The sequence below is a fragment of the Lissotriton helveticus genome, chromosome 1_2, assembly GCF_964261635.1.
Source record: "Lissotriton helveticus chromosome 1_2, aLisHel1.1, whole genome shotgun sequence".
NCBI classification, from domain to species: domain Eukaryota; kingdom Metazoa; phylum Chordata; class Amphibia; order Caudata; family Salamandridae; genus Lissotriton; species Lissotriton helveticus.
In genome coordinates, this window is record NC_136058.1 from 54844920 (window position 1) to 54917008 (window position 72089).

Here is a 72089-nt window from a genome sequence, read left to right on the forward strand (position 1 = left end):
AGTAAGGTGTGTATAACTGTATAGTTGAAGAAATGGAGGTGAGATTGTTTCTTTGCATGACTGACTGGGTGTGTGAGTAACTCCATGGATGAGTGGCAGTGTGTGAGTGTCTGTATACACTGAGTGTATCTAAGGTTATATTAGAGTCTGAAGAGGTTTATCGTATTAGCACAAGAATGATGCCAAATGAGACGTCATCAGTGATGTCATCAGTGATGTCATTTGAGATGTCATCAGTGATGTCATCAGTGATGTCACTGACCATGTCATGAATGATGTAATATGTGACATCATCAGCAGTGGATTGCGGGTGCGCGATATATAGTTAGTGCAACTAACTATATATGGAATTTCAATGGTTTTGTGTGAGTAAAATAAGGTTTTCTAAATGCTAATTCCTAACTATATATGGTCTATAACCTATGGTTTTTTCAGTGAATTTTCAAGGTTTTGTAAATGCTAATTCCTAACTATATATGGTCTATAACCTATGGTTTTTTCTGTGAATTTCATTGGTTTTTTAACAGCTAATATCTGTAGCTGTAAAATGTATTCTTCTTTAAATCCAAAAATATATTTTATATGTTTATGAATAATTTTTTTTTAAAATATTTTTTTTTCTTCGTTCCCGCTTCGCGAATCGGGAAGCTTCCCGTTAGCTGACCTTGATGCCGCGAAATAGACCGCGAGCCGGTAAACGTTTCTTTACCGCAAGTGCCGCGTTAGAAAACAACATCGTGACGCCTCCCGTCCGCATGACGTTTCACGTTGTCGCGTGATACGTCATATGACGTGCTACGTTAGCGAACTGGTACGCGAAGCGAGTCGCAAAGCGCAGGTTTCTGGAAGCAAACCAGGAGGCCCTGCAAAGCGCTTAACGTAAACACAGCAAGTCATGTGACTTGGTAATAACACTTTTCATTGGTTCATTTCACTTTTGGTTTCCTAATGATGTAAGACTAGGTCATATAATCTAAAATGAACACTTTTGATTGGTTGAGAACTCTTGTTTTTCCCAAATGATGAAAATCCCTCCTTCTTTCCTCACTCTGACTTTCATCATTGTGAGAGAAAGACCCTTTGTGATCACTGAGCAATGGCTTCTTTAGTAGCTTCAGCTGGTGCTTCCCCACCACCTCCACCACATCCAAGGAAGAGTGGACCACCTGCTCAAGTTGTAATTCAACAAGAAGAAGAAGAAGAGGAACAGGAGGACGAGCACGAAGAGAGGCAGTTTTTGCCTGAGCAGCCCAGGACGTCTCACCGGAAAGAAAACTTCATTTGGCAATTTTTTTAAATTCCCAAAGGTCAGAAAAAAGTAAATGCAAGATACGTAACTTGCCTTATATGTCAAGATAGACTGTCCAGAGGGACCGACAAAAAATACAGTTTCGGAAACTACACAATGCATCGCCATATGACTAGGTGGCATCCTAACAACTACAGTGCTGCACAGTTTCGGAACGACCTAGATAATCTCCCTATTATGGCCAGAAGATCTGTTGTACCGGAAGTAACGGGACCAGAGGGCAGGGAGATGGTGCCAAATATACAAATGAGATTTGGTGATGTAAAACACATCTGCGCATTTTGCGATGGATTCATTTCCTACGGAGAAAAAAGCATCACTCTGATCAACAGAGCTATTGACTATCATATGCAAGTTTGTCCGAAACGCCCAAAATAATAAATACTTCTTTTTTTTGTTTTGTTGCTCCTGTTGAGCCCTTTACAATGAATCGTTTTCATTGCCCCCTCCAAGAAAAACCCAAAAAAATATAAAACTGTTCCGAAAAATTCAAAAACAGTAAAAAAATGTTCAGAAAAATAAAAAAAAAAGTTCTTTTCAGAACTACCTCCCCGTTATTAAAAAATTGGTACAATATTTGGAACTGTGCCAACCTCTATTTCTCTTAGTTCGCTTCCTAGTTCGCTCGCTGGTACGCGAACCGGAAGCGAACCAAAAACAGTAAGTATAAGGGAAGGAAACAGACACTTATGTTAAAAGAAACACAGCTATAAGGGAGTAAACTAGAGATACCATTACCCGTAATCCACTGCTGATGATGTCACATATTACATCATTCATGACATGCTCAGTGACATCATCAGCAGAGGATTGCGGGTTTTTTGGCAACATGCCTTATCCACGGTTTAATAACGCTGCCTTTTGCTTTATATAAGTTTTCAAATTGTATGAAATATATACCAATAGGTCGTTATGAACCTTTAGGTAGTGCTTTTCTTCATGAGGTCTGGTCGCTTCCATACACATACAGATGTTTCAAAGATGATCGAGAAGTTTATCTGAATGGAGAGGAATGCACTGAGACGCCAGATCATTCACTAATGTGTAGGCACATACAGTTACACGGTTCATGCAACAAACACCGACCAAATATGGCTTGCGTGTTGCAAGGCACGCCAGTTCCTGCTATCATCCCCACGTTCAAGTTGTTGGAAAATGGTAGTTATTTGATGCTCAATAATGAAGATTGTTCTGAGTTAATTAAAAGTATTCCTTTTATCGTAACAGTAAGTGAACGGGTTATTTGCTGCAGAAATGTTCTATTTCCTCCCACACATGAACATAGGGAGTTTTCAATCTGGCCACAAATACCAACCTTGGGACACGTTTCAACGGCATGGCAAGAATAAGAGCTCTTTTGTCTCAGAGAGAGGTGGCCTTGAGTTCGGCCCGTGAAACTTTCGTACTTCACATAGCGAACACCCATACAGAGGTGCACACCCTTTTCAATTAAGATTTGCCTTTCAATTTCAGCAACATGTTTCCGACTATCTTTAACGCATCCTCCACAAAGTCCCTGGCACACTTTTTTAAAGTTGTTACCAGTGGTCTCGTGACTTCATTTGAGAAAATCTTTGGAGTCATCCCTGCTTCCTTTCATTGTATTTTCTGCACTCTGGTTCGTAGATTGGCATTTTTACTTGCATTACCAGCGGACGCTCTTGTGCTTTTTTACATTTTTAAATATGGATGTCCCTCCTATGCAACCTCCGACCCTGCAGCTGCTGACACTGTTCCGCAATCGCATGCTAGAATATTATGGCACAATGCCGTTGGCGATATTAAGCACGGCATATGGATTATCTTTTCGGTTCTCCTACTTCACCTGTGTCCAGCCTGTATTTCACTGCCTGACCTGTGATTTCGATTGGGCCATTGATTTGTGTCTCTGCGGACCGGTTTCTCCTGACGTCGACTTTAATCAGCTGATGACTCCTATCATTACTCACGAGTTGGTTTGTCCTGGCGAAAGGATTATGGCTGTGGCATTGATGCATGGACTACTTGGTCCCTGGAATTTACTGGCGGCAGCACAGTCTTTCTTGGAACAGAGCTTTCTTGAAAACCCACCGAGCTGTCCTCTGATGGTGATAGAGGATCCGGTGCTGGGAGAGCACGTATGTTCTTTTCCGCTTTTAAATTGGATGGCTGAACTGTTTTCGGATGAAGACGGTGACTTCCTATTGGAGGCTGTTGCAGCTTATTTTGCATACACAGTTATGTCATAGACCTTTTTCATGTTTGATATGCTGAGTACTAGCATTTCATTGACAATTCATTGACTTATTTGTCAAGTTTTTATTATTTACCTTGCCTATTGGCTTAAGACTCGATAAAGTACTTGGCTGTTTTATTTTTCTTTAGCATTAAATTTTCCTAGTTTTTAATGCTTTACCTTGCGGACCGTCCACATATAAACTTGCAATCTGCTCTCATGAGATGGCACTTCTATTATCTTATTCAGTTCGTTTCCGGATCATGAGGAGGTGTCATCTAGGTCCTGGATATCTTTACACCGTGTTAAGTTAGCATGGGCTCATTACCGGTTTAAACGCCATTTTTCCTTTTTTGCAACTTCTGCACACGACACTTAGTTGTTGCTTTAGCTTTCCACCTAGTAGTTCATCGTGGTTTACATGAGAATAATATGTTATTGGTCTACTATCTGCTTTACTTGTTAAACTATATCTGTACAGCGAGTGCTAAAGTTTCAAGAACAACACGATACAGAATTGTTATGAGGTCTGATCTCCACGACTTCATACTCATAACATAAGTGCAACTTCTGCCAATTCTGGGCATGAGGCGGGTTTTATATTGCTTTGCCGAACACACATACACAACAGTTGATGCGGTTCACATGAAGAGAGAGCTGGTGTATGCTGATGTGATTCCTTCAAATCTAAGACACTAAAGTATGGGCACGCCCTAAACCAACACAAAGAGACCTTCTTAGCAAATAATATAATATGTGTATTAGGGAGGGTGAGATATAAGCAGCCGCGGGCCGTGCAGGGAGTTACGATGGGGCAGGGAGGCGGGGAGGGGGAGAAGCAGGGTGGAGCCCTCTCTACCTTGCCCCTCCCCCTCCCCGCCTCCCTGCCCCACCGTAACTCCCTCCACGGCCCGCGGCTGCTTATAAGTGTTGCTAACTCTTATTCATTTACAGCATGTTAACATACTGTCACCATTCGCTTTTTATGTACTAGTAACTATGCTGGTAATTTTGCTACTGATAATATGTGTACTTGTATTCTCCACCCTGCTTCTCCCCCTCCCCGCCTCCCTGCCTCACCGTAACTCCCTCCACGGCCCGCGGCTGCTTATAAGTGTTTCTAACTCTTATTCATTTACAGCATGTTAACATACTATCACCATTCACTTTTTATGTACTAGTAACTATGCTGGTAATTTTGCTACTGATAATATGTGTACTTTTATTATCTAAGGTACTACGCCTGAGAAGACGGCATTAGTAAATAAACATTTCAAATACACATCTGTTCTTCTTAACTCCATGTTCTGGTTTCTAAGAAATCTATAACGACCGACTGTTCATGAGTTCCACGTATCCTGAGGTACTATAAGTTCATATTCTGGATTGTCTAAACATTGAGAGTTTGTTATATCCAATGTGACACTGTACCTAGCTTGCTAAGGAGTTTTTGATTACTAACGTGAGTTTTGGGACACCCTAATTCGCCGAGGTTCCAATCCTCTGTCCACAGTTCTGTGTGAGAACAGAAACCCTGCGACAGGGGCACCCCCGACCCTTGCTGGAGCTTCATCACACTTGCGATACAACTCCAGCAATGCGCCACCTTTACGGCACAGATACATCACGCATCTGTGCTGTTTTTGCCCCATGATGCGCCGCATTGTAAATGCAGCACACCATAGGTGACGGAACAGCGGCACAAAATGACTAACACATCCCTGGTGATGCGCCAGTCATCATAAATGTATCCCTATGCTTCTTATCTTGTTAGAGATGAACCGCCATATGTATCATCAAAGTTATTTGCATTTCCTAAATAGCGAACTTTAAGGAATAAATAGCGATTCTTTACCATTCCTAGTTTGCGATGAGCTATTTGCTAATTAGCCGAATGTAGCCCAATGAAGCCCGATGTAGCCCAATGTAGCCCAAAGATGGCCGCCAGACACACAAAAAAACAAATGTAGCCCAAATATCAGCCAGATGTAGCCCAACTATAGCCCAGTGACAGAATGACCAATCAGCTTCGCAAACCTCCGTTACGCGAAGCGGAGCGCTGTTACAGATATATATCTTTTTTTGAACGTTAATTTCTCAAAATCCACTGGAGCACATATATTGAGACCTAGCAAAGGCACATCGGGCTACCAGTCCCTATTATTTTGCCAAGTTTCGTGCAAATCCATTCAGCTGTTCAATTATTATTATTATTTTTTTTTTTTGCCCCGCGGGGCCCTTTTAAAACCTCCACATCAAACCTAGGGGGTCAGCGAGGATCTACTATGCCCCCTTATAGTTATTTCCCCCTTTGTTTTGACCTCCTCTTGTCTCTCGATCCTACCGAGAGACAAGATGGCGGCCGCTACGGACTGTTTGGAATGTTGACAGACGCCGGAGAACCAATCAGCTTCGCTTCACAAAGCTCCGTTGCGCGAAAAGTCCGCGAACCAGTGCGCTGCCCGGTCCGCTGTTACAGATATATATCTTTTTTTAAACGTTAATTTCTCAAAATCCACTGGAGCACATATATTGAGACCTACAAAAGGCACATCGGGCTACCAGTCCCTACAATTTTGCCAAGTTTCGTGCAAATCCATTCAGCCGTTCGGGCTAAAAGTGAGGCCAACCGCCCTATGGAAAACTCAATGTTAAAAACACGTTTTGGGACCCCCCTTTTTTCTCGGCCCCCACTGGACGAACCCCCCCCCAAATTTTCAAGGGCTGCTCAGAAACAAAATGTGCCATTTTCCTGAAAATTTCAGCCAATTCCGTCCACAAACGCCAAAGTTATTAGACATAGAATTTTCAAAAAACCCATAGAGAAAAAATACTAACTGTATATACCTACTGGCGACCGCCAGTAGGTAATATATATATATATATATATATATATATATATATATATATATATATATATATATATATATATATATTCACTGAAAAAACCATGGGTTTTAGGGGTGTTATAGTTAGCTGGACATTTCACTCGTACAAAACCATTGAAATTCCTCCGTTATAGTTGGTTGTACTAACTATAACTCGCGCGCCCGCCATCCACTGCTGATGATGTCACATATTACATCATTCATGACATGGTCAGTGAAATCCCTGATGACAACACTGATGACATCTCAAATGACATCACTGATGACATCATCAAGTGAATGTGATTTGGTTTGATATTTAAACAAGTATTATACATATAGGAATCTGTATTGATGACTGAGTGGATGTATAAGTGTGTAGATGGAGAATTTAGTAGCACTGTGATTGTCTGTGTAAGTGCCTAATTTAAAGTGTTTCACTAAACATATGGGATAGTGATTAAACTGTGTGAATGTCCGTATCACTTTATCTCTTGAGTAAACAACTGTATAAGTTGGTTACTACCTATGTGAAACTCTATATTAGTTTTTAATTAGTTAAGTGAGTATTTATATGGGAGAGTAGATGTGTGTGTGGTTGAGGGAGGTGTGTGACTGTCCAAAGATGTGTAAATAGTTGTTTTAGTAGGTATATGATGTTAAGACTGCATGTGAAAACAGTTGTTAGAGTGAGTGAATCTCTTTATGGGTGTGTTGATGAGTAAATATATTTCTCAATGATACAGGTCCAACACTGTTGAGATATAAAAGGCACTGTATGTGACAGTTGGTGCATATAAATAAACATATATAAGAATCAGTGGTTGTCTGAATAACTGTATGGAAAATTGTATACTTATAATAGTGATTTTACAGCACACAAAGTATGAGTTACTTTCTATAGCAATAAATAAAGTTATGTTTGTATAAGTGTGTAGCTGAGTAAATGTATGTATGATCAATTGTTTGCATAAGTGAGTAGGATGACTGCATAAGTGAGTAGGATATGTGCTGCTGTGTAATGTTGATATAGGTGCAAAAGTATATTTAATATTGTTCTATTGATCTTTGTCAGCATGTATGAGTGATTGTATAGGTAAATGTTTACATGTGTGTGTAGATGTACAAATCAGTGAGTGCGTTTTTAGAAGCTTGTGTTGGTGTGTCAATGGTCTCAAAAATGGTACTTTATATTTTATAGTGAGTGATGAAAGGTTATACTAGTGTATGATGAGGTGTATCTCATTGTCACGTGGATGATACCATCAGTGATGTCATCTGTGATGTTATTTGAGATGTCATCAGTGATGTCATCAGTGATGTCACTGATCATGTCATGAATGATGTAATATGTGATATCATCAGCAGTGGATTGCGGGCGCCCAAGTTATAGTTAATACAACTAACTATGATGGAGGCATTTCAATGGTTTTGCACGAGTGAAAAGTCCAGCTAACTATAACACCCCTAAAACCTATGGTTTTTTCAGTGAATTTCTAAGGTTTTTTAAATGCTAATCCCTAACTATAACATGTCTGAAACCTATGGTTTTTTCAGTGAATTTCGAAGGTTTTTTCAATGATAATTCCTAACTATAACAGACCTCAAACCTATGTTTTTTTCAGTGAATTTCAAAGGTTTTTTCAATACTACTTTTTTTAAAATCTATTTTTTAGATATCTTTTTTAATTACATTACACATATTTAATCAAAATATTGTTAAAAATTTTTTTTTATTATTTTATATACTTTTAAATATTTTTATATTATTTTTATTTATTTTTTTTTTTTCTACTTTTTTTGTGGAGTAGCGCACCCAAAGCGCACCTTTCTCGATCACTGCGCGGAACCTAGCCGCCATTTTAGGATTGTTGTGTAGGATCCATGTAGGGTGTGTGACGGGTACGAATTTTCCTACGTGATTGCTATGCGACTGGTACGCGACTTGTGGCGCATACGCGACATGTACGTATTACGCTATGCGACGGTCGCGCGGTTGCGCGTGACGTCAGATGTGTGTTGGAGGCAGTGGGTGCGCAACTCCAGCGAAATGTTTTAATGTCTAAAAAAATATATATATGTATTTAATATAAATATTAAGGCAAGACATTATGAGAGGTAATCATAAAAATACTATTCTTTTACTTTTAATAAAGTTAAATTACTTTTAAATGCAATTTTGCAAAGTCGCACTGGGTGCGAGCTGCATGCGCACACCCCACGCGGACCCCATGTGACCAGAAAAAAGAGATTTGATTGGTTCATAACACTTTCTATTCTAACTATTGAAGAACACCACCCATTTCAATCACTCTTCTTAGACCTTCCTTGAGAGAAGACCTGTCTTGGGAAGAACATTGCATTTTTTTATTTGGAGACCTCATTGGGTTCTTTGAGACAAAAATGGCTACACCAGTGGTAAAACCTTCTGAGTCTGATCATTCTGGGGCAGAAGAATTTCTTCTTAACCTCCCCCTCCTGAAAGATATATCTCTATAGTCTGGAAATGTTTTACTTTCCCGGAGGGGCAAAAAAAATAAATGCCACAAAGGTGACATGCAAGATTTGCAAAGCAGAACTCTCCAGAGGAGACCCGAACAAGAAATACTCATGTGGCACTGCTAGCATGAGGAAACACCTGCAGGCACTGCATCCTGTAAACTATGCACACGAGGAATGCAGAAGACTGCGTGGAAATGCTCCTGAACCACTGGCAATACTGAGCACCTCTGGAGCATCACCATCAACATCGGCACCAGAAATACGTTCCCAATTTGGGAAAGTGAAAATGCATTGCGTGCAATGCAATCGTTTAATTTGTTACGGGAAGCAGTCAGTGGACCTTAATTGTCGCGCCACCGATAACCATCGATGCTAGTGTTTGGGGGTTTTTCCCCTCAAAGTTTTTGGTTTTGTTCGTCCTGTTGACTTTTTCTTCCTGTTAAAACCCCCCCCCCCCCCAAAAACAAAAAATCATTCACTAAATGAAAAAAACCCATAAAACTACAAAAAGAAAAAAAAGATATTTTCAGAACTAACTGGTTAAAAAAGAGCTAAATTTGTATGCTAGTGTGTAAAAGTTTACATGAATGTATGTCTAGTGGATAATTGACTGAAAGAAGGCATTTGTGGTGTATGGTGAATGTATAAGTGCAGAACTATAAGGAATGATACTGTAAAGTCTTTAGCTACAGCGTGCTGTGGTACTTCTAAAGCACAGGGATGTAACATATGTACATAAATATGTGGCAAGGCTGTGCTTCCCACTGCATTGCTGCTTAAACTGCAGCCATGTGATCCCATCTAGATTTATGTCCCTTTAGTCAAAAACAAATCTAGAATACGATTGCTGATCCCCCTTTGGCCCTTTTAAATACCTCATGAGAGCAAGGTATTGTTTCCCAATCCATTTAAGAAACACTGGTCCTGCTATTGTTAAAACACTGTTGAAAAACTATTTCCTGAGTACTCTGCTTCCTTTCAATGTCAACGTTTTAGAAGCTCATACTGCTCAATTATTATGTAACCACTTGAAGGAAAGACATTTTTTTGGCAATCTTCAAGCTGGCTTCTGCCCAAGCCACAGCATGGAATCAGTTATTTTATCTGTGATGGACAACCAAAGAGAGGATCTTGACTGGGGCCACATTAATGGTTTAAGCCTCTTAGAATTCACTGTGGCATTCACCACAATGGAACATGGTGGACTATACAATCTCTTTGAACCGTAACGAGTTTACAAGTTTACAAGACTAGAGGGACCTGCTTTTAAGTACTTGGAATCTTTTTTTTATAGATTTATTTCAAGCAACAAGACTTTCTTCTTATAGTGGTAACAAAGTGTCAATAGTACGTGGAGTGCCACAGGGCTATTCAATGTTCCCTCATCTTTTCAATATCCACAAGAACTTTGTGGCAAAAGAACTGGCGAATAGGAGCTGTAAGAAATACATGTATGCTGAAAATTTACAAATCTTGACTGAACAATAATCCCTCTAGTCAGGCTGCATTTCAATAAGGTATGAGATTAGTTTGTAACTGGATAGGCAGTAATTGCCTTCAATTAAATGCAGACACAACTGAAGTACTGATCATTAAGGTCAAGCTGGATATAGGACTTCACTCCTATTGGTCAACTGAAATGGACTTTTTACCCACACCATACTCCTCAGTGAATGTTAGTTTTGATAATCAATTGCTATTCACAGATCAAATCTCCTCATCAGTCTCAAGTTTTTTTCCCACTTGGAAATATTAAGACAAATGTTACCATTTCTGGTAGAGGGGGAAAAAGAGCAGCAGCCACAAAGTAAATCATCTCCAGATTAGGGTATGCAAATGCACTTCTTCTATCTTTCTAAATAGACTATGTTTGGTACAAAATGCTACAGCCCACTTCATTTTGAATGCTCCTTAATTTGGTAATTATCTACCACTGTTACAGAGCCTTCATTGTCTCCCGATAAAATATCATATCCAATTTGGGTCCCTGTGTATTAGTATTAAAGAACCACATGGTCTGCCTCCCAGTTGTACCTCTCAGTGACTGGATAGGTAAACTGCCATCTGTATACTTCACTCCTCATTAGCCAATTTCTAGATTGCAGACCAATTTGCAAAATCCAGAGGTGGGGGTTGCAGCTTCTAAGTCTGGACCGACTCTGGAATTCTCTTCCTCTTCTATTTCGAGTAACATCTGAGATGAGGGGCTCCAACCTGCTCATCCCGGGGTTCAGCAAAAGTAGGTGGATCGGATTTGGTTGAATGAAAAGAAAAGCACCACAGGAGTAACAGTACTATACTTGGTGCTGATGACCAACATCACAAAGAAATAGCCATCTTTCTAAGCAAGGTGATAGAGAAATGTCTAGCTGAGTGGAAGCCAGTGAACAGAAGACTCAACGCAGCAACATTAAATGGCAGGCATATCAAAGCCACCATTATCCAGAGCTATGCTCCAACAAATGACACAGAGGAAACAGTTACGGACATATTTTGCCAACAGATGTAAGCTGAGCTGGAACCTTTGCCAAACCACAGACTGAAGATTGTGATGGGGGACTTGAATGCTAAAGTGAGAAATTACAACATGAGCCATGACAGAGTCATAGGAAAGGAAGGTTGTGGAACAGTGAAGGCCAATGGAGAAAGACTGTTGGAATATTATGCCACACATGATATGTTCCTAGAAAGAACTGTTTTCCCCCACCAGGATACTCACAAACTAACTTGGTGCTCACACAATGGCAGAGACAGAAACAAGAGTGACAACCTGATCATAAGCGGCACCTGGAGACGCTCATTGTAAGATGTCAGAATGAGGAGAGGAGCAAACATTGGCAGTGATCACAATCTAGCAACTGCTTTTGTGAAGTTGAATCTTGGAAAATAACAGGTTCCAACTCCTGGCAGACACAAAAGATTAGCCTGAGCAAGCTGCAGATGCAGTTAACATCAATATATGTGAACAACAGAGAAACATGCATGGGGACCAAAGAAGAGGAGAAAAAAGACATGACAATACACCTGGCAAGCTTTTGAAGATAGGAGGGCAACAAAAAAAGAAACCCATGGAGGCCACATATGAGAGGCTGCATGAGAAGTACAAGCAACTGTGCATAGAAGCAAACAGAGCAGTCAAAATAATGACAGGGGTCGACAAGCGGGCATGCATGGATAACCTTGACAGCCAAGCAGAGGAGGCAGCCAGAAGAGGAGAACAGAGGAAGGCATTTAAGATTCCAAGGATACTCTGTGGTCAATCTTGTGCAAAATATAACTGCCCTATCATGGACAAGCAAGGCAGGCTACCCACAACAAAAAGAGAAAGAAGCACGCTGGGCCAAGCACTTTAAAGAAGTCTTAAACAGACCAAGAAAAACAGACAACCAAGAAGCAGAGACAGACTTGAATATGAACGCTGCTCCACCATAGAAAGAAGAAATCGTCACTCCTGGCCAAGATAACCTGAATTTATAAATGCTCATGGTAGGCCCTGAAACATCAACCAAGACACACCAGCAGTTTTATCTTAGTAGATTGGACCGGTTGCATTTCAAGGCATATATCCCAGGCATGTATTTCTTGTACTCGCGCAGCGTGTAAAACGCTCCTCCTGCATTTTAACTTTTAAAAATAATAGCTTATCTTGCTTTGCGCCGAGCGATCGCGTTTTTTACCTTACTTTGCCGCGACGCTTAGAGGGAATTTTAGGGAGTTCTTACCCACATTTAAATTGTTGCACACCCACATTTTGTGGGATAGAAGGGACTCGGGGGCACTGCACAAGCATCGCGCCGGTTTCGAGCGCCATTTTGGAGTGGGGAGAAGGTCTTTCCTCACGGAGCGCCATCTTGGGTGAGGGAGAGCCACTTGCCCTGCCAGGACCCACGCATTGGAAGAGGAGGTAATAAAAGTAGGACCTCCTACCTCACTTAGTCTGACTTGAATTTCTTGTACTCGCGCAGCGTGTAAAACGCTCCTCCTGCATTTTAACTTTTAAAAATAATAGCTTATCTTGCTTTGCGCCGAGCGATCGCGTTTTTTACTTTACTTTGCCGCGCCGCTTAGAGGGAATTTTAGGGAGTTCTTACCCACATTTAAATTGTTGCACACCCACATTTTGTGGGATAGAAGGGACTCGGGGGCACTGCACAAGCATCGCGCCGGTTTCGAGCGCCATTTTGGAGTGGGGAGAAGGTCTTTCCTCACGGAGCGCCATCTTGGGTGAGGGAGAGCCACTCGCCCTGCCAGGACCCACGCATTGGAGGAGGAGGTAATAAAAGTAGGACCTCCTACCTCACTTAGTCTGACTTGAATTTCTTGTACTCGCGCAGCGTGTAAAACGCTCCTCCTGCATTTTAACTTTTAAAAATAATAGCTTATCTTGCTTTGCGCCGAGCGATCGCGTTTTTTACTTTACTTTGCCGCGCCGCTTAGAGGGAATTTTAGGGAGTTCTTACCCACATTTAAATTGTTGCACACCCACATTTTGTGGGATAGAAGGGACTCGGGGGCACTGCCAAGCATCGCGCCGGTTTCGAGCGCCATTTTGGAGTGGGGAGAAGGTCTTTCCTCACGGAGCGCCATCTTGGGTGAGGGAGAGCCACTCGCCCTGCCAGGACCCACGCGATATCCCCGCAGGCCATTTAAGATGGCCGCTAGACAGGTGCGCAGCAACGGTGCGCAGCGGGTGCGCAGCGGGTGCGCCGTAGGGGCGCCGGAGGTGTGCCAGAGGTAAGCCCGTTTGCGCCCATTCGCGCAACGGACGCGCCGGGGGCCGGTACCTCTGGATCTCTGCCGCGAGATACCATTATCTTTACTCGTGGTGAACTTTTAGGTTTTAACATTAGCCCCCCGTCTAGGGGTCCAGCTGCATCTTCAGGAACTCAGACAGACTCCTTTAGTTGTGGCCTTTTGAACGTTAGGTCGTTGTGTTCACATCATGAAGAGATCGCCTTCATGATTGAACAACATGAGTTGGATATCTTACTCATGACAGAGACATGGACTAGCACGGACTGCGCTGTTGAGCTAGGCTCTGCCTGCCCTTCGGGATACAAAATCAGGCATATCCCCCGAATCGGTGCTAGAGGGGGCGGACTAGGACTAATATTTAGAGAGTCTATTGACCTTTCCCTCTTTGACATCAAGACCATTCCTGGTCATGAATTACTTGCTTTCTCTCTAAACGGACAGGGGGGCGCTTTATTTACTGGTCTACTTTGTTATAGACCTCCATCAAGCCCTTTATCGGCTGTGACGGGGCTGATTGAGTTAATCCTCGATCTATCCGTTTCACATTCAAGGCTAATGGTATTAGGTGATCTCAATCTCTGGCTGGGTGGCTCTGGAGATAGTGCACTTACAGACCTGACCCAGACCTGTCGGAGTATTCAACTGCAGCAGTTGGTCCTTACTCATACCCACCTAAAAGGCCATATATTAGACCTTATCTTTGCAGACCCAGAGCATGTAACTGTTCGAAATATCCTGCCCCAGTGCTGGACGGACCATGCGTTAGTCCTTTTCTCCCTCACGCCCAAGGCGGGACAGTGGAGAAACAGGAACTTAGGTGGGGTTAAAAGTACTAGACAATGGTCGAAACTCCTGAGCCAGTCCCTTCTACCCTCTTTACTTTCGGAGGGCTTTACCGTAGAGGAAAACGTAGATCTGAGCTACGAAAAACTTAGTCAAAGCATTGTGTCCTCTCTTGACTCTCTGGCCCCTTTACGGAAAATAAGAAACAGGCCCACACCGGCGATGCCATGGTTTTCCGAGGAGTTGTTTCAACTTAAACTCCTATGCAAGCGGGCTGAGCGCACATGGAGAAAGAAATACCTGGACTCAGATCGGGACCTTTACAAACAGGCCCTGTCCATCTATAAAGCACAGATCAAATGTGCAAAGGCCAGGTTTTTGGAAGAGTCTCTGCGGGCAGCAGTTAACAAATCACAGACCTTATTTAAGATCGTGAAGGATCTGTCATGCCCTGCCAGTGCGACTAATACCATCACCGCATCTCAGTCACTGTGCGACTCACTGGCACAGGCCTTTGAAGATAAAATCGCAGCCATTCTGAATAATCTAGGCGTAACATCTGGCGGTAATCCTCAGAGTCGCACGGAAACGCATTCCGGATCTACTTTAGTTTCCACCTCTAGCACTGCCAAGTTGGACTGTATCCCTTCTCCAACTTTTGAGGAATTCTGTGCCATAACCAACAGTGTGTCGTCGGGATCTCCTCTTGACCCACTACCGCATAAACACTGGAAGCTCTTCCAGGATGAACTCTTCCTTCCATTGTTTGCCATCTGCGATCAGTCCCTGGTCTCAGCACGGGTACCAGACTGCTGGAAACTTGCCGTGGTCTCCCCTCTACTTAAAAAGCCCACCTTGGACCCGGCAAATCCTGCAAACTATCGACCCATCTCCCTGCTCCCGTTTCCAGTAAAGATTCTGGAAAAGTGGGTCACAAAACATCTGTCTAAATTCCTGGAGACTGGGTCCTGTCTGGATGAGGTCCAATTCGGGTTTAGACCGGCCCACGGGACGGAATCAGCGCTGGTGACTGTACTTGACGACCTCAGGACGCGAGCCGACCTTGGAAGAGCAGCCTTTTTAGTGCTGCTCGATATGTCGGCCGCGTTCGACACTGTCAGTCACGCAATTCTGATTAACAGGCTAGAGGAAGTAGGGGTAACCGGCCTTGCCCTACAGTGGCTAACATCATACCTTGGAAACCGTCACCAGGTAGTGGTACTGCCACCGTTTAAATCCAACACCAGAAGAGTGGCGCAAGGTGTTCCACAAGGGTCGGCCATCAGCCCTATTCTCTTCAACCTGTATCTGCGGCCCCTAGTTGCATTGATTAGATCTTTTGGCATAGCGGTGATGAACTACGCAGACGACACTCAACTTGTCTTCTCTCTCGAGGGCAAGGAAGCAGTGACACTTGACACCTTCCACCGCTGTATGCTCGCAACTGCGGACTGGCTGAATCTGAACTCGCTGCAGTTTAACAGCTCTAAGACAGAAGTCTTACACTGCACCACTGACCGCGTCCCTAGACCTCTTCCGCCGGACTTCTGGCCACCTTCCTTCCAAAGTACGACTGCGTCTACCACCTCTGTTCGCAACTTGGGAGTGATGTTTGGGTCCAATTTCCAACTGGACGCAGCTGTCAATAAAACGGTGAGCACTTGCATGGGATTGCTTCGTATGTTGAGAAAGGTCCTCCCGATGCTTCCCATGGACAGTAGGCCAGAGGTGGTGAGGAGCATCATTGCAAGCCGCCTGGACTATTGCAATGCTCTACTTCTTGGAGCACCAGCTACTCTGGTAGGAAAACTGCAACGGGTGCAAAATCTTGCAGCCAAATTAGCGCTTGCTCGCCGCCCCTACGACTCCTCATCCCAGGCATTAAGAGACCTTCATTGGTTACCGATCCTTCAACGGATCGATTTTAAATCTTTATGTATTGTATTCAGGGCCCTCCACGGACAAGGCCCAGTACCATTTCAGAACATGTTTCATTGGTATACTCCGTCTAGATCCCTTCGTTCGGCTTCCGCTTACCTTGCTGTGGTGCCTAAAGTTCTGAGATCACGGCTGGGCGGCCGATCTTTCAGCTTTACGGCAGCTAGATTATGGAACACTCTTCCGCTAGGATTGAGAAGTACGAATGACCTTGTTTCTTTCAAGAAAAACTTAAAGACACATCTCTTTCCTAGAACTGTTTCTTTTTAGTTTCCCAAGTCAGTAGGGTGCACAGCAGGATTTTTTCAGTCAAAGCGCCAGGATACCCGTTGGGTGACAGACACGCGCTATAAAAGTATACCAATACATACCAATACATACATACATGTATCCAGCAGGATATTGTCTATGTAGCATCCCCAAAATATGATGTTGCTAGTGATATCAAAGGAATTTTGAACCAAAAAAAACTGGTAAAATATTCAGCAACAATTTGCAATCACAAACCGGGATGCCCTTCTTTAAAATATCAAGCATGCTAAGAGCAAACCAGCTATTCGCTTCAGCACCAGTTACAGCAATACCAACCAATATATTCACAAAGCACTGAAAAAATACTGGTCACTTCTCACAAGCAATCCTACCATAATGCAAGACATCAAAATCTTTCCACAACTAATCTTCAAACGAACTCCTAACCTAAGAGAAAAACCATGCCCTTCCTTTCTCCACGAGAATAAAAAATAGATAAACTTTTTGAAACAACCAGCTTCTATACCTACAAAAACATTTCCATATACAAACTGGGAACATCGAAAGTTAAGGAGATGTCAGTAAATGGTCAACAACATAAAATACGGGATTTCATCAACTGGGGAAGGTTTAACATGGTCTAATCAATAACATGTCCATGCAAACAACACCACAGCTGTAGTACCAAAAGGCCATTAAAACAGAGAATCCAAGAGCACTTATGCAAAAATGACCATACACTACAGCTGGCGTACCTTGTTCTTTTGCGGACTGGGAAACCTGATAAAGCGCACCAGCAGGGGAATCTGGAACTGAGGTAATGCCAAAAGAGAAGGCTCTCACCATTAAATTTGACAGAGTACACAGAGGTTTGAACAAGTACGCTGAATGGCACTACTGGCTAGTATTGAATGACGTACCATGGACCCTAGTTGTGTATGAAGTTTTCACACTGTAATGACGTGTTTCTCTCCATAATACTCATAACTATGCATCATTGTTATAACTAAACGTATCACATTCAAAATTATTCATTGTTAGCACACCAAGAGCATTGTCTATACAACGTTTGCCCCAAATAATGTTTATATCGACCGATGTTGCATAAACACTGACTATATTATTCCCTCCTTTGTTCTTTGGTATCAACTCTGCCATTAAAATTCATACACCAATATGGTGATGTTAGAAATGGGGTCTCTAGTTGGCAGAGGTATGCACCCTTTCCAAGTAGGAACCCACATTTCTAGTCAGGGTAAGTGTAGTACACACTACGTTTACCTGTGTTCGCCCTCTGGTAGCTTGGCTCAGAGCAGTCAGGCTAAAGTAAAGAGGCAATGTGTAAAGTACTTATGCACACACAATAACACAGTGAAAACAGCACAAAAATACTGCACAACCGTTTAGAAAATAGTCAATATTTATCAGAGGATAACAAGACCAAAACAACAAAAATCCAGCTTACACAAGGTAAGATATGAATTTTCAAAACTTAAATCAAAATGCCATGCTTAGAAGTCTTTAACTCCAACTGAGGCTATCTGGTCAGGCTTGACAAATCCAAAAGTTAAGTCCGACCATGATGGAGCGTGGGCCAGGTACAGGAATCAAGCAGACCATCTTACAGTAACTTGGATGCGTTGGAAACCAAAGACGATGCATTATGCAGGGGAGGTGAGGTGCTGTGGATACCGGTGAGATGCTGTTTCCTTACAGCAGGACAGGGTCGTTAAAGCTTCGACGCTCCAGGATGATGCATTGTGCAGAGGAGGTGATTCATCGGTTGCTGTGAGAGGCCTCAGTTCCTGAAGTTGACGGGGTGTCGATGATGCATCATTGTCTAGAGAGCAGAGCATAGATTCTATGTAGTTGAAGTCGAACCACAGGACAAAGGGTGATGAGTCGATTGAGTTTTATGTAGGGCCAGGGATGCTTCGGAGTCACAGTGCACAAAAGACGTCAGTGGCGCGTTGTTTAGACTTACACTGTGGAGGATCTTCAGAGGTGCTGTGGCAAAGTCAAGTCAAGTCAAGTCAAGTCATAAAATTTGTATAGCGCACTACATACCCAGAGGGTTTCAAGGCGCTTAGGAAGGGGAGGAGGATTATTTGTCAAATATCCACGTTTTAAGCTGCTTTCTGAACGCTAGGTGGTTCTGGGTGAGGCGAAGGTAAGCGGGGAGTGAGTTCCATGTTTTAGCAGCCAGGTATGAAAAGGATCTGCCTCCCATGGTGGTCTTGTTGATGCGAGGTACAGTGGCGAAGGCTTGGCTGGAAGAGCGTAGTTGTCGGGAGGGGGTGTAGAAGGACAGTCGAGAGTTGAGGCAATCTGGTCCGATGTCGTTGTGCAGTGCAGTGCCAGTGCAGTGCAGTGCCAGTGCAGCATTGAAGTCGAGGTTGTTGTGTCACACAATTGGCAAGCGGTGGCTACAGCTTTGGCACAGGCAGGGGCAATGAGTCAGTTTTGCAGGAATGTGCCGGGTCCGATCTGAAGCTTTAGAGTAGATGTGTCGGTTTCTTTTTTGCAGCACCCAATTCACCTCCAAGGGCCCAGAATTGGGCTTTGTACCAGTTAGCAGGTCAGGACTCACAGCAGAGGAGCCCATGTGCTGGAAGCAAGATACAGGTGAAGTCTTTGATGTTTCTGAAACTTCAGAAACAGGAGGCAAGTTCAGTAAAGCCCTTGGAGAATCTTAGGAAGCAGGATGTAAAGAGCAAACCCCAAACCTTTTACTTATAGGCAAGAAGTAGCAGGCCAACACAACAAAGCAAGTATCAAAATGGCAGTCCCTACTGGCAGCACAGGAGCTCTTTTTCCTGGCAGAATGCACTCAGTTCAGAAGTCTTCCGAGTATGTGTTGTGAGAGGTGTTGTGAGAGGTGCAGTACTTATACCCATTTTGGCCTTTGAAGTAGGGAGACTTCAAAGAAAGGTCTTTGTAGTGCACAAAGCATTGGCAGTCCTGGCCCTGGCTCCAGACACCCTATAGGGGATATGCAGCTCTTTGTGTGGAGACTGGCACAGCCATATTCAGCTGCATGTGTCAACTCCGCCCACCACTCCAGCTCAGCAAGACCCATCAGCCTGGTGATGGGCCATCAAGATATACAGGCCACACCTCAGTTCTCTTTGTGTGTGACTGTCTAGAGTAAATATACACAGCCCAACTGTCATCCAACCCAGATATGTCTTCTAGGGACAGGCAGAGGCACCAAATTGATAAGTAGGAAAATGGCAACTTTCTAAAAGTGGCATTTTCAGACCTGCAATTTAAAAACACACTTCACTAAAAGATGTGTTTTTAAATTGTGAGTCCATAGACACCAAACTTCACTTTGCCATCTCCCCCAATTGGAAGATACACTTGTAAAGTGTTACAAGACAGCTCCAACGCTAACCTATAGGAGGGATGGGCCTTGCTGTAGTGAAAAACTAATTCAGCAGATTTTCCCTACAAGGACATGTAAAACTCAAAAGTACATGTCCTGCCTTTTAAGTGGTGCACACTCTAACTATTGATTCCTAAATATCGACCTACAGTAAAATCGAGTTTGAAATATTGAAGGTACAGAATATCGTTGGACAGAATATCGACCCTAAGGTAAGTAATATCGGATTTTTTATATTTATGTAAGTAATATCGAAGTTAGTAATATCGATATCAAATATATCGATGTTATTAATCTTGATGTTACTAATATCCATATTTGTATTATTGTTATATATTTTATTATGTATTTATTATGTATGAGTTATATGTTTTTTGTTAAGTATTTTACTTATTTTAAATTATATGTGTACTATTTTTATATATTAATATTGTTATTTTGAAGTCAATTTTATGTTTTAGTACCGGAGCAGGTTGTGGGTTTATAGGGGAATAGGGTGGGAAGTAATTTAATTATAGTAAATTAATTATTAATTTAATTATTATTTTAACAATTGTAAATTAATTTTAATTCATTTTAGTGTTTAAGTTCTGTAGCGGGTTGTGGGTTTATAGGGGAATTGGGTGGGAAGTAATTTAATTGTAATTAAGTAATGATGTATTTTTATTTATTGGTTTCGATAATTAATGTAATTGTAATTATTTATTAATTGGTAATTACTTATTTGTATTGGTAATTAATGTTTGTAATTAGAAATAAAAAAAAATAATTGGCAATTAATTGTTTTAATTGGTAATTACTTTTTTAATTGGCAATTAGTATTTTTAATTAGTAATTATTTTTTATTAATTGGTAATAGTTTTTTATTAATTGGTAATTAGTGTTTCATAAAAAGAATTTTTGGGTATAAAAAATAATTGTATTGTTTTATATTTTTAATTGTTAATCAATTTTTTGTAATTAATATGTTTCATGCTATAAAAAATATTTTTGTGTTGAATATATATTTGGTAACTAATATTTATTAATTAATATGTATTGGTATTTCTTGTTAATTTCTTGTTAATGAATTATTCAATTGTAATTATGTTTTAATAATTATCAATGGGTATTTCTAAATGATTTAGAGTTATTTAAAAATTAAATTATTAATTATATTAAATACAAAAATTATTTATAAGTATGTTATATTTAACTTCTATGCTTCCCAACACTTTCCCTTCTGTTGCACTCTCTGGAGTGGGAATAGTAATTTTTACCCTTACACTATCCAACGCTTTCCCTACTGTTGCACTCTCTGGAGTGGGAATAGTAAGTTTTACCCCTACGCTATCCAACGTTTTCCGTACTGTTGCACTCTCTGGAGTGGGATTAGTAATTATTACCCCTACGCCATACAATGCTTTCCCTACTGTTGCACTCTCTGGAGTTGGAATAGTAATTTTACCCCTATGCTATCCAAAACTTTCCCTACTGTTGCACTCGCTGGAGCGGGAATAGTTATTTTTACCCCTATGCTATCCAACACTTTCCCTTCTGTTGCACTGTCTGGAGTTGGAATAGTAATTTTTACCCCTACGCTATCCAACGCTTTCCCTACTGTTGAACTCTCTGGAGTGTGAATAGTAATCTATACCTCTACGCTATCCAACGCTTTCCCTACTTTTGCACTCTCTGGAGTGGGAATAGTAATTTTTTTGCCTTACGCTATCCAACGCCTTCCCCGAAGTAGAACCAACTGTTACCCTCTGATATAATGTACATGAAACTGAAGTGCTTAGCCGACCCATGATTGTGAATGTAGCCACTATGTACCAACGATTATATGTGATGATGCTGATGATGCAATATGTTTGTACAAAAAATCCAATAAAAAAAGAGTGTTTAAAAAAATCAATAACAACAAAAACTTGACCGTTTCGTGGAAAAACTTCCATCATCTTCAACTCAAACTTTTCCGATCATACTTGGAATCAGGAATTTACCTTGCACCATGGACAGACCAGCTTTTCAGATCACTTGGACCCTCAGTCTGACTAAGGGCGGGGATTGATCCGTAGGCCATACCTGCTTCAAGAAGCAAGACCCAGTTGAATATCAGTCTCTCCAGTCACAGGAATCTCAAGAGATGGTAGCCTGGTACTGGGACTTGGGGATCACAGACCATCACCCCCTTCGGTGGGGATCTCAGAATGTTCAGGTTCAGACCACACATCTAGATCCTGAGTCACAGCACCAGAGTTCTCGGCAGTCGTGGCACTGCTCTGGCAGGGATAGAATTTCTTGAATACTGAAATGTTCTGAGTAATTGTCTTGTGTCCACAACATGCAGTGACCTAGGCACCACGCATAGAGATGATCTTTCATGACTCACTCTTGAAGGGCAGTCAAAATGTACTCCCCTAATGCTGATCTCATACCAGAACCAAGTCCCCCACTCCGATACTGGAAATCTTAGCTCTTCTCTACTGACTGACTTTCTCATTGGACCTCTTCCTCCACTTATAGACCGGATGCTGATTCAGACGGCCAGGAACCCATTCCGGGTGGTGAGGAATAGAGTGCTTCCCATTGAGAGATAACCCGGGGCTCGGCTGGTGGTCGAGTGAGGGGTCTGTCTGTTATCTCGCAAGAAGGAATAAATTGTCTGTTCAGGTGACTGCACGTTTGCTAAGGCAATCCTAATGACTTTGTTCAGAGTCCTCATGAACTGATCAGCCTCTCCATTAGCTTGCGGGAACCTGAGAGTGCTTTTCTATGTGGACAATGCCCAACAAGCTGGGGTATGAGGCTTTCTACTGACCTTGAAATGGAAGGCAATTATCAGTTCTGATCTCCTTAATTCATCCATGGGTGGCCATGATGTTTTCCAATTAGCACCTACAGAGGACAGGACTTCTACCTCTGGATATTTGGAGTAATTGTCAATCATCACCAGAGTATGCCTTCCATATGGTAGACTCCAAAAATCCATGCTTGCACAAACCCACCGACAACTAGGACCTTTCTACGTCAATATGGGTGGAGGAGGATTAGCATCACCCTCCGCTTGACACAAGAAGCAAGCCCTGACAGTTTCTTCTACTGTAGTAAAGGAAGGGTTCTGCTTGTACACATTGCTATGTTAGCATAAGCGTATTAGAAGTTTAAACGTCATTTTGCCACTTTGCCGCTTTTGCACACATCACTACATGTAACTGTTGTTGTAAGTTAAACTGCTTGCTTTTCTTCACATGATAATGGTCTGTTTTTCACATCCCTAGACTTACACCGCAACCTAAGTCTGTACACTGTGTGCAGAAGTCTTCAAGGTCATAATAACAATGTATGCTGTTGATTCAGTTTGATCGGCCACTGCTCTAGACACAACATGCACACAGCTGCAGCTAACTGAAATTTGGGTGCCTTTACGGTGGTTGAGAAAGATTGTATGGATGTTGCCTGTCCCTACACAGAGAACCGTAGTCCAGGCCCTTGTCACTTCGAGGCTGGACTACGGTAACATCCTTTACCTAGGAGCTAATAAAGATGTAATGCGCAAGTTGCAGCGCGTGCAAAACTTGGCCGCAAGATTGTTGTGCCAGGCTTACAGATTGTCCCCGGCCTCTAGTTTGCTGGATAAGCTACATTGGCTCTCAGTTGAAAAATGGACTAGGTTTAAGGTGTAGTGTAGTTCCTATGTTCCCAATAGGCTCTGCGCATTGGAATAATATATTCAGCAGTGTAGATGTAGGACTGAGGTCAACTAGGTCTCTACTGACTATATTAGACTTAAGGTTTTGCCAGCTAGCTCAGAGGTCACTAGAAACTTTCTCGAATAAACGAGGAGGAGTTTAACCTCCCTGGATAGACAAGAAGGGATTAGCTTCTGACAACCATATAACATGACAACTTTGCTCCCTCAGAATAAGAGTGTATCTCTAGAGTCGTGTGAAAACAATAGACAGCTATTTCACTCAGTCAAGTGTGCATACTTAGTTTCACCAGAGTTCAGAGAAAAGAGAGACGGGCGTTTTCAATAAAAAGGTGTAATTTATTGAGCAGTCTTCTTTCTCATGCAAGAGAAATGAATTGCCACAATTGCAATACTCATAGTAAAGTAAAGTGCGTACAGTAAAAGGAGGATTATAAAATAATACTGTAAAAGCATTGATATGGTTTCTTAGCCATATGATACTTTAAAATAGATAAAATATATACATACATATATACATTGACTAACGTACTCAACTGGTGCTTCTAAATACGCCTACCCCGGTGTACCTGACCTAAGCCAAATACGTGGGAAGGAGTAAGTAAGGAGCAGTTTAAGTTAAGTTGGTTTTGCCAAGAATCTGACTCAAGAATTCTCTTTAAGGGTTTAGTCAGCTCCGTACCTGGGTAATAGAAAGCAGGAGGTCTTGTATCTCTCTCTCAGGACTCGATATCCCAGTAACCCGCGAAGGTATCTGGAAACACCGGAGCTGGATTTCTCGGCAGGAGAAAAGACAGCGTCTCTCTCAGTGCGTCAAAAAGGAGGGGCAGCGTCCGTGGGCTCTCGCATCAGCTGGGCTCTCGGGCAAGCAGATAGCTGCTCTGCTCCAAAACCACCACCGTGTGTTTGCTTAGGGCAACGTTGGTATATTTATACCTGAACGTTTGACGTAAGGTTGGACATAAGACGTCAATAAAGATGTCACTAAGAACTGGCCGTTCTTACAGTGCTTCACAGGAGTTCTAGGACGAAATCAAAACAAAAGCAATGGGGATTTCCCAGGTTGCTGGAGGTTTGGTTTGTTTAGAGAACTCGTTGTGCTTTCTAGGAGTCCGGGGAAGTAGCCTTGCTTAATGTGACTGCATGGGCTACGACTAAATATGGATATGATTCTTATGCCTTTATAGGGATATTATTTATTATAACCGTACAAGGGCATAAAATAGAAATATCGATTTAGGTTCCTAGATAAAAACACAATAAAGGCTCCAACCTATATGTTCTGTATTAAGCACAATAGAACCCCCCCCGTACCCCGAACACCTAGCCTACCCCTATTTACCTTCTCGCACTCTTCGGTCTGCCACACAAGCTAAATTTGAGGTCCCCAAGATCAGACTTTCCCATATAGGCGGTCGGTCTTTTTCATATCAGGGCCCTGTACTGTGGAATGCTCTTCCTCTTTCTCTTCGCATGCAATCCGACCTTCTCCTATTTCGAAGGTCACATAAAACCTGGCTCTTTGGCCAGTAGACTGCTTTTACTCTGCTGTTCCTTGGATAGCGCCGGGAAACCCTTGTTGGGTAGCTGTTAGAAAAAATAAAATAAAAATGTAATATTGCACTGCATGCAAGATTTGGGCACTTGGGGAAAAAAACCTTTCCAGACAGAGAGCGTTGCTGGTCCTGTAATGTGATTCACTTCAGCTGATCTTGGAGTTATGGGGTTCCCTGTTTAAGCCTTGAGACCTTCTATTATTATAAAACCTTGCTCCTAGCCAGGGGAGGGTGGTTCATAAGGTGCTATACGACCTATTTCCACTATCATTGTAACATGATTTCTCCCTTTGTGTTTTATGGAATTGTAACAATGCTGATTGTTTTATTTCTAATCATTTGCCTGCTTAAGTTAGCCAAAATACTGCATCTAAAAGCACGTAGTTAAAAATAAGTATTTTAAACCTTTCCGTGTCTCTGATTGCTCACGTTGTGGATTGGTATGAGAATAAAAATGAAAGAGTGTTCTTGATTCCCACCATTCCTGAGAGTACCCTAAGTCGCTTGTTCTGGGTTGTGTAATCATTGGTATCTTCGCTGTAGTACCTAGAACGAATGAGGCACAGATGCTAGTCAGATAGGGGGTTCTGGGTACTGAGGTGAGTTTTTTGGTACACCACAATTCACTGAGGTCCTGGTTTCCTGTGCATAGTTCTGTGCAGGAGCAGAATCCCCAAAACATGGCGCACCTAACGTTTAGTCTTATATACAAGACACTTTAGTAGTAGTGCTTATATTTGTCCAAAACACCCTCACTCCTGTTTCTGGTTGACAGAAGTGACGGATTAACCTACCTATATGGATAGATTATAGGTACATTCATGATTGAAAATTAAAAAGGTTTGCATTTTGAATTACTACCCCTTTTTGTGCTACAATTCATATAGATTGTTTTTCTTCTCTGTGTCCTTATGTGTGATATTAATATAGCTCCGCATGTTCGTGCAGTGCTCCGGCGTCTTCTGACGTAGTTTGGGGTGCCCGACGATGGTATGTCAGTAATCTTTGTGGTGAGTGCTGATGCAGCGTTCCCCTTTGAGCTTTTCTACTCTTGGGTTATATTTCCTGCAATAAATGGGGATGATGAAACATTCCATACCTATACTCCCATTGCGATGCCTACGAATTACACACCATATTGGACACAGGAGAAGCTGATATTGGCATGGCAGCATCGTATTCAACGCCCCAATGCCGTAACTCTGGTTCGGTTAGTCACTTTGTCTATTCCTGGGGCCACTTGGCCAGTCTTGGCCGGGTTCACACCACATTCACGTTATTTGCAAGCCCCGATAGATGACGCACGTCAACTACATACCACTTTGATAGTAGTACACAGGGCTTTAGTGCAATACATCTCACGCATCCTCCAGGTGGGGGCACCTGGGGTTGCGGTGCAACCAGTTGGACCTGCCGGGATGTCTATTAGTCCCGTCATGGTTAATTCGGTAATGGGCAAGCGCCCCCAGAACAAGGACAATATGCCTTATTGGCTTGTAAAAAAGTTTGACCAGCTGGAAGCAGTATTTCCTAATACGACCCCTGTGGAAAAGCACAGGATACTAACCATTAGTTTTCAGAAAGACTTAGTGCCTGAGGCGGCCGATTGTGAGAACTGGGGTAAAGTATTTGCAGCAGTGGATATATGACGGTACCACGCGTACTTTTATAACGCGTACCGTTACAACGCTACTTTTACCACGCAAGTCGTTACAACGACTTGCGTGGAGGGGCGCTGGATAGTAAATTTTTTAATTTACTATTCCAACTCCAGTCCCCGTGGACTCTAGGGAAAGGAGTTGGATAGTAAATTAATCTATTTACTATCCTGGAGCGCCCCCCAGCGCAAGTCGTTGTATCGACTTGCGTGGTAAAAGTAGCGTGGTAACGGTACCGCGTTGTAAAAAATGCGTGGTTACCGTTGTATACCGCAGCAGTCTATGGCAAGTGCTTTGCCACGTGGTCTATGACTGGCCTGCCCTCTGTGATCAAGTGTGTTCAGGATGAGAACGGTCCGGAGGCAGCAGTCGAGTTGGGAATGAGGCTTGTCGGAGTGTTTGATGTGGTTGCTGATCTTATTCTTGCTAACGTCAAGGAAGATGCGGTTGACTTTCAGGTGTCTAATGCTTTGCACCTCGTCGCTGACACCGATAAACCCCGGCATGTGCAGAAAATTATTGCAGAGGCTTTTAAGACCATTGGCCGCAATAGTTTAGGTGTTAAGCCTATTGCTAAAACAGCAGCTAAACTGCAAACTCAGACGGCTAAGTCTACTAAAGGCGACTGTCCAGTTTTTCATAAACAGAGTTGCAGAAATAGAAAACAGGGCAAGCAGCAACAGAAAAAAGGGTTGCATCCTGCGTCACCGATACCAGTGTCTACTGAGCGCACATATGATTTGCGCGACCGCGTGAGAATTAGGTCTCCTGATAGGTTTCAGGTTTCTGATCAACATTCTTCTTGTTCTTCACAGGAAACATCAGGCTCACAAGCCGCTGTAGGAGAACGCGGCAGAGGTCGGGGTGCCCCGCAAGGACATGAGCAGCCCCGCCCGGCTGATGATAAAGGCAAGAAGGACGACTTTCCACAACAACGCCCACAGTTACAGAAAAAGAAGGTTGCTGCGTTAACGGCAAGGTATGCAACGGATAGTGAGAACATAGTTCGGAACCTGACATGGGTGCTAACGCTGCTAGACAGCACAGCGGAGGTTACAGTACTGCGGCAAGCACTGCGTCCGTACATGAAGATGACAGCAACTGACATGTTCATAACAGTAGAAACTGCTGACACTAGTGTGGGTCCCCATGAAATAGTCCTTTTAATTGAAGGTGACATACAACGTAAAACGTAAAATAATGGGGATTTTTTGGGTAATCCCCCCTAGTTTCGCACACACTGTGCCAAAGGAACAGGCACAGAATTTCACAGAAGAGTGGGCTCACTCAAACATGAGATTCCATTGCGGTTAATGCCACAGCCCCAATATCCCATGCGGCGAGTAGCGTAAGCTCCCGTTGCAGAAATCCTTGAACAATTAGAATATCAAGGTGTAATTGAAATGTGTGTCACCCATGAATAATCCTCATTTCACTGTAACTTAACCTGATGGGTCGTATCGCCTAGTTTTGGATTATCTTCATTTGAACTCTCATTGTCGGACGTGCATGGGACAGATTACCCACAGTTCTGCCCTGGTTGATAGTCTCGTGAGAAAAAGGTTTAAGACCACACTTGACATTTCAAATGGCTTTTTTAGTCATAACCTGTCCTCTATTAGTAGTCATTGTAGTCTACTTCTCGTGGCAAACAAAAAAAGGTTCAAAAGATTAGCCAGGGGCTATAAAAACAGCCCAGGTGTGTTTCTGTTAGAGAGCATCTACCCTGATGCGTACTCGTATGTTGATGATTTTTATCTCACAGGCGACAAATTATGGCTGCATCTGTGTCACGTTGACCGCATCATTGTCATGTTTGCTGACTTTGGTTACAAATGTAACTTTGAAAAATCACACATTGCAGAGTACACAGTGTTGTTTCTGGGCTATGAGCTCAACAACGAAGGTTGAGGTTTGGTACCTCACTTCTTGGAGAAATGCGCACACTTACGCACTCCAACAACTGGGAAAAAACTACAATCTTTACTGGGTTTTTTAAATTCCGGGAGTACTTACATTCCCGAATATGCCCAGCATATCAAGCCGCTATATGCCATGATACAACCTGTTTTTACCAAATCTTGCTGGCTTCCAGAACATTCAGCTATACTGCAATCTCTGCAGTCTGATCTTGAATCTAAATACTTACTGACACGTGACAACCACACAAACCTGGTAATAAGAATTGTGCCAGGCGCAGTGGTTTTCAGGTGCTTGACGTTTAATGAAGGAGACACAGTCCCTATTGCTACAAGTCACTTCAGCTGAAATACGTTTTTCTTCTGTCAGAAAAAGTTTTGACTGCAGTGCAGATGGTGATTCTAAAAGAGAGAGTGCTGTCTCAGGGGAAATGCATGTTGGTTGTTACACCGTATTCTGCCCTTGAGGCAGTAACGAAAGCCAGTGTACTGAATTCTAAAGCGTTGCACCCACATTAGATACAATGGGCAACTTCTTTGACGTCTCCGGATGTCACTCAGGAGTACTTACAGTATGAATTTGTTCATCCTGCTCCTTTATCCTTGCGCCCACTTGAGGATTACCATTGTATCATTTACACTCATGGTTCGGCGCAACTGGCGACGAAATCTAAGCATGCTTATTCAGCAGCCTGCGCAATAGCGGTTGGTACCATATTGAATGGCGAATTCAAGTCTGATGACGTGCACACGCAGACATTGGGGGACGGAACCGCCCAGTTGGCAGAGCTACGTGCTTTGGTGCTTGCACTAGAGTTTGCTGATCCCAGTGTGACTACTCTAACTTAAAGAATGTCTGCTTCCCGTGAATGTATTTCATAGTCTTGGTTACCAGCATGTAGGAGTACACGCTGTTGGTAACAGTCTTGCTGTCGAAGCAGCAAAGACAGCAGTGGCAACATATTTAGTAGACAGCAGCTACAAGATCCAAAAGTAAGATTGATGATGACATCTTGGCAGCCATCGCTGCAACAGAGAAGGGGGATAATTACCCTAGAGGTTTCCCTTCTAAATACTATTATCATTTAAGTCCTGATAAAGTTCCCTATGTGAGAATTAACGATGTTGGTGATAGATTAATTCCCAACACGGACCGCAGGCTCTCCTTGATAACAGCCGCTCACAAAGGCATGGCCTTGGCCCATGCATGCGTCTCAGCAACTGTGACTATCTTGCAGCAACGTTACAGGTGGCGCGGATTGTACAAACAGACCCGTGATTATGTCCTTACTTGTGACATTTGCAAGCAGATTAAACCTTTGACTGCTGCGTGTCCACCACAAACACGGCTGTACATATCTAATAAACCTCTTGTGTGTACTTATTTAGATCATTGCCGTCCTTTCTCCTCAGATACTGCGTATAAGTTCTTCTTAGTTGCAGTGGATTCGTGCACACCCTTTCTATGGGTTTGGCCACAATGGAGGGCTGATGCTCGAACTGCCGTCAGGTATTTCCTTGTCTTTGTGGGAATTTTTGCATGTTGCACCCTCCATTCTGACCAGAGTCCGGCATTCGCCCCTAAGGAGAACAAAGATCTTTTGGGGGTGCAGGTCAAATTTTCATCTCCATACCGGCCTGAGGGCAATTCTGTTGTGGGGCGGATGAACCTTGACTTAAAGCAATCCTTGGCAGCTAGGGTTTTAGGTACTGCAGAAACTGGTTGGCCCATTTGTATAGAGTTCAACGTGTACTTAATAATCTCCCTAGAAGGTCTCTGGGTGGGCAGACCCCATACGTGATGCTCTTTGGCATAAAAATGTTTGTCCCGGACCTTGAGGGTCTAGACATGACGGCGTCGGCTGCACCCTTTGACGTAGATGATCATTCTGCTGAATTACAGAACCTACAAGAGACTCAAGACACTCTTGCAAAGGAACACAACTGATGCTGCACTTCAGATTCTATATCACATGAAAAAATGCCACCCCACCTTATTTGTGAACTCTTACTGATAAGCAACACATAAATCTTAATTAGACATGTGCGGTATATTTATTTACCTCTTTTTCAAGTGTTTTTGAAAGACAATTTTTAGTCATATGTCAGAGTAAAAAACACAACATATATAATATATCTACACAACAATTTGACCATTTAAACAAAAGAAAAGAAACCATTACTACATAAACAATACAATCACTATGTACAATCACTATACACAACAACACATATATTTCTACTACCACTTGTTCCAAAGGGCAAGTCACAATCCCTTGCCTAAATGACCATTAATGAATTGAATTGAATGGAACAATAGTGGAAAAACACAGTTAGAAGGAGATATCAAGAACAGTCACTTTACCTCCACTTCCAGGTCGCAAGGATAACAGGTACATCTCCATTGACAATGTGAAATTACAATGCTTGGCCGATTCTTCTAAGTATAACTCCAGCGGTCTCTTGTCCATCAATGCTGAGAAATTCTGTTTTGGCCTCGGCAAAAACAAACAGGCCTGATATTGCCATTGAGATGCATACAGTTACTAATCCATTATTGAATCCACCGGCTGGTGGTCCCCATGAGCTACTGGGTATACCTATCCCACTGATGTGTCGTTGCCGGGTGTGCAGTTGACCAGTCACATTTGACACTAACTCTAAAGCATCGAGTTCCCCATCAAAAAGTTCTATTTTTGCTGTTTGGTTTAAAAGACATTTTTTAATTCCCCCTTGGACTTACATTTGGTTGGTACTGGTCTCCATTTTTATGTTCATGTCGATTGGATTTGTGGTTGTATTTTTTCGTTTAGTAAATGGACATTATCTTTCCGAAAGATCTGCAATTAGATTATTTGATGGAACTTTGGCACCCCACTCCTCATCACACATCAAGAAGAGGGACCAGACTTTTGTCAACATCACTGCCTGGCCTGTGTTAGATGTGATTGTATGGGATGCTGTAAAATATCAAATCCATGGCCCAACTGAGGTTATTAATGTCCCTAATGTACTCTGTATTTCTGTGGGGGATGTTGTGAAACAAAACATTTGCTCTGATGATTGGACGGTACAAGCCGTTGAGGCTCTTTTTTCTGATATGAAATATTATGCTGCATTTGATGCTGAAGATTTGTACTTACACTCAGCGAATTATGCAGTTATTTTGTTACCGGCACTATGGCAATCATTTCCTGCATAGAGCAAATACATTTAGAAATATGGTTAATTATACACAATAGGAACACTTCCCAGCTCCCATTGAAGGTAGTTTGAAAACTTTACTGAAACAATGTACATATTTTACAGATTTTAGTCAATCTAGAAGCCTTTTATTTCAAAATAGTTCCTAAGTCTAGTTCCAAAGTAAGGCTCACACACACTAAATTACTGTATTCAAAACCCTTTTTGGATAGGGGGCTATGAGCTGTGGAAAGATACAGTTGATCTTAAATCTGTTTGGGGTTCCAAAAGCTGGCAGGTGCAAGGCACAGAAGCTTTATATCGTGCTTGCCTCATCCCTAACCACATGGTGTTTTCGAATTCTACTATGTCACAAACTACTTGCTTTGGATTGGCTACTGCTAAAAAAATTAATGCCCCTACCATTCCTGATCTTGGTGCTTATCCTACATGGGAGAATCACACAGATATGTCCCTTGATGAATTACAGTTCCTATTTAATAATTCATCCTTCAATATTTCCAGCTTGGATCCCCAGGGTTGGTTGTTATGGCAAAAAAGTTCGGATTCATGCCAACATCGTTTTCTGGGTCTGGCCCAAGGCTATACACAGGTTAGGGTGGACCCCAGTTTTGAAAACTCCCATTCTGTTACTACCTATTCGGTAGGCAAATTATGTCAAAACTGGTTTAAACATTCCACCGTAGCGTCAGTTAAACTTAATTTGTCCCAATTGACTGACAATGTTTATTTCAATGACTTTGTTAAAGGCCTTGTAGGAGTCAGGTCCAAAAGATGGGTATATGCTATTTACAACGAAGTTTGGAAATTGTCTCAAATTGAAGCTGCTTCTTAATTTAGGGCTATTGATCAGGCTAATTTAGAAAAAGTGTTTGCCGTTGTTGATAGTAGCACTAATACTCTTTCCTTCAGAATTTACAAATTAGATAATATTGTTTTATCTGTTGTGGATATTGTACAGGATGAAGTGTCTGTTTTGTACCATGGTCAAAATCAATTGCGTTCTATAATGCAGTTTGCTTGGACTTTACAAACTTTAAAATCTGGGAAGGTGGCTTGGGACTACATGAATACCTCATCTCTGTTTTTACCATTTAATCTGACTGAAAAACAACAGTTCATGACCACGAAGGATGCAACATATTCACTTTTACATACTGAAAAATTGGAACCTTTACTATTTTCTCTTGCCGAATCTAATTTGGCTGTATGGCTCATTCATGGGTTAATAACACTGCCCTTCCCATTGTTTAAATTCAGTTCATGTATGGAACACTATGCCCTAGGCAGATATGAACCATTGGGCAGTGCCTTTCTCCATGACGTTTGGTCTCTACCATGCACATACAGGTGCCTGAGAGAGGGTAGAGAAGTTTATTTGAAGGGAGAGGAGTGCACTTCTACAACTGATCACTCATTAGTATGCAAGAATAAACAATTGCATGACGCGCGTAACACCCAAGACCCGAATTTAGCTTGCATTTTAAAGGGAATTCCAGTGCCAGCTATAACACCAACTTTCAAGTTACTAGCTAACGGTAGTTATTTGCTTTTAAATAATGAAGCTTGCTGTGGCGTGCTGGCAGGGATTCCGTACATTGTAACCGTCTCCCAACGTGTAGTTTGCTGTAAAAATGTGCTTTTCACCCACTCGGCATGGGAGGCTCGACATATCCATCTGGCCTTTCATACCGGCCTTGAAAGCAGAGTTCAGCACGATGAACAGAATAAGGGTTCTATTGTCTCAAAAAGAAGTCACCCTAACTTCTTCCCATTTGTCCTTCACATACCTAACAACATCACCGAAGTGCATGCGCTTTTAAATAGTGATCTCCACTTCATTTCGGGCTCTGATTCACACAATATTCAATGCCTCGTCAACAACTGGCTTGGCACATATTTTCAAAGTTGTGGGCTCCGGCCTTTTGCCCTTGTTTCAAACAATATTTGGTGTGATACCAGCATTTTTTCATTCTTTTTTTCACAGCATCTTCGGCGGGTTACCATTAATTCTCGCCTTGGCTGCGGTGTGCTGCTGTTGATCTGTTTGTTCCGAAATCGCTGCACAATCTGTGTTACAGGACAGCCTACCCCGGCTGTTCCAACTTCGCAACTGGATGCTTCAATACTATGGAACGCTACCTCTGGCCACTTTGAGTGTAGCCTATGGATTATCCTTCCGGTTCTCATACTTTACTTGCGTGCAACCCGTTATCCATTGCCTGGATTGTTGTTTTGAATGGGCTTTGGATTAGTGTCTCTCCAATACAGTGTATCCTGCCCCAGGTTATGATTGACTAATGAGTCCCTTAGTGGCTCATGAGTTGGACTGTTCAGGTATCGGGATTATGGCCTGTGTGGCTGCGCTTGGAGTTCTAGGAAATCGGAATATATGTGCAGCGCCACATGACTTCCTGGCACAAAGTTACCTCGAACAACATGCAAGTTGTCCTCTGATGGTGCTAGAGAATCCAGCTAACGAAGAACATGTATGTTCATTCACTTTATTAAATTGGATGGCTGAATTCTTTACTGATGATAACAATGGCTTCCTCTTGGAGGCTGTGGCAACATACTGTGCCTATACTCTGATGGATTAAATTGGCAATTGTCTGTTTAAAAAGTGTACTGTACTCAAAAAGTAATTTTTTTACTGCTTTCTTTTCCCTCCATGATGGGCAGTATACCGCCCTGTCCTGGATTGTTTTTTTACCTCACAACTTCAAATATATCGCTGCCAAATTATCCGGTTTATCAAGACTTGAACTTGGTTATGTCTCTCTCAAACTCGAACTTTGCATTCCTAAATTGCCTCCCTTTTTGTTTGTGGTCCAATCAGGGGAGGCTGTACTGAAGACAGGGTTTTGCTTGCACACATTGCTATGATAGCATAAGAGTATTAGAAGTTTTAATGCCATTTTGCCACTTTGCGGCTTTTGCACACAACACTACATGTAACTGTTGTTGTAAGTTAAACTGCTTGCTTTTCTTCGCCTGAGAACGGTCTGTTTCTCACATCCCTAGACTTACACCGCAACCTTAGTCTGTACACTGTGTGCAGAAGTCTTCAAGGTCACAATAACAATGTATGCTGTTGATTCAGTTTGATCGGCCAACGCTCTAGACACAACATGCACACAGCTGCAGCTAACTGAAATTCGGGTGCCTTATGGTGGTTGAGGAAGATTGTATAGATGTTGCCTGTCCTGACACAGAGAACCGTAGTCCAGGCCCTTGTCACTTCGAGGCTGGACTACGGTAACATCCTTTACCTAGGAGCTAATATCAATGTATGCTGTTGATTCAGTTTGATCGGCCCATGCTCTAGACACAACATGCACACAGCTGCAGTTAACTGAAATTCGATTGCCTTTAATATTGCACGGCATGCATGATTTGGGCACTTGGAGAAAAAACCTTTCTAGACAGAGAGTGTTACTGATCCTGTGGTGTGATTCACCTCAGCTGATCTTGGAGGTATGGGGTTCCCTGTTTAAGCCCTAAGGCCTTCTATTATTATAAAACCTAGCTCCTAGCCAAGGGAGGGTGGTTCACAAGGTACTATATGACCTGTTTCCACTATCATTGTAACATGATTTCTCCCTTTGTGTTTTGTGTTTTATGGAATTGTAACAATGCTGATTGTTTTATTTCTAATAATTTGCCTGCTTATGTTTGCCAAAATACTGCATCTTAGAGCATGTGGTTAAAAATAAACATTTTAAACTTTTCCGTGTCTCTAATTACTCACGTTGTGGATTGGTATGAGAATGACAATGAAAGAGTGTTCTTGATTCCCACAATTCCTGAGAGTACCCTAAGTCGCTTGTTCTTGGTTGTCTAATCATTGGTAGCTTCCTGTAGTACAGAGAGCGAATGAGGCACTGATGCTAGTCGGATAGGGGTTCCTGGTACTGAGGTGAGTTTTTTGGTACACCACAATTCACTGACGTCCTGGTTTCCTGTGCATAGTTCTGTGCATGAGCAGAATTCCCGCAACACTACCTTCTCATTCATTAGGGGGAACCAGATCTTGGTTCGGAGTTGCCCCTTGGTCTTTATCATGCCCTGGTGGCTGGCATGGACCAGTTGATTTACTCTTTAACTAAGGATGGTCAGGATGAACAGATGAGGTCCTCATAGTAGATACCCACTTGGATCAGCACTCAACTCTTGATGTACCTGATACAGGCTTTCTAGCACTCATCATGCTTCAGCAGTGAGTAAAGTTCACTGGCTTTTGAGGCTGTGCCACTTGTTTGTTTTTACTTCTTCCAGCGCTTTCTGTATGCAGTCATCCTGGGAGGTGGCGTGACATTTAATCCTCCAGGACAGAGGTAACAGACAGGACCTGTCAATGACGTACCACACGTACTCCTCAGTTTCCTCCTCATCGCCCCCCTCACTAGCTGTGGCGGCTAGAGGATGCTGGGATAAGTAATCAGCCAGGTTATTAGATCCAGGATGATACTCTATTCTGAAGTTGTATTCTTGAAGCTGGAGCATCCACTTTTCTATTATTGGCAGTGGATTTGACGCGGCCCCCATGATTAGTGGAAGGACCGGTTTATGGTCAGTGATAACCAGGGCCTGCTTCCACGGTGATCATGATATATTGTTATGGGTCAAAGTACCTCAGCGTGGTGGATGATGACAATGCATCCTACGTCCCTTGAAATGCAGCTTCCTGTTTTGATCCCCATGACCAGGGGACAGATCCTTTGGTCAGCTCCCGGAGAGGATGTGTCAGAGAGGTAAGGTCTTGTATAAAATGGCCACAATAGTTAATCATGCCTAGGAAACTACGCACCTAAGTCACGGCGGTAGGACATGTGCGTCTTTGATATCTTTCATCTTCCCGGGATCAGGAGCAGCCCCTTCTGATGAGAAGATGTATCCAAAAAATTATAGCTTCCGTTGGAGGAATTCATATTTGTTCCCATGGAGAGTAAGACCGGACTCCTTGATTCATTGCAATACTTTCCTAAGACTGATGTTGTGCTCCAGAATTGTTTTGGCATAAATCAGGATGCCATCACTGACATGCACAACCCCGGGAGGTTCATGAGAAACTCTTGAATGGGGGGCAATACCTGTTGCCAATGTTATGTTGCCTAGTGCTTCTCAGCAACAGGTATGCTATACCTTAAGGTACTCTCTATTCCTCAGAGGGTTCTGGAGGGCCCAGATGAATAACGCAGACCAACACATGTATTACTATTCCCGTTGGTGCCAGAGGTCCGTCTCTGAGGTCACACCCGAAATCAGTGGCATTTATTGATTATGTCCCAAGTGACGAACCACTTGGCTATTGCCGCTGGGCATACCACGAATACACCCCCGGCATAGTACACTATACCAAGTATATCGGGTGACGTTATCGCAAACCTGCAATATTAAAGATTCATGAGCCCACTCTGCTTTACTTTACTGCATTTTCTCCTTCACTATTCCTAGAACCGCGCAGGCAGCAAATGTTCCTAGGCACTCGACGACCTGGTAAGAGGGCTCTCGAGGCCACGCTGCCTTGCCTTACGTCATTTTCTTTTTCACCATTCCTAGGGCCAAGCAGGCCCCAAAAGTTCCTATGCACCCAATGGACCGATCTCTGTCCTTTGGGAATAAAAACCAGATTGTGCCATAACACTGAATATTGACCTGCTGAGCTTCGACTGAGCCCACCCAGCACATGCTTTGCTCTTTCTGCTGTAATCCATATTGTCTACTGCTCTGACAGGGACATGCAGATACCATCACTCTGATTACATGATTTCCGCTCTCCATTTGCCCGCATTCCAATTATTATAACTCTCAATTGAATCTATGCCAGCCATCAGAATATCACGCTCTCCCCTGCCCCCTATAATCACTTCCCAACCTGAGCCCATACCGATATCGTAACTCTAGTAAGAACCGTGCTGCTAGTCTTAAACAACACTCAAAAAACTACTTGGGTATCAACTACTAAGTCCATAGCATACACCTCTTTTAAAGCTGCGCCATCTGTAATTTTGTGCAGATTATCCCAAATACTAGTAATTTGTTCCACATTTTACTTACTCACTTATTTTATTTCAGGTCTTGAATACTCAGCGAGCTTTTCCCTAAATAACTAAGCGCCACTTACATGTCCAATTCTTTCAGCAATTCAACTAAACAGGGTTTTAGGAGTAACAGACAAGTGTGCTTACTTTAATAGCTGCTTCAATATGACAGAAAAATGAAATCAATTGTTACTGTACCAACTCGCACAGGAGATGACATTCATTCCAAGCATAAAAAGGCATTCATGATCCCTAAAATTCAAAATTTATATCCCAAATGTATTGTCTTATGTATATTACTGTTCGGATGTACCTTGTCAGACATGGCATCGACAATGTTTTGATTATTGCCTTAAACAGATTTCTACTAAAAACTATAAGAACCATATGGATTATGAATGGTAAGAAAAAGTAATATAATTGCTGAGACATAAACCTTATCCAAAGAGGTATTCCTACTCAGAAAACTGCATGATGTCTGTAACCATGTCACAGAGGGTTATGGGCCCCTCTCAATCTAACCATGCACCTTTATTCTTACTTCTAATATTTCTACTTTTCTAGTTTTCACCTGTTCCTATATACTGAACGTATATATTTAATTTAAAGAGCTGCATGCCAATACCAAGAACCATATAAATGCCTAGGTAAACCAATCACACACCATGCCTTTGCAAGGTTCACACATCATTGTATTTCTCAGTAATGAACAAATAGTCATGAGACCTCTACATATATACATCCAGGTAATAGACACCACCCTTTGACTTAGATGCACCTCACACAAATAACTCTTTTAAATTCACAATACTTTATTAGGGCACAAACTCTCCAATTTTGTCACCTCATGCATGGTGATGGACACATCTGCTCTCTGAAAAACCCAACAACTCACCACAATCACAATATTTCTATCTTTGCAACCTTCAAAAACCCCAGGCTATCGAGCAGTATAGGTGTTGGCTGCTCACAAAACACCACTAAAATTACTATCTGATGAATAATTTATGCTGGAGACATACTAACATAATTACCACAAATAAAAACAAATATTTCAAAACAGACAACAAAGGACTCTTTTCTTACTTGAGGGTACATGCACTTAATTTTCTCTACAAGTATACCAATGCAGAGGTTAAGTAGATCCAAGTATCAACATGTGGACTACCCCTGCGGACTATTGGTATTTCTCACCAGGCAGAGAGTGCTGGACCTTGATGCACACCATCACAAGTGTTGAGATTTGTGAAGTTATATTTTATGATGGTATGGTGTTTGTAGATGTAACTGGAAGTAATGAAACTTCAGTGTCAGCTGTCCCCAGCCGGGGAGAAGATGATTGTAGAGCATTTTCCTGCATGCTAGTGAGAGGAGGCAGGCAACAACGCAGTACCCCATCCAGCTGATGAATCCAAATGCTACCTTAACCTAAAACTCTAGCTGATAAAGACTGCTTTAAGTCACAGTTTTTCCTCTCAACAATTGTACCCCATACAGGTGATGCACCCAACTGTGACCAGAACCTGCTTTAAGTCACAGCTTTTCTCACCACAACTGCGTTTCACTCAGGATGGCGTGTGGAGGATTTCCGGTGTCAGTTGATCTCTGTGGCCATACACATGGGAATCGAGAGCAGGAATCCACTGCTAACAAGATGTATTCATTAGACGTATCAGAATGTAGGGGTCAGCAATGGTCCAGATAAGCAAAAGGTAGACGCTTGTTTGCAATCTATTGAGGTGTCTGTGGTTGGCAAGCTGTGGTGGACAACTTTATTTCTTTACAAATGTCACATTTAAGAACATAGGGCCTGATTTAGATCAAGTAGTCTGCAAGCTGATGGAATCCCACCCACCCGTTTTGAGTGTGTGCCAGCTGAATGGCCATCTGAGTCAACAGAGTGTTTCCCGTCGCATATGCGGTTAACCACTGTTGACGCATCAGACTTCCCTCTTGGCTAACATTACTCAGTCACTGTCGGGTGGCGGGATTTTGCCAAATCTCTTTAGATTTCACAGTTGTGCTGGTGGGGTTCTAGCAAAAAGAACAGATGATGGATGGGATGCTGAACAAATCAAACATTCACCCCCAGTCACAGATCTGGGTTAAATCCATGTTTTTTTGCACGCTACACCATTCCAGTTTAAACCCAGCTATATTCAAATCAGTCTTGACCCTGCTCCTTATAGGAACCGTCCAGCCCAAATTGCCAGGCCAGGCCCTCACTGGACCAGAAACAAGCATCTTGGGACTGGTTTCTGGGTTTCACCCCTCAGCTGTTTTGAATCTGGTGTTGTAGTGAGCAAAGGACCCGTGTCTGGGCATGCCCTTCCCAAACTGGGGGACATATGCAAAAAGCACAGATGATGGACAGAATGCTGAACCAATCAAACATTCACTTCCAGTCACAGATCTGGGTTAAACTCATTGTTTGTTTGCATGCCACGCCATTCCATTTTAGAACCAGCCATGTGTAAATTATTCTTGACTCTTTATCCCTGGAAGGAGAAGGTATTTTAGAACCTACATTCTGAAGGCTTAATAGGAATCCCTGGTGGAGTAGAGACTGGTAAGTCATACTTTTGAATGTGTCACTAACCCTAAATCTCATTTAGCATTTTAATTTAGCTGTTGCTAAGTGTTTTGCACCTTGGTTAAACATATAACACTAGATATATTAGTATAATATGTTTTGTCTTCTTTGTTTGTGAGAATATATTTTGTTGTAATTAAGATTAAAGGTTTCAATCTCCACTACAGTTCACATTATGTAATGGTTCTTACACACCAATTAACATATTTTATATATGTGTTTTATAGTCTAAATGTCAGATTTTCATTCTTACTGCATATTTTCACTAGGTATGTTTACTATTTTCCAATGTTGTGATTGTTTAATTGAATGACCACAAACACCATGATGCCTTGTTTTTGTTATGTGAAAATAATATTGTAATGTAATTTAGTTTTTTCTCTCTTTTCTGGCAAATTTTCACAAATATTGTAGTGTTATGTAGTTTATCAATCTCTATTTTATGCTATGTTTTTAAATATGTTTGTGTTTTATGTTGTATGATGCCCATTCTTGGTATTTCATTGAATTGATGGTATTTGTTTCACAAATCAAAGTTGTCTGACATACAAATGTGAAGGTATTACATTTTGTATGCTGAATATCAGTTATCTTTTTTAAATACATTGTTTAAATAAATGTACTCTGCAATGTTTATATGATGAGTAATGCTATATGTCCTCTTATGTTTTTGACTGCTAGGCCTGTGAATGGTTTCTTTCACAGTATTCCTCTCTACTGTGTTGTGTTGAATCCTTGGAATATCTTATGTATACTTTCTAATATTTTATTCATTTCAGGACAGCTTTGAAGTTTTTTGTGGTTAATTTAAACTGTGTAATTTATCATAATGTGAAAAAATCTGAGAGAGGACCCCACAGGTTCCAGGGAACAGGGTACAATAACTTCAAGAGTAAAAGGACTATCCCTGGACAGTTGATGGGCATAAGAGTTATTACCTAGGTGTAATACTCTATTCTTACTTATTTATTTACCATCCACACTAAACAACACATCCCAATCACTGGTCACAGACTAGAAAGCAACGTATTACAATCTATTTTATTTAAAATATTTCATAAAATATGTCAGTAAGAATTACGTTGAAAACTACTGACTACATCAAAAATGGAGACATCTCATAATATAAAAAAAAACTCAATATTAAAAACAGGACATAATGCAATTGGAAATATACAAATTATTCAAAAAGGGAACATGTGTACATAACACATTTTAAAAAGACTTATTTGGAAATAAAGTACATAAATTTCAAACCACAAGAATAATCACATAATACATCATCAGTTAATAGGACAAAACATATAACATAACCCCCTGGTTTCAATAAAGCACTCAATATTGCTACTGATTAATTGATTCAAAGAAACTTCATACGATTGACTGGGGATTCCCAGTATTTTACAATACTATGGGCCAGATGTAGGTAATTTTATTTTACCACCTCTTAAATACCGAATCATACCGATTCGGTATTTAAGAAGTGGTAAAATAGAAGTACTGAGATGTAGGTAAATCCAGATGTGCATTTACCGAATCAGTAATATTCGGTATTGCCGACCGGTAATGCCCATTCATTCCTATGGGCTTTGAAGCCCATAGGAATGAATGGGCATTACCGATTCGGTATTTACCGAATCGGTAAATACTGAATTTCACAGGGGTGCAGGGGGTGTCACTTTGACACCCTCTAGCACCCCCAAAACGGGTTTGGGTGCCATGTGGCAGGCATACATGCCCTAAGGGCAGGTCTGCCTGTCATATGGCACAGGTGTGCATGCACACATGTGCATGCACACCGGAATCGGTATTTTACCATCAAATTGAATTTGATAGTAAAATACCGATTCGGTAAGGCTTGTGGGACTCAGAAGAGTCCCACCTACATATCATATTTACCGAATCGGTAAAAATACCGATTCGGTATTTTACGGATTCGGTAAATTTACCGATCGGTAAATTTACCGATCCTGTAAAAATATGCCCCCTACATCTCAAATTCCATTTACCGGTCGGTAACGGCTGAATTCGGACGTTACCAACCGGTAAAAGCCTACCTACATCTGGCCCTATACCTTCAGGCTCCCCTTGGTTTTTGTGAATTCTGTGTAGAAAAGTGCGTCGACGCGTTTCGGTGTTGTCACCCGTTGATATGGTCACACCTTCATCAGGACAGTATAATTATTTGGGGTCATCAAGTTTCAAACAACCATTTCCCAGCGAGACGAGAAGTACCCGTGGGACGATAGACCGTTGAAACTAAAAGGTGAGTTAAAGGGCGAGAGTGAAAAAAATAGACCGTCGAGGGAGCGGGTCGAGAGTGAGATAAAATTTTCCCTTAAGACAATGAGGGAGGGGGCACAAATATCCCCGCTATCTTATCCTCAACATTTTTCAAATCCGGGTCCGACGTAGGTGACTCGGCATAATTGTAAGACAGAGGGAATGTATTTAAGTAACCCCGTGACCAGGCACCATTAATGAGAAGATCGTGGTACCTCAAAGGGGCCAGATATACGGTGAGAAGTAAATCGCCAGACTCTATAATGGGGGGAGAGGGTTGTAGCATCCCCATGCCAGACGCCAGATATCAACGCGAATTTTGTAATATATCGCAAATATAACATCGCGGAAATAGTGACAAAATGTCCATAACACACGGGGCTTAAGAAAAGATAGAACACAGTGACTTGAATATAGTGACAAATAGTGGCATATGCCGTCTCTCCAATACAGAAACCATCGAGTTCTTTTACCCAACACTAGGACGCGAACAGCGATCAGCAATATAGTAAGACCACGGGGAAGGAAGTGTCTCCTTTTATTCAAGGTAAGAAATGTACCATAAGAGAAGATTTAGGAGTGGTAGGAAGGTGTAGGATAATAAATAACGTTAGCGCTTTCCCTTATACTTTAAATAGGTAACCACATAATCATTGAAACTTCGAGGCAAATCACAATACTCAACCAGGAGTCGGTAGGAGCCATAAGAAACACAGATCTGCATATCCAGTCTATGTTTGCACAAGAATTAAGGAGAGGTAAAAGCGTATTTCCTACTAAAAATGGGATATGTGAAATTTAATAAGGAAATTTAGATGGATCAATATAACCCCTCCACCAATTGATCCCTATATAGATTCTGTATAAACTGCTCATCCAACAATCAACACGGGTGGTGGATGGTAGACGAACCCAAAATATGAAGACCCACTTCACAAAGTTGAGAGGTCAGTATATAAGAACACAGTAGGCCCATGATTTACTCCAAGGTCGGGCACCCAGTAGTATCTGTGTGGAGCAAAAGGTAAACCATGAGAGCATCAATGAAATAAAACTAGTGGGAACTGTTGACACTGGTCACCTACTAGTAAGTAACGGAGGGACTATAGGCCAGGATATCGTGGATACATTGTAATGGAATAGAGCTCTGAGTTAAAAGTATTAGCCCTGATTAAATACTGGAGGGGGTGCATTAAGTGCACTGGGGGCATGAACTGTGAATGTCTGCCAGACCCTAACCAAGGAATGTTATATGTTTGCTGTAGAGTGTTGATTTTTAATCATAAATACACACTTATCGATGCTTTTTTAAAACACAGAAAGGAAATGGTCGTTTGAAACTTGATGACCCCAAATAATTATACTGTCCTGATGAAGGTGTGACCATATCAACGGGTGACAACACCGAAATGCGTCGACTCACTTTTCTACACAGAATTCACAAAAACCAAGGGGAGCCTGAAGATATAGTATTGTAAAATACTGGGAATCCCCAGTCAATCGTATGAAGGTTCTTTGAATCAATTAATCAGTAGCAATAGTGAGTGCTTTATTGAAACCAGGGGGTTATGTTATATGTTTTGTCCTATTAACTGATGATGTATTATGTGATTATTCTTGTGGTTTGAAATTTATGTACTTTATTTCCAAATAAGTCTTTTTAAAATGTGTTATATACACATGTTCCCTTTTTGAATAATTTGTATATTTCCAATTGCATTATGTCCTGTTTTTAATATTGAGGTTTTTTTTATATTATGAGATGTCTCCATTTTTGATGTAGTCAGTAGTTTTCAACGTAATTCTTACTGACATATTTTATGAAATATTTTAAATAAAATAGATTGTAATACGTTGCTTTCTAGTCTGTGACCAGTGATTGGGATTTGTTGTTTAGTGTGGATGGTAAATAAATAAGTAAGAATAGAGTATTACACCTAGGTAATAACTCTTATGCCCATCAACTGTCCAGGGATAGCCCTTTTACTCTTGTAATTTATCATAATACCACAGAAAGGTACATTCAGTATAATAATTAACTTTTTCCTTTTATTGTTCTTCATTTTTAGCTTCAAACTAATTTGACGTACAATCCAGACATTTTTAACTTTTATTTTTTAACAGTCTTTATAGGTCTAACACCTAGAGTATGTGGACCACATTCTGCCACTGAGAATACCTTTACTCAAGACCAGGAACATGCCTTCAGGAATGACTCATCTCTTGAAAGTCTGGATGATGAGAAGCAGCCTGGCAAATCTGGTCTGCCTGGGAAAACAGCTCCAGTAAGTCACACTTGGCCAACACCTACACCCCCACCCCAGCAGTTACCACCCCTCAGCCTATGGATACCTCCCCTTCCGGTTTCCAAACCAACATTGTCCCAATCTTGTGCCCCCCTCCAGTCATGGCTGCAGTTGAACAAACACCACCACCACCTCTAATACAGTCAGGAACTAGTGGGATGGGGCAAACTGGGCCCAGACTACATGGTAGTGGGGGTAGGGATAATGGGAGGGAATTTGTACTCTAGCAAAATGAAGCCACTGGATTAACTATCACTCAGGCCACCATCAACCAAGTCTTGGGATCCCGGCATCAATTCCAAGATATGATGGGCCAGGTCCTAACAGAGCTCTGGGAGATGAAACAGTTGCAGAGGTAGCACAATGTACAGATGGAGAATCTGAACTCCAATTTGGACTCCCCGAATGGGGTGCTGATGATATATGATCTGTCATTCTTGTTGCGTTACGGTTGCATCTCTCATTACTGTGATGTTCTCAGATCCTGGTGTTAATGTTCTGCTTGTCAGTTATAGTAGCACACCTAGAATGCACTTGGCACCCTAAGTGGGATCCGGATGATGAAGCATGCCACCAACTAGGTTGGTGGGTGAGTGTTCTTTAAAAAACCTAATGGGTTTTTCTATCCAGAGAGACTACAGAATGCACAATAGAAGTCAACTGTAAGACAAGCTAACTTGCTCATTCTTATTGTTGAAGTATCTTAGAGAGGGCAGAGAGACGAGCTTATTTAATTTCTCACTCTACCCCTTGTTTAAACCATTCAACAGAAAACAAGTCTACTGCAATCTTAATAACCTCAAATTAATAACTGCAAGTGGTCTTTCACTCAATCATTGGTTTATAGAGGGTGGCTACACACCTGTGAGGGTCTCAAGGCACTGATGGGAGGAATAGGGGGCTGCTGATCTGTCAGGGCGCTGGAGTTCAGTCAAAGAGCCAGGTCTTGAGATCATTCCTGAATTGTGTTAGCGACAGGGATTTCCTGTAGTGGAGAGGAAGGGTGCTCCAGGTCTTGGCGGTGAGGTAGGAGAAGGATCAAAATCCGCCTCTGGTCTTTAGGATCCATGGGACAGTGGCCAGGGCCAGCTGGGAAGAGCAACGTTGTCTGGCTGGTATGTGGATTCAGAGGCGGCGGTTTAGATCCTGCGTAATGAAGGGATTTGTAGGCATATATGAGGAGGTTGAAGGTGATTCATTTGTTGACTAGGAGCCAGTGGAGTTCTCAAAGGTGTTCGGTAATGTGGCTGTGGCTGGGGATGTTGAGAACCAGTCTTGATAAGGCATTCTTAACGTTCTGTAGTTTCCTGAGACATTTCTGGTGACGCCGGCATAGAGTGCATTGCCACAGTTGAGTTTGCTTGTGATCAGTGTGGTTGAAGCTTTGTACAAGAAATGTACACCCAAAGTGTGTGTCTGTGTCTTTCACAGGATCAATCCATGTTCCCTTTGTACTTTGCTTGCAATGTTCAACACTTCCTCCATCAACCCCTTTTGGATTTGCTCTGTTCGCCCTAAGTTGGCAGGGTATGCCAAGACGTGGGTCCCTTGCTCACTTTGCCACTGGATTCAAGCTAGCTTGGCTGATGACGGCTGATTAGCCAAAAACCGGTCCTGGGAAGACATGGCTTGGCAGTTCGGGCTGGACTGTTCCCATGAGGCACAGGGTCAGATTGATTTGCATATGGCCATGTCTGAACTGGAGTGGAGTGGCGGAGTGAGCTAAAGAATGATGATGGGTTAAACCCAGATCAGTTGACTGGGGGTGAGTGCTTGCAATGGTCAACACTCCGTCCATCTCCCCTTTGGTTTTGCTTTGTTCGCCCTTTGTTCTTTGAAACAGCAGCATATTACTGCAAATGTCACAACTTTGAAATGTCCAAATGAAGATGATATGGTGAAGGGTCCTAAACCCGACAAAAAGATTAATTAAATTACATTACACAATCGACACCTTACAAATGAATAATTTAGAGGTCATATTTTCTAAGAGCAATCAAAGAGGAACAATGTAAATGAACCCAGGAGTCAATGTGTTAAAACTTTGATCAACAAACATCTTTGCCTTGCATTTCATTTAACTTGGCCTTTCTAAAAAATGTCCAGTACAGACTTTAATCCTCATTACATTACAAGTTTTTTTTACATTTCATGTAATAAAATGTAAATATATACTTAAAATCATGTGTAGAAGTTCTCAATGACATCTTGACATTTACCAATTCCTTCCTCTTCACCACTAGCATCTTCATTTGTCATTTCAACATCCTCACCACGTGTTCTTCATGGTCTTCTTCATCTGCAATGTATAAGATGTTTCGTCGCAGGGCTATGCTATGTAACATGCAGCATGCCATGGTTATTTTGTACACCTTATTGATTGGGTAGAGGAGGCCTTCACCAGTCATGTCCAGACACCGAAATCTAGCATTTAGGACCACAAATGGCCTCAGTGTTCTTCAATTGGGCCTCACTGAAGCAGATTTCCCTGGCATAGTTAGATTCCTCAGCGGTGCCAAAAAATCAAACAAATTTTAGATCATTACATTTTAAGTTGACCAAATAATATTATGAATGATTATACTTACGAACCATCTGCTGTTCCATAGTACGAACGAACCAGGGGTTGATCAGGAGAAACTAGCACAGGCACTTGTGATCTACGAATCAGGTAAGCAGACAATTTGCACATTGATTGAAAGGAAGGTCTTCTGATTCCGGTAGACTTGTTCCCTGGCATGTGGTGGCACTAAGGCAACATGTGTGCCATAAATTTCTCCAGCCACCTGTGGTAGGAAACCCAAAGCATGAAAATCTCCCTTCATATTTGCATAATCCTCATATTGATTGAAAGTGGATGAAGCCATTGATGTGTCTAATCATTGAAGAAAGAACGTCCTGCAGCACAACACTGAACCTTGGTTGTGACATTCACCAGATACTGCCACAGTGTATTGGAATGATCCTGTGGCCACAAAATTAAGTACTGCCATGAGTTTGGCAACTGGTGTAATAGAGGTGGGATTTTAATTGTGAGGCAGAAGATCTGGCTCCAGCTGATGACATAAATCTAGTATAGTTTGCCTAATCACATTTTTTTGATAATATCCTGTTCTTCCATGGTGGCATGGTCTGGAAATGGTCGGAAACCTTGAGGCTGTCATCTCCCTACTCTCCCTGGGTTCATATGTCTGCACTTGAAAATTGCCAACATTATAAAACATTTACAAACCTATTTTTGCTAAATAAAACAAATGTCATGTTTTGCTAAAAATATAAACGGGTTCTTAACATAACTTAATATAACGTAATATTGCATTTTTTATAACAAATAACATTTTTTACCTCTCTACTGTTTAAAAAAAGGATTGTGTGAAAAACACATTTTAAATGCATTATTTACACATTGTTTGTGTAAAAAACTATTTCAACCAAAATATTGTCAACGGAAGTTCAAACAACACCATGCAACTGTTGCATTTAACCACATTAACGCACTACATATAAATGTTTATTTTTAAATTAATGAGTGACATTAGCATTTACATATGAAAATATACTAATCATCATTTTGAGTGGTGGCGATGCACTAATTATTCAAAAACACACTACTTAACAATGTAAAATGGAGGGCGCCTGACCTGGCCATCAGAACATTTTGAATTACACAGCGGTGGTCGAAGTTGATGGGGTAATGGATTGGCAACTCCATGACATAGGCTAATGTGTGTGAAAGCAATATAAGAAAGCCAATAGGTGTGTCCATCTCTGTTGATGATCGTGTATGTCATGTATATATAAGCAGCGTTTTGAAAACAGCTCACTTGCCTCCTAGCACTGCAGTCAAGAAGACCTCCTCAACTTTTGCTACTGTTTCCAATTTCTGGTAGCCACAATCCCAGGAAGAGTGGGTGACAGGGCCCCAGCGTTCTCACCAGAGGACCTGGAATTGCTGGCAACAGAGGTCCTGTCCCTGGACAGCAAGCTCTACGGCTCACCAGAAGAATAGGTCAAATGCATTTGTAAATCTGTCTCACTGAATTAAAAGAAATCACAGGCTAAAATGTCCCTCCGAGTTCCTGAGTGAAGTGTAGTGTTAGAAGTGAAGTGCCACTTATTTTTTACATTACATAGAACAATGATGATGTGAATTTTTAAGAACTTTTTGATGAGAGCAAGCAACAACAGTTGTACGTGTTGTGTGTGTTAAGCCCTACATTTTATTTGGTGTGTAGTTTGAGATATATCTATGTATATGCATGATTTTCATGTGAAATTTTGAAATTACACATCATGCAAAATTAAAAAACACATTATATTTTCTTAACAACTTTACATATGTATAATGTTTTACATACCAACTACAAATGATGTTTGCTATGTGTATTATCCCACAAATCACTCTAGATCAGGTGTCTCCAGCCAGTTGATTGGAGGCTACCAGTACTTTCCAGACACCTTCAAAGTAGTTCAGAGCCTGGAGTTAATTTTCAATTGAGCACAAATTCATATTTCATTTCAAAGTTAAGGGAAGGCCGTGTTTATTTGACATAATGATCATCAGGCTGCAGATAGCAGGGCCTTACAATGAGCAGTGCTCATTCAGGTTTATGGACCAGTCTGGGGCTGGGTCACAGAGGTAAACAACTGAAGCACTGAGGTATTTGACTCTTAAAAATAATTGCTTGTCTACTCAAAATTGGAGCTCAGAACAAAATGATGCTTCTTAATGCTTTTAAATGGATGAAAAATGTAAATGGATATTTACCCTAATTATTGAGTTCATACTTAATTTCAATTTTTCCCATTTCAAAGTGTTGCATTTAGAAACAGGAGACCCCTTACTCTCAGTGGGCCACATACACTCTGGCATTAGAATAGGAAAAATACAGCCCTTATTTTACATGGAAGAAATTCAAAGTGCAGAAAAATATTCCTTGATATGAAATGTTTGGTAGAATTATGATTAGAGGAAGCAACAACAGTTGTATGTGTTGTGTCTGTTAAGCCCTACATTTTATTTGGTGTGTAGTTTGAGATATATCTAGGTATATGCTTGATTTTCATGTGAAATCTTGACATTTCACATCATGTAGAATTAGAAAACACATTATATTTTCTTAACAACTTTACATATGTATAATGTTTTACATACCAAATACAAATGATGTTTGCTATGTGTATTATCCCACAAATCACTCTAGATCAGGTGTCTCCAGCCAGTCGACTGGGGGCTACCAGTACTTTCCAGACACCTTCAGAGTAGTTCACAGCCTGGAGTTAATTTTTAATTGAGCAGAAATTCATATTTTCATTTCAAAGTTAAGGGAAGGCCGTATTTATTTAACACCATGATCATCAGGCTGCAGATAGCAGGGCCTTACAATGAGCAGTGCTCATTCAGGTTCATGGACCAGGCTTGGGCTGAGTCACAGAAGTGAACAACTGAAGCACTGAGGTATTTGACTCTTACAAATATTTCCTTGTCTACTCAAAACTGGAGTTCAGAACAAAATGATGCTTCTTAATGCTTTTGAATGGATGAAAAATGTAAATGGATATTTACCCTAATTATTGAGTTCATACTTAATTTCAATGTTTCCCATTTCAAAGTGTTGCACTTAGAAACAGGAGACCCCTTACTCTCAATAGGCAACATACACTCTGGCATAAGAATAGGAAAAATACAGCCAATATTTTAAATGGAAGAAATTCAAAGTGCAGAAAAATATTCCATGATATGAAATGTTTGGTAGAATATTTTTTCCCATTTCAAAGTGTTTCATTCAGAAACAGGAGACCCCCTACTCTCAGTGGGCCGCATACACTCTGGCATAAGAATAGGAAAAATAATGCCCTTATTTTAAATGGAAGAAATTCAAAGTGCCGAAAAGTTTTTCATTATATGAAATGTTTGGTAGAATATGTATCTGCACTTTTCATTTCTCTAAATTAAAAAGAACATACAAGTCTATGTCTGTGTCATTCATGAAATGATGCCACATATGGCAAATGGTATGTCCTGTGCTGTACGTACATATGACACAGGCTCTCAGTCACCAGTACAAATATATCCCCTTCATACGCACACGTGGTTCTACATCCCAAAGACCACGATCTCACTGACACACATGGCAGTCCATTCATAGTGCCTTTAGTCATAGTATTTAGTTCAAACCATAGTATGTGGCTCTATGGGCATTAGGCTTCAAGTCAATGTAACTGGGCATGGGGGTGTCTGGTTATAATTCTCCAGCTGTTTAGCATTCAGTATTTCATTTTGTTTGTTAAATACTTTTTATTGAATAAATAGGAAAGTACCAAGGGCCTTATTTATGAAGGCCTTGCGCTGCTGGTGCGTCACTTTTAACATGGGAAAAAGTGACGCACCGGTGGCGCAAGGCCTTCATAAATAAGGACCCAAGGTTACAATCAGCATAAGGCAAAGAAACATTATAATTAAAAAAAAAAAAAAAAGATAAAATAAAAAATAAAACCCCAGTTAATAAAACATAAGATATAACAATGAAAGAATATGATATTATGTAAGATGGAAATAGACTCTAAAATACTACTTTATGCTAGGCCTGGACAATGAACTTTGCTCCGTTCGCAGAGTTTTCTGCACTCCGCACTCAGCGGAGCTCACGGAGTGCAGAAAACTCCGCTTCGTGATGTGCAGAGGAGTTTTTTCCCCGTAAGTTTGCAAGCGCGAGCTGCCACTCGGGTGGAATTTCTGCCTGAGCTGCAGGAATACCAGCACAAACTGCAGTTCGCACTGCACTGCACCACCCGTGGAATTCAAAGAGTTTTTTGTAACTTCGCGGAGTTTTGCGTAGCAACACTCTGCAAACTACGCCCAGGCCTGCCTTATGCTACAGACTAAAAGGAAAGAAGGTATGTTACTTGTTAAAAAATGAAAGCTATTACAGATAGTTTTAGAATAAGAAAAATGAAGAGACAGAAGGAAAGGAAAAGAAGAGGAGAAGAGAAGAGGTAAGTAAATAGTTATTAGTGTGAAGATGAGTTTGTAGATAAGAAAGTAGTAAAAGGTAACCAAAGTAAATCAGATAAAAAAATTGAGATAACAATGAACTTGAAACAGTGGAGATTCTGTGTTTGTCACAAATAAGATTCTACCAAGCTAACATACACATTTTAGAATGATCTTACCAACAAGTAAGAATAACTTTAGAGTAAGGGCAATAAAAATATCAAATAATTTCTACTTTGACAACGTGTCATGAAAGTCAACAGACATGGACCAAAGAAAAACATTTTGAGTTGATAATAGAATACAACAGTAAAATATCTTAGAACATTTGAACCAAATACATTTCCAAAATGTAAAAACATTAGGACAATAATATATCAAATGAAGTAGTGTACCATTAAAAGAGAGACACGACCAGCAAGGGGAGAAGTACAGGGATTAATTTTGTGAATAAAAATGGGTGTTCAAACTACTTTATTGTATAGGAAAAATAGTGCTTGAGTGATGTTGGCAGCTCTAGAGGTAGCAAAAACATTTTGCCATAATTTATCCCAGTTTTTAACCGAAAGGGTCAGTGAGAGATCAAGTTCCTAAGCTAATTCAATTGGGAACTTTGGTATTTCAGAAATAGGGACAGATAAACGTTTATAAATAAAAGAAGCTTTAGGGTTAGAATCAGTGAAAAAATTGTACAAAGGAATTAAGGGAGTAAGTGAAATAGCGCTGGCAGGAATGTTTTTAGTTAATGAAAATGATTGAAGTTTTTGTGATAATTGGGAATATTAAAGTAAACAGGAAGAGGGTAAATTATATTGATCTTTTAATTTATTGAAGGGTATAACAGAGATATTGGATACAAGTTGGTGAACATACAGAATATTCTTCTCTTTCCAGTGTTGGAAGTAAAATGATTTATGGCGTAACTTAATAAATGTATTGTACCAAATAGAGGAGGCAAGAAAAGATTGATAGAAGTAAAACTGTTTGTAAACAGTGAATGTATCAGGTGTTGAAAATATGATAAAATAGGATGTTTGGAGATGAAAGTACAATTGGACATAAAACAAATGTCAAAAAAAGAAAATTCATGTAATAAGGAGCGTTCAAAGTTGAGTTTATCCAGTTAGGTATCGGTGTGTCTTGATATTGCCTCTTTAATGCATACACTTGTCTGATTAGGAAAGCAGCATGATATAATTTGAAATTAGGGAATCAAACTCCATCCCTCTTTTTTTGGTCAAATTAATTTAGATAGAGCAATACGTGCAGGCTTGTTATTCCAAAGAAATTTCAGGCAAAGAGAGTTAATTTGGTTAAAATAAAATTAGGGATTTTAAAAGTTAACATAGAAAGCAAGAATAAAATGAGGAGAGACCAAGAAGAGAGAGAATCTTGCAACTTAAGTTTTAATACACTGAAATTGTGAGCATGAGTTTGGGGGGTGGTAGGAGAATACCAAACACCTAAGTATTTAATTTTAGTTGAGCACCATTTAAAGTTAGTGACAGAGAACATGAATTGGTAGCATGAAGAAGTTAAGGTTACATTTCAGTTTTAGAGAAATTTAATTTGTAATCAGATATTTTAGAATATAATTCAATCTGTTTTAAGAAAGGAAAACAAGGAGTTTGAGGGTTTGGAGAGGTAGACCAGAATATCATCTGCATAGACAGATAGTTTAGTTTCATGGGAATTGTAATGGAAGCCAGTTATCAAAGGGTTACGGCAGATGCGTTCAAGAAAGGGATCAAGACATAAAAGAAATAAAAGAGGAGAGAGGGTACAACCTTGTCTAGTGCCTCTGTGCAAGTTGAAGTAAGGAGCTAAAAAAAACATAAACAGAGACACAAGCGCATAGTTCTAAATATAATAGTTTGATGAACACAATAAATTTGGGGTCGAATCCAAACCAGTATAGAGTTTTAAACATAAATTGCCAATTTATACGATCAAACGTTTTTTCAGCATCAAGCGATAATGTAGCCAGAGGATCAGGATATCCCTTTCCAAATGCAAACATTTTGTAGGCCATCCTAGCATTATCTGAAGTAAATCTACCTTTTATGAAACCAGATTGATCAGGTTTAATAAGTAAGAGTATGATATCATCTAGCCTAGAAGAAGGATTTTTGGACAAATTTAGCAATCATAATTGATTAATGAGAATGGGCAATAATTTTGGCAAAGAGAATGATCTTTATCAGGTTTAGGAATAATCACAATAAGATCATCAAGGAAGGAGCCTTCAGGTTTAGGTTTAGATAGAAAAGTAGTGAAAAGCTCAAGTAAGTGTGGAGTAGATGAAAAAGAAGAGATACGTTCAATGGAAAAGCCATGGGGACCAGGAGCTTTAGCCTGTTTCAGACATTTAATGGTGTCCAAAATCTCTTGAAGGGTTATATCTTTTTCAAGGACAGCCATATCATCTGGTATAGGGAGAGGGGAGGGGAGATCATCAAAGAATGTCTTAATATCATGTTCAGGAGAATGGGTGTCTTCCGTATATAGTGAGTGATAATCGGACTGGAAACATTAAAAATGTCTTAGTAAGAGTGTAATAAAGTATTAGTAAGGGCATTACGAATAGGACCAATAGTTTTCTTTTCCGATTTGACTTTTAGATAATTGGCCACAATTCTGCCAGCTTTGTACTGACCCCCATGGTATATGGATTTTATTTTAAGTAGGATGTTACAAGCATCAAACTGAAGCTAATTTGTTTAGGTCGGATTTAGCCTTAATAAGAGATGAATAGGGGATTTAGAGGTGTAATAAGAGTGTTCAAGAGTCTTAATATGTTGAAGGGTGGAGAGGTATTGGGAATGTAATAACTTTTTCTTTCTGGCAGTGTAAGAAATAGTGAAGGCTCTAAAAGAGGGGTTAAAATCATCCCAATTATTGTAGACAGAGGTATCATTTGACTTGATGAACTGAAAGAATTAATTTATGAATGTGTTAGCTTCTAAAATATAAGTTTGGTCATATAATAAAGAGTTGGTAAATCTCCAATTAGCATGTTTAGATTAGGCAATTGACAAGTCAAAAGAGACTGAAATAGGGGCATGATCAGAAGTAACAATGGGACCAATTTCAGAGGATTGGTGGGAAGAGAGTAAAGGTTTTAAAATCAAAATGTAATCAATGCTAGACATGGTGTAATGACATTTGAAAAGAATGTAAATTCATGCTTATCAGAATTACAGGTTTTCCATGCATCATATAGTGGGCGAGAGGCAATAGCAGATTGAACTGCTTTATGTGATTTATCTGGTTTAAATTTACAATTTGATTGTTTATCAGAAAAGGGAACTAACCAATTGTTAAAATCCCCAGTAACAATATTATTATGATTAGCAATGGAGGATAATTTCAATGTAATAGTATGCCAAAAACACGGGTCAGATTTAATCAGCCCATAAATAATAAAGAAGGTTTATTAATGATCGAAGCATTAAGTATTACCCATTGTCACCTCATATCCCATTCAGTTGATAAACTTTGTAGTTTTAAAAGATTTATGGCAAAGGATGGCAGCACCACTCTTATGGTTGAAGCTGGAGAAACAATAATCGGACCCATCCATTGACGTTTGAATTTGAGTGATTCAACATCATTACAGTGGGTTTCTCTGCAGAAAAGCAATCTGACAATTACGTTTTTATAAATGAGAAAATACCTTTTGACGCTTAACAGGATGACCCAGACCACGGACATTCCATAATACAGCATTAAACATGTTGATGTTTAAAAATAAGGGTACATGTACAATGATGACTAACTGCAAAGAGAACAGTGGAATCAAAAAGACAACAGTCAAAAATCAGGAAACATGGCGAAATTAATATGAACATAAAAGAGTAAAACAAATAGGCACTCATATAATTAAGGGAGAAAATAGAAACAGAAGAAGAGGATGGAAAGGAGGGTATAGTAAAAATGAGAATGATATAAAAGTAAGGGAGAAAAAGAAAAAAAGGTCTGATCAAGGACATAAAGCCAGATCTGTAGTTAGGAGAGTAAGAAACATGAATTGGGCATGTCAGCACCCAAAAACAAGAACAGCAGAGGAGGGAGAGATAATAAATTAAAAGCATTACAAAAACATGAAGAGATTCAGGCCACATGTCATATATTTGAGAAGTAAAAGTTGGAGTTTACAACCTGAAACAAGAAAACAGGAAGCAACCACACTTAAACAGTTTAAGGACAATGAGTATTAGTATCCATAGGTATCTTAGTGATGGTTTGCATAAACAGTTTTAGTTTAGCTGGATCTTCAAATGAGCGGGAGATACCATCATAAGTAATTTTGCAAAAACAAGGATGCAATATGCCATTATGAATGTTCATGGATTTCAGTTGAGGACATAGCGTTAGGAATTATTTACGTCTAGCATTAGTTGCCTTGGAGAGATCCTGCGAAATAAAGATGTTATGGCCAGACCATCTAAGATGACGTTTCTCTCTGGCAGATTTTAATACATGCATCAGGTTGGTGAACTCTGAGAAGAGCACTATGATACCATGTGGTCTATTAGAATGAGGTTGAGGATGACCAAGGCGATGTGCCTGCTGGATATTAAGAGGAGTAAAAGACTGAAGATTGAGAAGGTCAGGCAGAATTGTTTTTTAAGACGGAAAGAAGATCAGAACCTTCATTATTTGCAGGCAAACCTTACAGTCGTAGATTGTTGCTCCGGTTGTGATTTTCAAGATCTTCAGTATGAATTTTAAGTTTATGAATTTCTTGTTCCAGCAAAGGTACCTTAGTGGCAATATCCTGCAATTGACCCACAGGCGGTTCCATTTCATACATTTTCCCTTCCATAGTGATCCATCTGTCTTAAAACTGTTGTAATATTTCACTAGTAGTGTTCATGAATGGTTTTAGTACACGAAGTTCATCAAGAATTGATCAAAAGATCTGGGTTTAATCCATCACCGTTCTTTAGCCTACTCTGCCACCCCAGTTCAGACATGGCTATATGCAAATTAGTCTGACCATGTGCCTCATGGGAACAGTCCAGCCCGAACTGCCAAGCCATGCCTTCCCTGGACCGGAAACAAGCTTCGGAGGACCGGTTTCTGGCATTACAGCCGTCTTCAGCCCGGCTGGCTTGAATCCAGTGGCAAAATGAGCAAGGGACTCACGTCTGAGCATACCCTGCCACACTTATGGCGGCAAAAAGTGGTACAAAAGGGGGTGGTAATGGACGGAGCATCTGAACCAATCAAACACTCACAACCAGTCAAAAGATCTGGGTTTAATCCATCACCGTTCTTTAGCCCACTCTGCCACCCCATAACAGACATGGCTCTATGCAAATCAGTCTGACCCTTTGCCTCATGGGAACAGTAGAGCCCGAACTGCCAAGCCATGCCTTACCTGGACCGGAAACAAGCTTCCGACGACCGGTTTCTGGCATTACAGCCGTCTTCAGCCCGGCTTGCTTGAATCCAGTGGCAAAGTGAGCAAGGGACTCATGTCTGAGCATACCCTGCCACACTTATGGCGGCCAAAAGCGGTACAAAAGGGGGTGGTAATGGACAGAGCATCTGAACCAATCAAACACTCACACCCAGTCAAAAGATCTGGGTTTAATCCATCACCGTTCTTTAGCCCACTCTGCCACCCCAGTTCAGACATGGCTATATGCAAATCAGTCTGACCCTGTGCCTCATGGGAACAGTCCAGCCCGAACTGCCAAGCCATGCCTTCCCTGGACTGGAAACAAGCTTCCGAAGACCGGTTTATGGCATTACAGCCGTCTTCAGCCCGGCTTGCTTGAATCCAGGGGCAAAGTGAGCAAGGGACTCACGTCTGAGCATACCCTGCCACACTTATGGCGGCCAAAAGCGGTATAAAAGGGGGTGGTAAGTGTGGCAGGGTATGCTCAGACGTGAGTCCCTTGCTCACTCGCTTCAAGGCTTTCTTCTTTTCCCCTTTCCTTTATTTTTCTTTCTTTCTTTTTTGAGTCTTTCAATTATTTTTGTCTGACAATGTCGCACCTCAGTTTTTCAAAGTTCTTTAAGGTGGTTTCAATTTGCTTTCATCAATTTCCTCAATGTCAGTACTGTCTTTTTCTTTACTTGGATCTGTGCGTTCAATTTCTTCCAATATCACTTAAGTCCACTCTGGCGCAGTGTATTTCTTACTTGGAATTCTTACTCTTTTTGTTTTTCGTACTGTATCTTCTTCTGATTCTTCCTGTTCTGTTTGACTTGAGACCTCATTAATTTGCTCTGGTCTTTCAACAGCAATCTCACAAGGCCCAGTAGCTGGTGCCCATTATACTTGACTTGTGCTTGGTTGTTCATCATTTGTTTGTTCTTCAGAATCTGTCACTTTAGATTCTTCAACTTCATACACTTCAGCCTCTGGTGTTTGTCTTTGGTTTACTGGTGCTGCTCTTCTTGTCTATCAAGTGGACTTGGGACTCAGCTGGTATGACTCGCATGAATCTAATTTGCCAAGCCACCACACTTCACTGCTGTCGTCACCAGAATAATCTAATAAGGTCCATTCCACCTGGGTTCTAAACAAGACTTCCTCACATGTTTTTTTCACGAGAACCCATTATCCAGGACTCAGATCATGAGCTTGATTCAGCTGTGTTGTAGTTGCATTTTCTACCACCTGGACATAGAACGTACCAAATCAGCCAATCCTCTGCAATAATCAAGCACTAGATCATCAGATATATTCATCAGTTTGTTCGCTGGCACAATCGCTTGTATCGTTGCTCTTCCCATCAGGACTTTGTGAGGACTCAATCCAGCCTTTTTATCAGGAATGCTTTTAAGACTCATCAATACAAGGGGTAAGGCATCAGGCCCATCAGTGTTGTGGATTCACACACCTTCCTAACCTAGATTTTATTGTACCATTGATCTTTTCAACAACTCCAGATGCTTTGGGTCGATAGGCACAACGCAGCTTCTGTTCAATTTGTAATGCTGCACAAATCATCAGAATTATCTCATTATTACAATGGGTTCCTATATCTGTCTCTAATGTGACTGGAAATCCAAATCTAGAGATCAGTTCTCTTGAAAGTAGTTTGGCTACAGTAAGACAGTTGTTTCTTCTCGTGGGATAGGCTTCCATCCAGCGAGAGAACAAGCAAACAACAACCAAACATATTTTAGTCCATTGCATGGGGAAGCACGATAAAATCCAACTGGAGTTGGTTGAATGGCCCAGCTGCCTTTCCAATTCGTCCCCAACTAACAACTGTTTTTCTGCCTGGATTTTGCTGCTGATGGGTGACGCACCTCTGGCATAGACTCTCTACAATGACCTGAACTTTGGGTTATACCAAGACTGCTTGAAGAGTCTAATCATTGCATCTCTTCCAACATGTGCAATTCCATGGTATACCCTTACCATCTGGGAAAGTAAAGAATCTGGCATGACTAGTCTTTCATCTAGATAAACTCACATTTCCTCCTCTGCTCTCTTTCTGCATCTCGAATTTCTCCAAATTTCCATGTCCTCATCACTTGCCTCTTCCTGCGACTATCTAATCTCATCCCAAGTTTCAAATGAAGAAGAGAACATTAAAAGGCAATTGGTATTTTCTTCTTCCATCACTCTGATTAGGGCTATCAAATTTTGTGCACAGACGCGCGCTACCTGATCGGCATATCTGTTGCCTTTCGTCACATAATCATCTCCTGACTTATGTGCGGAACATTTGACCACTGCCATCTTTTTGGGCAATTGCAAAGCATACAATAAACCTTTTACAGTGTTGCTGTTTCTTATTGAGGAACCTGAAGAAATCAGAACTCCCCTTTGCATCCATAGCTGGCCAAAATCGTGGGCAACCCCAAACCCATACTGGCTGTCAGTAAATATGGTTACCCTAAGACGTTTGGAAATTTTGCATGCTCTAATCAGAGCGATCAATTCAGTTTTTCTGTGTCTTATTGAGGAACCTGAAGAAGTCAGAATCCCCTTTGCATCCATAGCTGACCAAAATCGTGGACAACCCGTAACCCATACTGGCTGTCAGTAAATATGGTTATACTCAGACTTTTGGAAATTTTGCATGCTCTAGTCAGAGCGATCAATTCAGCTATTTGTGCAGAGTTTACCCCTTTTAGACAGGATGCTCCCAAAAATCCTGCTTTGGTGCAAACAGCATAGGCAGTGCATAATTCCCCTTTCTCATTCCTTAAACATGATCCATCAACAAACATCTCACAAACTGATTCCTCTAGTGGGGTGTCCTCAATGGCAGGCCTCGGTTTTGTACACAATTCTGTCACATCCAAACAATTGTGATCTGCTTCGTCTCTTATTTCCTCACAATATGAATTTTGCAACAAGGTTGCCAGATTTACAGTTGTGCACCTCAACATGGTCAAATTTTCAGCATCCATAATCACTCTTTCGTACTTAGTCAAGAGACTATAGGTCATGTATTGCGTCCTCGTTCGTGTCAAAAGTATCTCAACTGAATGTGGCATATATACCTTGACTGGCTGTCCCATCACAATCGCTTCACTCTGTTCCAGACTCATACAAGTAGCAGCTACTGCTTTCAAAAAGCCTGGCAATGCTGCAGCCACTGAATCCAAAGTAGCAGAAAAATATGCTACTGGACGTCATGCCATTTCATGTTTCTGAGTTAAGACTGAAAGTACACACCCATCTCTTTCACAGCAATACAACTCAAAATCCTTTGCATAATCTGGCATTCCCAATGCAGGTGCTCGACAAAGACTGTTTCGCAAATTAGTAAAGGCTTCCATACTTTCATCATTCAAAACAATCGGATCTTTCACATCCTTTGGTGTTAACCTCTGTAGAGGTTTTGCAATCAGTGAAACACCACTGATCCACTGTCTACAGTATTCAACCATTCCCAAAAACATTTGCACTTTTTTCTGAGGTTTGGATGGGCTCATTTGCTTATTCACACTAATTCTTTCTGGTGCCACCTTCCTGACTCCGTTTTCTATTTTGTGTCCTATGTACTTTTTGCAAAATTGTAATTTTGCTGGTGACACTCTGTGTCCACCTTCTGCCAAAGGGTTCAGTAAGGCAATAGTGTCTGTCACACATGCCTCTTGTGTCTTTGATGCCACCAATAGGTCATCAATGTACTGAACCAAAACTGAATTACCTGGCATAATTAGAGTCTCCAAACACTTTTTCAGAATCTGATTAAAAATTGAAGGACTCTCTGTGTACCCTTTAAGGAACTCAGCACCATGCCAACACATGGTCTCTGAACCGGAATGCGAATGAATACTGGCTTTCTGGATATAAAGGAATCGATAAAAATGCATGTCACAAATCAATCACTGTGTACCATTCGGCATCACAGGGAATCTGATATAGGATTACTGCTGGAGTTGGCACTACTGGACAACAGGGCACTACCATCTTATTTATCTTCTCAAATCTTGAACTATTCGGTATTTTCCATTGAGTTATTTGATTCCCATGATAGGTGAGTTGCAAGGACTGCCTAATATTTCTTTCAGAATTCCCTGCTTGATCATTTGGTCAATCACAAGAGTGACTCCTGCAATTACTTTCGGACTAATTTTGTTCTGAGGGGTGTTCGGATATGTTGCTCCCTCTTTCACTTTAATCTGAATAGGATCTACGACTGTCATTAGACCAATCTCCTTTCCTGTAAAATCCCATACATCCAATCTTACTGCACTTTTCAGCTCTTTGGGCAAATTTTCTTCTGTGAGAAGTGAAAAAACTCATCCACTTCTGTCCCTTGCTTCGCTAACACCATCTTTTTTTTTTTTTTTGATAGGCTTTATTTCGATATAAAAATATCATAAAAGCTTGCACAACAGATATAAAACACAACATTTGTAACAATCGCATTCTATTTACAATAAAAAATAAGGACAATGTTAAAACAGTTAAAACAGAATTAAATTGACAAAGAAAGCCTTCTTGCACGAATCAACCATGACCACTTTAAAAATTTTGACACAGCGCAAACAATCAAAGTGGACATGTCGGACATTAAAAAACGCAGCGCCACTTTATGTTGGCGGGTGCCTAAGAGTCTACATAAGGGTTTTAAACAGCGGCTCCTGGGTGCACAATAATCCGGACATTCAAAAATAATGTGGGCTACCGACTTTACTCGGGTGGGGCAACGCGCACAGAACGGGGAAGACTGGTAAGAGGATTTCCAGCGGGCAACTAGTTCACCTACTGGAAGAGTCCCCACTCTAAACTTAAAATACAGGGCACGGTCAAAAGGGATGGAGATGATGTCTAGGTAGGGTTCATAGGCCACCGCATCTTTAATCCTCATAAAAGCTGCAGTGGAGTTACACTGACGTAAGTCTGAATGTAGTTTGGAGGAGACCCAGTTCCAGTACAACTTCTTAATCATGGCTTTGGGTGGGGCGGTTCTCAATGCCCATGCATCACCTAACCCTATCTCCGCTAGAAGCCATTTAACATCCCTCAACCATTTGATCCTAGACCAGCCTTCCATGGCCATAACCTCTAATAGCGCTTCCACGTAAGGGGCTAGTTCGGGCACCCGCCACAACCGGGCCCAAAGAAGCAGGGGGCGGAGTTGCGCTTGGTCCTTGATTGATCTGCAGCCTAGATCCAGTAACACTGGTACAGTAGGTGTACTCCACGGGAGAGCCATCAGATCTTTCAAAAATTTGCTCTCCGATTTTGCTAGTACATCCAGGTTGCAGGTACCCCACAGCTCCGCCCCATATAGGGCAGCGCTAACCCCTCTGGCTTTATATATTTCCACAACTAGGGCTATAGGTTTGCTTGCGGAGGAGCGTTGTTCCTTAAGTAATGCTCCGCCCACCCTTTTGTGACCGAGGAGCATTTTTTGGATGTGCGGGTTCCAGCTAAGTGAATCATTAAGGCGGATACCTAGGTAGTCAAACTCGGATACCCTCTCCAATGGAACAGAATTCAGAGCCGGGGGACGACCGAGTTTCTTGAAGGGATTCATAATCAAAAACTTGGTTTTGTCGGTATTGATTACCAACCCCCTCAACAAACAAAAGTCCTGGAAACTATTCAGGAGGCTCTGGAGACCCATGGGAGACTTGGAGATAAGAAGAGTATCATCTGCAAAAAGCAGTGTTGGGATCCGTTTGCCCACCAGGGATGGAGCGTCGGAAAGGTTTCTTAGCAAGTGCTCAACCACACCGTTCACATAAAGAGAGAACAGGGTGGGGGCTAACACACATCCCTGGCGGACGCCCCTTCCCACAGTGATCCTGTCGGTTTTTTCACCCTTTGTGCCCCATCGGACCTGCGCAAAATTGGCAACATGTAGTCTCACAAGGAGGGAGAGAATATATGCGGGCAACCCCAGTTCTGACAGGACCTTCCACAACTCCTCCCTGGGTACCAGGTCAAAGGCAGTCTTAAGGTCTATAAAAACCAAATACAGACTGCCTTTGCCCAGCACCACCACCTTCGAATATAAGAGAGCCAGTCGGAAGGCCTGTTCAATGGTCCCAGTACCAGAACGAAATCCGGCTTGGAGGTCCGACAGTATGTTATTGTCGTCCACCCACTGGAGCACCCTTCTTAGAATAGCCTTCCCTGCTACTTTTTGGGATGAGTCAATGAGACTTATTGGCCTGTAGTTGGCTGGGTTGTCCTGACACCCCTTTTTGAATATCGGGACAACCTCAGCCCCCTTCCAGGATTCGGGTAGGGGCGCACCTTTACTAATAGCATTTAGCAATGATGAAACTAGCTTCCCCCACACCTTGGGGTTTGCCCGTAGCAAGTCGCCCGGTAACCCATCAGGCCCTGCTGCTTTCAAAGGCACCAAAGTTTTAATTACATCTTCCACCTCTCTAGCAGTAAAGGGAACACACTCAAAACCCCCTGGATAGACAGCCAAAGAGAGGGAGGTGTAGGAAGTCGACTCAATAGAAGTATAGAGGGACGAAAAGTGGTTGAACCAGTTCTGGGCAGGGATGTTACAAGTCATCAAAGTGCTAACTGGCCTATCCCTAGAGCTTATAAGGTTCCAGAAGCTTATGGCAACCCTATCCGAGCTTGCTTTCATGAGATCCGCCCAGCACCTGTCCTCCCATTCTCTCTTTGCTGCAAACGTAGTCTGAGAGTACTCTTTCCTTGCCAGTCTTATGGCAACCAAGGATTTACTTTTGACGACACCAATCAGGTAATTTTTCTTCTCCCTACATTTTTTAGTATACCAACCAGGCGAATTCGAAAGGTTCTTACTCTTGCCAAATTGAAAGGCCTTACTTGGGAGAATGAAAAGGTCACTCAGGGCCTTTGTAGTGTCACAAAAAGCACTGAGACTTCCTCAGACTGGGGAATCATCAAGTCCAATTTAGAATGAGCAATATCTAAGAGTGCCCCAATAGCTAACACTTTCTCTTCATCTATAATAAGCTTGCTCCATTTCAAACGTCTACCACAATTGGAAGGATATACTTCCTGATGGGTAGGCGCCAAATGAGACGAAAGCACGCCCGGGTTCCCAATCCACAGAGGACGGAGGGCAAGAGAAAGGAGATTGTGATCACTCTCAACTGAAGGAAATACCTCCATATCCTGCAGGAAGCTTCAAAGTTTTACGTCAAGGAGGATATAATCTATTCTAGACGTGTGGTTCACCCTATTGTAGGTATGGGCTCCAAATGGATCTGACGTTGTCCTTCCGTTCACAGCCCTAAGGCCAAATACCATATTTAGGGAGTTAATTTGGACCACCACTCGAGACCACCTCCTAATGGGGGGCATAGCTAGGACTGGTATTCTTCTCCTAATATCTTCATCAGCGGTCCCCAAGGTGTCCTCCAACCCAAGGGGCTGAAACGTACAGTTTAAGTCCCATGCAACCAGGACATGAGAACTATTAGTGCACTGCCTAAGCAGAGATTCCAACTCTGATACTATGGGTGAGTGCGAACCTCCCTTCGTAACATCGTCTTAAATGCAACATCCTCACCAGGTGTTGAAAATGCAATATTATCTGGCATACCATAGATGGTACAATTCATTTTGCATAATAAATCTCTTCCCCAGAAATTCACTGGACTCGAGTCACACACCACGAAGCGATGCATGTCTGTGATACTTCCAATATGAACTTCTATTGGATTAGTAACTGGCGTTTTAATATGCTTATTTGAGATGCCTATACCTTAGATAGTTTCTCCAGAGAGCGGTAGGTTTGGAATTTATGCTGCTCTCACAGTAGAACGAGTAGCACCAGTATCCACTAGGAATGTAATATCATTACCTTCCACCTTTCCATCAAAAAATGGACCTGACTGATCTACCGCTAAAGATGCACCAAGCATGCACTTTTCCTCCCACCTCAGGCCCTGTCATTGAGATGAGTCTGAATCACTCTCACTGCACTGCAACCAGTATTGCGGAACCATTTGCACATTTTGATTCTTACCAACTTGATCACCTCCATGAAATCCAGTGTTCGCACTGTACCTCTGCACTTGAGCATTCACATAACTTGGCATGGGAGCTAGTGGCACCTGTAACTGTGGAGTAACTACCGGCTGCTGCTGTTGATTTACACCCACCTCATTCTGCATCTGTGGAATTAAATTTTGATTTACCCCATTATTCTTTTGAGCAGTTCTACACTCGTTCTTCCAATGTCCATACTTTTCACACGCATGACAAGGAAATTTCTTCTTAGCCTCCTCTCTACTCATTATATCTGTACCTCCACCGGGTACTTGACTATTTTGATTTTAACCATTCATCTGATAAGTTGCTTTAGAACCACTGTTCTCTTCTTGGTGCTCTGTTACCTTCACTTGCTCCCACATAATTATTCCATTTAACTTTTTATGTCTTGATTCAATATCGTCACTACAATACTTTTTTTTCAAACTTTATTTGTAGTTTTTTGCAAAACAAGAAAAACAGAGGTTAGCAGTGTGGAGCGTTACGGCAATGTCTACATCACATCATACAAATAATTAATGGCAGCACATCAGTAGGACCTAATTAGGGACAGGCGCCTGAGTAGACGCTATGCATGTTCGATAGGGGTGAGTGCCAGGGGACATTAACAACGCATAAGTATCGTAGTACGGTTCAATCCAAACAATTACAGTATTCAGTAATCGAGATTTCATGCAAATTAGCAATGGTAGTTAACTTGCGGTACAAGATACCCAGCTATGCAATCACATATACAGAAAATGTACAACAGTAAACCCCATCCATAGTTAGCATCATGATATGGGTAGGGCTTCAGCTACACGTGTTTCATCTTCACTTCGCATATCCCCCCCCCGGATGTGTCCTCATCCCCATGTGTCTGGGTAAGTAAGTATGTGGTCAGAGGGCCCCAAACATCCCTAGGCTTACTAGAGATCGGAAGTGTCTCAGTAAAAATAGTGAACTGTTCCTGGCAGTAGGTTAGATCAGCTAGCCAGTCCTTGAACTTCGGTGTCCTGCCACGCCCCCAGCGACACGCCACGCGGCGCTTAGCAAGGAGGAGAGCAATGTCTAAGAATTTTCTACGGGACCTAGGGATGTGCGGTGTGTACCCCAGTAACATTAATAGAGGATCAGGGTCTATTGGTGTTTTAGTCATAGATTCAAGGGCAACATGTACCTGCTGCCAATAAGCTTGGATTGAGGGGCATTCCCAGGACAAATGTAGGAATCCATCATGCTCTGCGCGACAGCGTTCACACCTGTCATCATTGGATAGTCGGAACTTATGTTTCTTGACCGGTGTATAATATAGGCGCTGAAGGAACTTAAAATGTATCATCCTGAGCCTACAGCTAGCTGAAATACGAGCCATGAGGCCGCTGCAGTAGGACCACTGCTCATCCATAATCTCTATCGCTAGGTCGGCAGCCCAGTGTGACCGGGCTGAGCTACCCTGTTCTATTCGAGATGTCCGAGCATGTCGGTACATGCCCGACACTAAGTGCAAGCCATCTTGTGAGCACAACATGAAATGCAAGGGGGGCAGGACCGCCGGTTCATTAGGAAAGTCAGGCAAAATCTTTCTCATCCCTTGACGCAGCCGCAGGTAATAGAATGACTCAAGAGGAGTGGGGTTATGGGTCTTAAAAAACAAGTTCACTGCATTGAAATGGCCGTCAGTAAAAAGATCACCCCAGCAGGTGATCTGCAAGAGTTGGCAGAGTGCCTAGAAGCCGCGCTCTTGGAGGAGTTCCAACGCAGGGTGGTATGTTAATGGTAGACGAGGAGAGTATGGCATAGTGCAGCCCAACATCTTAGTCAGTCGACGCCAAGCATCAACAGTGCATGTGACCGTAGTAAACGGCATTTCTATGGCCGTCGTTGAGCAGTGAATGAGCCCACTCAGAGGTAGGGGGTCCGCAATCCAGTCCTCGACTGCTAGTTGAGGCATAAAAGGCGTGGGGTGCATCCAATGGTACGCATAATGTGCCTGCGCACAGACGTAGTAGGCCTCGAAATCAGGTATATCGAAGCTTCCCTGATCATATGGCTGGATCAGTATCGACCAGCGAAGCCGTGGGTGCTTGCCGCCCCAAAATAGCCTGCTCAGCTCCATTCGTAATGTTTTGAAGAAGAAAGCGCCCGGGTAGTAGGGAATATTAAGAAAAAGGTATAAAAAGCGGGTCAGCACCACCATTTTAATAATTGACGCCCTCCCCTCCATAGACAAGGGAAGAGAAATCCAGCGATCAACCGATGCGGTGAGTTTTGTGAACGCAACTCCATAGTTGAGTCGCAGTGTTTCATCCTTATCGCATGTGACTTGAATTCCCAAGTAACGTAAGTCTGTTCGGCACCATTCCAAAGGAAAGTCCAATGGAAAGTCGGTGACTGCATCCGTGAGGGGGTAGAATTGCGATTTGGCCCAATTGATGCATACCCCAGATAGCCTGCCAAAAACGACAAATTCTCTTAACAAGGGGTTAAGATTCTGCGCCCGGTCCTTGACGTAAAGTGTCATATCGTCAGCATACAATGACACATCAATCTGACGTTGAAGGCAGCGAAAGGCGGTGCAACTGTCGCAGCCTACAAGCCAGGGGCTCTACAGCAATCGCAAAGAGGAGAGGGGACAGCGGGCACCCCTGTCTGGTGCCTCTGGTGATCGCAACCGAGGGAGAAAGGTAGCCATTGATCAGTACTCTCGCCGTGGGTTGCGTATATAGTAGCCGAATCCAAGAGATAAATGAAGTAGGGAATCCCATACGTGACAGGACAGTAAATAGATACGGCCATTCGACCGAATCGAAAGCCTTAGTGGCGTCCAAAAAAAACGCTGCGACTGGGAGATCTAGGTGCACCGTTCTAATTAGAGAAAACAACGTGCGCAAATTATGGGAGTTGGAGCAGCCAGGGACAAAGCCCGATTGGTCTGGAAGTGTGATTTGAGTCATCAAGAGGGAAAGCCTGGTGGCCAGTACCTTAGCCAATATTTTGACGTCGCAGTTCAATAGAGACAGTGGGCGGTAAGAATCACAATTGTTAGGGTTCTTACCTGGCTTAAGGAGTGACGTGATAACGACTTCTCGCATTGAGCGGGGGAGGATTCCGTCGGCCAGAGACTCTTCAAAGACCTCTCGAAGGACAGGAGCCATTATATCAATGTATTCCTTGTAAAATTCTACTGGTAGCCCATCTAGGCCAGGGGCTTAACCATTTTGGAGTGACATGATGGCTTCTTTAATTTCGTCCAGCTCAAAGGGAGCAGCAAGAAAGGACCTGTTAGCGTCCCCCAACCAACAAAGGGCCACCTCTCCAAGGAAATCATCTTATGGCACGTCTTCGGTTGTGGCAGTGGTGTATAGCGTGCGATAATGTGACAAGAACACAGATAGTATACCATCCGCGTCTCGAATATTTTGACCCTCGTCATCTATAATTTCGAGTATTACATTGGGTGTATTAGAAGGATGGGTCAGTACTGCCAGGGCTCTGTCAGGTCTATCTCCCTCACAATATTTCCTCGCTTGCCAATGTTTTCCTTTAAATTTTGCTTCCCATGCCGCTTCCTCATCATACTTCGTTAATTTGACCCTGAATTCTGCATGTATGTCAGCTGTGTCATCCAATACCATCCTAGCTTCTAGGCTTTTCAGGTCTCTATCCAGGGCACGGATTGTGCGTTGTATATCACGCAACACTCCAAAGCTTTTCGATATACAGTATCCCCTAACCGTGACCTTGAACGCTTCCCAGATGGTGTCAACCGAGTCTACTGACCCCTTGTTGCGCGGGAAGAATGCAGCGATCCCATCGCTCAGTTCCTCACGAAACACCATGTCTAGCAACGCCGCAGGTTGCAACCGCCAATGCGGGCAGGGGTTGTCCCAGCCGGGTACCTGCAGGCGTATCAGGACCGGACTATGATCGGAGTACGTATGACAAAGAGAGAGATAGGGAGAGTATTTAGACACTCTTGTTCCCCGGTCAATATTCAATAAACAAAAGAAGAGTGTCCATGGAGATAGGACTATGCCAATCACGGGAGCACCATAACAACCACACTGGGATGTTAAGGAAGGCCCTCACTCACCACCTAGTGATGACATGCTTCATCATCGGGCCCCACCAAAGAGACAGAGTGTCTCTTTGGTGTGCTGCAACGCCAGAATTACTGTGGAGCGGGATGGTGAGTAGAGGGCGTGTTGCGTGCAAATGGAAACTAGTGAGTGATGGAGGTTAAAAAGGTCAGTAGTGTATCAAAGAAGAACTTTATTAAATGATCACTAAAGACAATAGAATTAAAAAATGTGTGAGGCACCAGTCCACTTTAATTGAGTGGTGGGTTCCTACAGAGTTGTCGACATGTTTCTTGCCATTGAAACGGTGTTAATTTACCCGGCAATTCATCAGGACTGGGTGTGCAGAAAACCCCGGCGGTATGGGCACGCTAAGGCCCACCCTAACCTAGGGACGTGAATGTGAAAAAATCAAAAGGTGTCAAAAAGTGCAAAAAAATTAGGAATAGAAACTTATTCCTAATTACTCCTGGTTTAGGAGGCTTCTACTGATCGTTTCTGCACCTAGAAAGAAGAGGACAGAGACATACAAGTAGAACAAGACAGACATTTAGAATAGTTTCTGATTGTCATAGGTTCTGTAGTAAATAACGTGCTCCAAACGTGACGGCATTCTAGCTGTGGTCGAATAGCGCTATGGTTAACACCACCTGATAGCCCCGGGTTCATAAGAGCTGGGAGATGTGCGGTGTACTATTCGTGGTACAAACTAGAAGTGACTAAGGGTTAAAATAAGTGAAAATCTTCATAGAAGATCGTCAACATTGCGATCAATATAGAAATATGTAGGGATCGCCATCAGTTAAAAATTGTCTCACTTTAAGGGTGTTATGAAAAAACACCATGGGTCTCAGGAGGGGGGTGGAAGCGTATTCGGCACACCCTATAACATGGCAAAACAAAAGGAAAACAAAAACGGTATTAATGTACTGCCCCTTGGAAAACGGAGCGCGATCTGTACTTAGCTCTATTATCAGCAGGGGGCTTCCACTTACGCCCTCGACGCTCGGCACCCGTGGTCCACCTACGTCGCCCTCAGACTGGACCCCGACGATGATAGCGCGGGCTCAGTTCTGTGCTTAAAAGCAAAATGGCAAAGTGGCGATTATTTCCGGGTGGGCGTGGCCAAATGACGTGTTGTTAAACGGAGCACTCGATTGGTTCAGACACGTGGTCACGAGTGTGCCATTACTAGGCGCCCCGTGTAAACACGGAAGCGATTCTACGGGGAGCGTCATAGGTCACATGGTTACGCGTTGCCTGGTAACCCAGTTCTCTCGGGGGGTGTGTTTGAATCGGACTAGCGCATGCACGTTGTGCTGGCTCTGACATCCCAGTAATGATTTAAGGAACCGGCGCATGACAGAACCCTCATTCTTAGAGTTACAATGAAAGAGTTGGGTATGTACAATGTTCCAAAAAACAATTGGATACACTTGTAAACTTCGTATGAAGGTCGTCATTTGTGCAGCTGGCTCCCGCCAGAGCCAATAGTCCAGGGGTTGAGGTTGTACATTAAAGAGTACTACAATTCACAAGTTTTCACCCTAGACCATTAAGAGAGAACCTTCCTTATGGGCAGTACCTGAGAATCAGACGCAACTGCTCTGAGCTCCAAGATTTCAAGGTCCAAGCTGCTGATTTAACAGAAAAATTGGAGTCTAGAGGCTACCCAAGCCAAATACTGAACAAGGGCTATAAGAGGGCTCGCAACCAACCACGTGAGTCTCTCCTTGAGGACAGGCTGACCAACAATCAAACCATACCACTGACCTGTGTGACCACATATAATACAATGTCCAACTTCTTAAAAAAATCTATTAACAAAAACTGGCGCATTGTGTCAAGTATCAAAACAGACTGGGAGAAACCTCTGTTCTCGTTCAAGAAAGGGCGTAGCCTTAAAGATTCCCTTGTTCATACTCGACCCAGAACTGAAACATCAACCACAGGAAGATCAATCACGGAAATGTGGGGTCTGCCGCAAATCACTGGACACTTCCCTTGTGCGAACTGTAGTGTTTGTCATCTGACGACACACACAAAAACCCTTGAGCTGGAACCAGGGAAGGTATGGACACAGAAATGCCATACAAACTGTAACACGCAAAATGTTGTCTACCTGATCACTTGTTCCTGCGACCTACGTTACGTAGGTATGACGACCCGCAAAGTTAAACAAAGGATAGGGGAACACCGTTCCAATATCAGATGCAAAAAACTGACTACCAAAATGAGTCGCCATTTTTTGGAGCACAACCATACTCCCAACGACCTGCGTTGGACTATCATCGAGCATGTGACTGGCACCCAAAACCTTC